Source organism: Heterodontus francisci, chromosome 12 (genome assembly GCF_036365525.1).
Source record: "Heterodontus francisci isolate sHetFra1 chromosome 12, sHetFra1.hap1, whole genome shotgun sequence".
Lineage (NCBI taxonomy): Eukaryota > Metazoa > Chordata > Chondrichthyes > Heterodontiformes > Heterodontidae > Heterodontus > Heterodontus francisci.
Window position 1 is genome coordinate 18,119,843 of NC_090382.1, and position 72,089 is coordinate 18,191,931.

The following is a 72,089-nucleotide window of genomic DNA, read 5'->3' on the forward strand; positions in this document are numbered from 1 at the left end:
AACATATACCAGTTGCACCATGGAAACATACTCCAGTTGCACCATGGAAACAAATCCCATTTGCACCATGGAAACAAATCCCAGTTGCACCATGGAAACATACTCCAGTTGCACCATGGAAACAAACCCCAGTTGCACAAAGGATACATATACCAGTTGCAATATGGATACAAATCCCAGTTCCACCATGGAAACAAATCCCAGTTGCACCATGGAAACATATACCAGTTGCACCATGGAAACATTACTCCAGTTGCACCATGGAAACAAATCCCAGTTGCACCATGGAAACATATACCAGTTGCTCCATGGAAACATATACCAGTTGCACCATGGAAACATACTCCAGTTGCACCATGGGAACAAATTCCAGTTGCAGCATGGAAACAAATCCCAGTTGCACCATGGAAACATATACCAGTTGCACCATGGAGACATACTCCAGTTGCACCATGGAAACAAATCCCAGTTGCAACATGGAAACAAATCCCAGTTGCACCATGGAAACATATAACAGTTGCACCATGGAAACATACTCCAGTTGCACCATGGAAACAAATCCCAGTTGCACCATGGAAACAAATCCCAGTTGCTCCATGGAAACATATACCAGTTGCACCATGGAAACATACTCCAGTTGCAGCATGGAAACAAATCCCAGTTGCACCATGGAAACAAATCCCAGTTGCACCATGTAAACAAATACCAGTTGCACCATGGAAACATATACCAGTTGCACCATGGAAACATACACCAGTTGCACCATGGAAACAAATCCCGGTTGCACCATGGAAACAGATCCCAGTTGCACCATGGAAACAAATCCCAGTTGCACCATGGAAACATATACCAGTTGCACCATGGAAACATACTCCAGTTGCACCATGGAAACATATCCCAGTTGCACCATGGGAACATATACCAGTTGCACCTTGGAAACATATACCAGTTGCACCATGGAAACATACTCCAGTTGCACCATGGAAACAAATCCCAGTTGCACCATGGAAACAAATCCCAGTTGCACCATGGAAACATACCCCAGTTGCGCCATGGATACATACTCCACTTGCACAATGGAAACTAACCCCAGCTGCACCATGGAAACAAATCCCAGTTGCACCATGGAAACATATACCAGTTGCACCATGGAAACAAATCCCAGTTTCACCATGGAAACAAATCCCAGTTGCACCATGGAAACAAATCCCAGTTGCACCATGGAAACATATACCAGTTGCACCATGGAAACATACTCCAGTTGCACCATGGAAACAAATCCCATTTGCACCATGGAAACAAATCCCAGTTGCACCATGGAAACATACTCCAGTTGCACCATGGAAACAAATCCCAGTTGCACCATGGAAACAAATCCCAGTTGCACCATGGAAACAAATCCCAGTTGCACCATGGAAACAAATCCCAGTTGCACCATGGAAACAAACCCCAGTTGCACAAAGGATACATATACCAGTTGCAATATGGATACAAATCCCAGTTCCACCATGGAAACAAATCCCAGTTGCACCATGGAAACATATACCAGTTGCACCATGGAAACATTACTCCAGTTGCACCATGGAAACAAATCCCAGTTGCACCATGGAAACATATACCAGTTGCTCCATGGAAACATATACCAGTTGCACCATGGAAACATACTCCAGTTGCACCATGGGAACAAATCCCAGTTGCAGCATGGAAACAAATCCCAGTTGCACCATGGAAACATATACCAGTTGCACCATGGAGACATACTCCAGTTGCACCATGGAAACAAATCCCAGTTGCACCATGGAAACAAATCCCAGTTGCACCATGGAAACATATACCAGTTGCACCATGGAAACAAATCCCAGTTGCACCATGGAAACAAATCCCAGTTGCACCATGGAAACAAATCCCAGTTGCTCAATGGAAACATATACCAGTTGCACCATGGAAACATACTCCAGTTGCAGCATGGAAACAAATCCCAGTTGCACCATGGAAACAAATCCCAGTTGCACCATGTAAACAAATACCAGTTGCACCATGGAAACATATACCAGTTGCACCATGGAAACATACTCCAGTTGCACCATGGAAACAAATCCCGGTTGCACCATGGAAACAGATCCCAGTTGCACCATGGAAACAAATCCCAGTTGCACCGTGGAAACATATACCAGTTGCACCATGGAAACATACTCCAGTTGCACCATGGAAACAAATCCCAGTTGCACCATGGGAACATATACCAGTTGCACCTTGGAAACATATACCAGTTGCACCATGGAAACATACTCCAGTTGCACCATGGAAACAAATCCCAGTTGCACCATGGAAACAAATCCCAGTTGCACCATGGAAACATACCCCAGTTGCGCCATGGATACATACTCCACTTGCACAATGGAAACTAACCCCAGCTGCACCATGGAAACAAATCCCAGTTGCACCATGGAAACATATACCAGTTGCACCATGGAAACAAATCCCAGTTTCACCATGGAAACAAATCCCAGTTGCACCATGGAAACAAATCCCAGTTGCACCATGGAAACATATACCAGTTGCACCATGGAAACATACTCCAGTTGCACCATGGAAACAAATCCCATTTGCACCATGGAAACAAATCCCAGTTGCACCATGGAAACATACTCCAGTTGCACCATGGAAACAAACCCCAGTTGCACAAAGGATACATATACCAGTTGCAATATGGATACAAATCCCAGTTCCACCATGGAAACAAATCCCAGTTGCACCATGGAAACATATACCAGTTGCACCATGGAAACATTACTCCAGTTGCACCATGGAAACAAATCCCAGTTGCACCATGGAAACATATACCAGTTGCTCCATGGAAACATATACCAGTTGCACCATGGAAACATACTCCAGTTGCACCATGGGAACAAATCCCAGTTGCAGCATGGAAACAAATCCCAGTTGCACCATGGAAACATATACCAGTTGCACCATGGAGACATACTCCAGTTGCACCATGGAAACAAATCCCAGTTGCACCATGGAAACAAATCCCAGTTGCACCATGGAAACATATACCATTTGCACCATGGAAACATACTCCAGTTGCACCATGGAAACAAATCCCAGTTGCACCATGGAAACATATACCAGTTGCACCATGGAAACATATACCAGTTGCACCATGGAAACATACTCCAGTTGCACCATGGAAACAAATCCCAGTTGCACCATGGAAACAAATCCCAGTTGCACCATGGAAACATATACCAGTTGCACCATGGAAACATACTCCAGTTGCACCATGGAAACAAATCCCATTTGCACCATGGAAACAAATCCCAGTTGCACCATGGAAACAAATCCCAGTTGCACCATGGAAACATACCCCAGTTGCGCCATGGATACATACTCCACTTGCACAATGGAAACTAACCCCAGCTGCACCATGGAAACAAATCCCAGTTGCACCATGGAAACATATACCAGTTGCACCATGGAAACAAATCCCAGTTGCACAATAGAAACAAATCCCAGTTGCACCATGGAAACAAATCCCAGTTGCACCATGGAAACATATACCAGTTGCACCATGGAAACATACTCCAGTTGCACCATGGAAACAAATCCCAGTTGCACCATGGAAACATATACCAGTTGCACCATGGAAACATATACCAGTTGCAACATGGAAACATACTCCAGTTGCACCATGGAAACAAATCCCAGTTGCACCATGGAAACAAATCCCAGTTGCACCATGGAAACATATACCAGTTGCACCATGGAAACATACTCCAGTTGCACCATGGAAACAAATCCCATTTGCACCATGGAAACAAATCCCAGTTGCACCATGGAAACATACTCCAGTTGCACCATGGAAACAAATCCCAGTTGCACCATGGAAACAAATCCCAGTTGCACCATGGAAACAAATCCCAGTTGCACCATGGAAACAAATCCCAGTTGCACCATGGAAACAAACCCCAGTTGCACAAAGGATACATATACCAGTTGCAACATGGATACAAATCCCAGTTCCACCATGGAAACAATTCCCAGTTGCACCATGGAAACATACTCCAGTTGCACCATGGAAACATATACCAGTTGCACCATGGAAACATATACAAGATGCACCATGGAAACATACTCCAGTTGCACCATGGAAACAAATCCCAGTTGCACCATGGAAACAAATCCCAGTTGCACCATGGAAACATACTCCACTTGCACAATGGAAACTAACCCCAGCTGCACCATGGAAACAAATCCCAGTTGCACCATGGAAACATATACCAGTTGCACCATGGAAACAAATCCCAGTTTCACCATGGAAACAAATCCCAGTTGCACCATGGAAACAAATCCCAGTTGCACCATGGAAACATATACCAGTTGCACCATGGAAGCATACTCCAGTTGCACCATGGAAACAAATCCCATTTGCACCATGGAAACAAATCCCAGTTGCACCATGGAAACATACTCCAGTTGCACCATGGAAACAAACCCCAGTTGCACAAAGGATACATATACCAGTTGCAATATGGATACAAATCCCAGTTCCACCATGGAAACAAATCCCAGTTGCACCATGGAAACATATACCAGTTGCACCATGGAAACATTACTCCAGTTGCACCATGGAAACAAATCCCAGTTGCACCATGGAAACATATACCAGTTGCTCCATGGAAACATATACCAGTTGCACCATGGAAACATACTCCAGTTGCACCATGGGAACAAATCCCAGTTGCAGCATGGAAACAAATCCCAGTTGCACCATGGAAACATATACCAGTTGCACCATGGAGACATACTCCAGTTGCACCATGGAAACAAATCCCAGTTGCACCATGGAAACAAATCCCAGTTGCACCATGGAAACATATAACAGTTGCACCATGGAAACATACTCCAGTTGCACCATGGAAACAAATCCCAGTTGCACCATGGAAACAAATCCCAGTTGCTCCATGGAAACATATACCAGTTGCACCATGGAAACATACTCCAGTTGCAGCATGGAAACAAATCCCAGTTGCACCATGGAAACAAATCCCAGTTGCACCATGTAAACAAATACCAGTTGCACCATGGAAACATATACCAGTTGCACCATGGAAACATACTCCAGTTGCACCATGGAAACAAATCCCGGTTGCACCATGGAAACAGATCCCAGTTGCACCATGGAAACAAATCCCAGTTGCACCATGGAAACATATACCAGTTGCACCATGGAAACATACTCCAGTTGCACCATGGAAACAAATCCCAGTTGCACCATGGGAACATATACCAGTTGCACCTTGGAAACATATACCAGTTGCACCATGGAAACATACTCCAGTTGCACCATGGAAACAAATCCCAGTTGCACCATGGAAACAAATCCCAGTTGCACCATGGAAACATACCCCAGTTGCGCCATGGATACATACTCCACTTGCACAATGGAAACTAACCCCAGCTGCACCATGGAAACAAATCCCAGTTGCACCATGGAAACATATACCAGTTGCACCATGGAAACAAATACCAGTTTCACCATGGAAACAAATCCCAGTTGCACCATGGAAACAAATCCCAGTTGCACCATGGAAACATATACCAGTTGCACCATGGAAACATACTCCAGTTGCACCATGGAAACAAATCCCATTTGCACCATGGAAACAAATCCCAGTTGCACCATGGAAACATACTCCAGTTGCACCATGGAAACAAATCCCAGTTGCACCATGGAAACAAATCCCAGTTGCACCATGGAAACAAATCCCAGTTGCACCATGGAAACAAATCCCAGTTGCACCATGGAAACAAACCCCAGTTGCACAAAGGATACATATACCAGTTGCAATATGGATACAAATCCCAGTTCCACCATGGAAACAAATCCCAGTTGCACCATGGAAACATATACCAGTTGCACCATGGAAACATTACTCCAGTTGCACCATGGAAACAAATCCCAGTTGCACCATGGAAACATATACCAGTTGCTCCATGGAAACATATACCAGTTGCACCATGGAAACATACTCCAGTTGCACCATGGGAACAAATCCCAGTTGCAGCATGGAAACAAATCCCAGTTGCACCATGGAAACATATACCAGTTGCACCATGGAGACATACTCCAGTTGCACCATGGAAACAAATCCCAGTTGCACCATGGAAACAAATCCCAGTTGCACCATGGAAACATATACCAGTTGCACCATGGAAACAAATCCCAGTTGCACCATGGAAACAAATCCCAGTTGCACCATGGAAACAAATCCCAGTTGCTCCATGGAAACATATACCAGTTGCACCATGGAAACATACTCGAGTTGCAGCATGGAAACAAATCCCAGTTGCACCATGGAAACAAATCCCAGTTGCACCATGTAAACAAATACCAGTTGCACCATGGAAACATATACCAGTTGCACCATGGAAACATACTCCAGTTGCACCATGGAAACAAATCCCGGTTGCACCATGGAAACAGATCCCAGTTGCACCATGGAAACAAATCCCAGTTGCACCGTGGAAACATATACCAGTTGCACCATGGAAACATACTCCAGTTGCACCATGGAAACAAATCCCAGTTGCACCATGGGAACATATACCAGTTGCACCTTGGAAACATATACCAGTTGCACCATGGAAACATACTCCAGTTGCACCATGGAAACAAATCCCAGTTGCACCATGGAAACAAATCCCAGTTGCACCATGGAAACATACCCCAGTTGCGCCATGGATACATACTCCACTTGCACAATGGAAACTAACCCCAGCTGCACCATGGAAACAAATCCCAGTTGCACCATGGAAACATATACCAGTTGCAGCATGGAAACAAATCCCAGTTTCACCATGGAAACAAATCCCAGTTGCACCATGGAAACAAATCCCAGTTGCACCATGGAAACATATACCAGTTGCACCATGGAAACATACTCCAGTTGCACCATGGAAACAAATCCCATTTGCACCATGGAAACAAATCCCAGTTGCACCATGGAAACATACTCCAGTTGCACCATGGAAACAAACCCCAGTTGCACAAAGGATACATATACCAGTTGCAATATGGATACAAATCCCAGTTCCACCATGGAAACAAATCCCAGTTGCACCATGGAAACATATACCAGTTGCACCATGGAAACATTACTCCAGTTGCACCATGGAAACAAATCCCAGTTGCACCATGGAAACATATACCAGTTGCTCCATGGAAACATATACCAGTTGCACCATGGAAACATACTCCAGTTGCACCATGGGAACAAATCCCAGTTGCAGCATGGAAACAAATCCCAGTTGCACCATGGAAACATATACCAGTTGCACCATGGAGACATACTCCAGTTGCACCATGGAAACAAATCCCAGTTGCACCATGGAAACAAATCCCAGTTGCACCATGGAAACATATACCAGTTGCACCATGGAAACATACTCCAGTTGCACCATGGAAACAAATCCCAGTTGCACCATGGAAACATATACCAGTTGCACCATGGAAACATATACCAGTTGCACCATGGAAACATACTCCAGTTGCACCATGGAAACAAATCCCAGTTGCACCATGGAAACAAATCCCAGTTGCACCATGGAAACATATACCAGTTGCACCATGGAAACATACTCCAGTTGCACCATGGAAACAAATCCCATTTGCACCATGGAAACAAATCCCAGTTGCACCATGGAAACAAATCCCAGTTGCACCATGGAAACATACCCCAGTTGCGCCATGGATACATACTCCACTTGCACAATGGAAACTAACCCCAGCTGCACCATGGAAACAAATCCCAGTTGCACCATGGAAACATATACCAGTTGCACCATGGAAACAAATCCCAGTTGCACAATAGAAACAAATCCCAGTTGCACCATGGAAACAAATCCCAGTTGCACCATGGAAACATATACCATTTGCACCATGGAAACATACTCCAGTTGCACCATGGAAACAAATCCCAGTTGCACCATGGAAACATATACCAGTTGCACCATGGAAACATATACCAGTTGCAACATGGAAACATACTCCAGTTGCACCATGGAAACAAATCCCAGTTGCACCATGGAAACAAATCCCAGTTGCACCATGGAAACATATACCAGTTGCACCATGGAAACATACTCCAGTTGCACCATGGAAACAAATCCCATTTGCACCATGGAAACAAATCCCAGTTGCACCATGGAAACATACTCCAGTTGCACCATGGAAACAAATCCCAGTTGCACCATGGAAACAAATCCCAGTTGCACCATGGAAACAAATCCCAGTTGCACCATGGAAACAAATCCCAGTTGCACCATGGAAACAAACCCCAGTTGCACAAAGGATACATATACCAGTTGCAACATGGATACAAATCCCAGTTCCACCATGGAAACAATTCCCAGTTGCACCATGGAAACATACTCCAGTTGCACCATGGAAACATATACCAGTTGCACCATGGAAACATATACCAGATGCACCATGGAAACATACTCCAGTTGCACCATGGAAACAAATCCCAGTTGCACCATGGAAACAAATCCCAGTTGCACCATGGAAACATATACCAGTTGCACCATGGAAACATACTACAGTTGCACCATGGAAACAAATCCCAGTTGCACCATGGAAACATATCCCAGTTGCACCATGGAAACAAATCCCAGTTGCACCATGGAAACATACTCCAGTTGCACCATGGAAACAAATCCCAGTGGCACCATGGAAACAAATCCCAGTTGCACCATGGAAACAAATCCCAGTTGCACCATGGAAACATACTCCAGTTGCACCATGGAAACAAATCCCAGTGGCACCATGGAAACAAATCCCAGTTGCACCATGGAAACAAATCCCAGTTGCACCATGGAAACAGATACCAGTTGCACCATGGAAACATACTCCAGTTGCACCATGGAAACAAATCCCGGTTGCACCATGGAAACAAATCCCAGTTGCACCATGGAAACATATACCAGTTGCACCATGGAAACATATACCAGTTGCACCATGGAAACATACTCCAGTTGCACCATGGAAACAAATCCCAGTTGCACCATGGAAACAAATCCCAGTTGCACCATGGAAACATATACCAGTTGCACCATGGAAACATACTCCAGTTGCACCATGGAAACAAATCCCATTTGCACCATGGAAACAAATCCCAGTTGCACCATGGAAACATACTCCAGTTGCACCATGGAAACAAATCCCAGTTGCACCATGGAAACAAGTCCCAGTTGCACCATGGAAACAAATTCCAGTTGCACCATGGAAACAAACCCCAGTTGCACAAAGGATACATATACCAGTTGCAACATGGATACAAATCCCAGTTCCACCATGGAAACAATTCCCAGTTGCACCATGGAAACATACTCCAGTTGCACCATGGAAACATATACCAGTTGCACCATGGAAACATATACCAGTTGCACCATGGAAACATACCCCAGTTGCACCATGGAAACAAATCCCAGTTGCACCATGGAAACAAATCCCAGTTGCACCATGGAAACATATACCAGTTGCACCATGGAAACATACTACAGTTGCACCATGGAAACAAATCCCAGTTGCACCATGGAAACATATGACAGTTGCACCATGGAAACAAATCCCAGTTGCACCATGGAAACATACTGCAGTTGCACCATGGAACCAAATCCCAGTGGCACCATGGAAACTAATCCCAGTTGCACCATGGAAACAAATCCCAGTTGCACCATGGAAACATACTCCAGTTGCACCATGGAAACAAATCCCAGTGGCACCATGGAAACAAATCCCAGTTGCACCATGGAAACAAATCCCAGTTGCACCATGGAAACATAGACCAGTTGCACCATGGAAACATACTCCAGTTGCACCATGGAAACAAATCCCGGTTGCACCATGGAAACAAATCCCAGTTGCACCATGGAAACAAATCCCAGTTGCACCATGGAAACATATACCAGTTGCACCATGGAAACATACTCCAGTTGCAACATGGAAACAAATCCCAGTTGCACCATGGAAACATATACCAGTTGCACCATGGAAACATATACCATTTGCACCATGGAAACATACTCCAGTTGCACCATGGAAACAAATCCCAGTTGCACCATGGAAACAAATCCCAGTTGCACCATGGAAACATGTACCAGTTGCACCATGGAAACATATACCAGTTGCACCATGGAAACAAATCCCAGTTGCACCATGGAAACAAATCCCAGTTGCACCATGGAAACATACCCCAGTTGAGCCATGGATACATACTCCACTTGCACAATGGAAACTAACCACAGCTGCACCATGGAAACAAATCCCAGTTGCACCATGGAAACATACTCCAGTTGCACCATGGAAACAAATCCCAGTGGCACCATGGAAACAAATCCCAGTTGCACCATGGAAACAAATCCCAGTTGCACCATGGAAACATACTCCAGTTGCACCATGGAAACAAATCCCAGTGGCACCTTGGAAACAAATCCCAGTTGCACAATGGAAACAAATCCCAGTTGCGCCATGGAAACATACTCCAGTTGCACCATGGAAACATATACCAGTTGCACCATGGAAACATATACCAGTTGCACCATGGAAACATACTCCAGTTGCACCATGGAAACAAATCCCAGTTGCACCATGGAAACAAATCCCAGTTGCACCATGGAAACATATACCAGTTGCACCATGGAAACATACTCCAGTTGCACCATGGAAACAAATCCCATTTGCACCATGGAAACAAATCCCAGTTGCACCATGGAAACATACTCCAGTTGCACCATGGAAACAAATCCCAGTTGCACCATGGAAACAAATCCCAGTTGCACCATGGAAACAAATCCCAGTTGCACCATGGAAACAAACCCCAGTTGCACAAAGGATACATATACCAGTTGCAACATGGATACAAATCCCAGTTCCACCATGGAAACAATTCCCAGTTGCACCATGGAAACATACTCCAGTTGCACCATGGAAACATATACCAGTTACACCATGGAAACATATACCAGTTGCACCATGGAAACATACTCCAGTTGCACCATGGAAACAAATCCCAGTTGCACCATGGAAACAAATCCCAGTTGCACCATGGAAACATATACCAGTTGCACCATGGAAACATACTACAGTTGCACCATGGAAACAAATCCCAGTTGCACCATGGAAACATATCCCAGTCCCACGATGGGACATGACGGATGTTGAGGTTAGGAACAGATCTTTGATTACTCTAGGTCAAGTCGGCATGAGGAGGGAGGAAGTGTTGGGTATTCTAAAGGGCATTAAGGTGGACAAGTCCCCAGGTCCGGATGGGATCTATCCCAGGTTACTGAGGGAAGCGAGAGAGGAAATAGGTGGGGCCTTAACAGATATCTTTGCAGCATCCTTAAACACGGGTGAGGTCCCGGAGGACTGGAGAATTGCTAATGTTGTCCCCTTGTTTAAGAAGGGTAGCAGGGATAATCCAGGTAATTATAGACCGGTGAGCCTGACGTAAGTGGTAGGGAAGCTGCTGGAGAAGATACTGAGGGATAGGATCTATTCCCATTTGGAAGAAAATGGGCTCATCAGTGATAGGCAACATGGTTTTGTGCAGGGAAGGTCATGTCTTACCAACTTAATAGAATTCTTTGAGGAAGTGACAAAGTTGATTGATGAGGGAAGGGCTGTCGATGTCATATACATGGACTTCAGTAAGGCGTTTGATAAAGTTCCCCATGGCAGGCTGATGGAGAAAGTGAAGGCGCTTGGGGTCCAAGGTGTACTAGCTAGATGGATAAAGAACTGGCTGGGCAACAGGAGACAGAGAGTAGCAGTGGAAGGGAGTTTCTCAAAATGGAGACGTGTGACCAGTGGTGTTCCACAGGGATCCGTGCTGGGACCACTGTTGTTTGTGATATACATTAATGATTTGGAGGAAAGTATAGGTGGACTGATTAGCAAATTTGCAGACGACACTAAGATTGGTGGAGTAGCAGATAGTGAAGGGGACTGTCAGAGAATACAGCAGAATATAGATAGATTGGAGAGTTGGGCAGAGAAATGGCAGATGGAGTTCAATCAGGGCAAATGCGAGGTGATGCATTTTGGAAGATCCAATTCAAGAGTGAACTATACAGTAAATGGAAAAGTCCTGGGGAAAATTGATGTCCAGACAGATTTGGGTGTTCAGGTCCACTGTTCCCTGAAGGTGGCAACGCAGGTAAATAGAGTGGTCAAAAAGGCATACGGCATGCTTTCCTTCATTGGACGGGGCATTGAGTACAAGAGTTGGCAGGTCATGTTACAGTTGTATAGGACTTTGGTTCGGCCACATTTGGAATACTGCGTACAGTTCTGGTCGCCACATTATCAAAAGGATGTGGATGCTTTGGAGAGGGTGCAGAGGAGGTTCACCAGGATGTTGCCTGGTATGGAGGGCGCTAGCTATGAAGAGAGGTTGAGTAGATTAGGATTATTTTCATTAGAAAGACGGAGGTTGAGGGGGGACCTGATTGAGGTGTACAAAATCATGAGAGGTATAGACAGGGTGGATAGCAAGAGGCTTTTTCCCAGAGTGGGGGTTTCAATTACTAGAGGACACGAGTTCAAAGTGAAAGGGGAAAAGTTTAGGGGGGATATGCGTGGAAAGTTCTTTACGCAGAGGGTGGTGGGCACCTGGAACGCATTGCCAGCGGAGGTGGTAGATGCGGGCACGATGGAGTCTTTTAAGATGTATCTAGACAGATACATGAATGGGCAGGAAGAAAAGAGATACAGAACCTTAGAAAATAGGCGACATGTTTAGAGAGAGGATCTGGATCGGCGCAGGCTAGGAGGGCCGAAGCGCCTGTTCCTGTGCTGTAATTTTCTTTGTTCTTTGTCTTTGTTTTTTGTTTATACTCCAGTTGCACCATGGAAACATATCCCAGTGGCAACATGGAAACAAATCCCAGTTGCACCATGGAAACAAATCCCAGTTGCACCATGGAAACAAATCCCAGTTGCACCGTGGAAACATACTCCAGTTGCACCATGGAAACAAATCCCAGTTGCACCATGGAAACATATACCAGTTGCACCATGGAAACATACTCCAGTTGCACCATGGAAACAAATCCCAGTTGCACCATGGGAACATATAACAGTTGCACCATGGAAACATACTCCAGTTGCACCATGGAAACAAATCCCGGTTGCACCATGGAAACAAATCCCAGTTGCACCATGGAAACAAATCCCAGTTGCACCATGGAAACATATACCAGTTGCACCATGGAAACATACTCCAGTTGCACCATGGAAACAAATCCCAGTTGCACCATGGAAACATATACCAGTTGCACCATGGAAAAATATACCATTTGCACCATGGAAACATACTCCAGTTGCACCATGGAAACAAATCCCAGTTGCACCATGGAAACAAATCCCAGTTGCACCATGGAAACATGTACCAGTTGCACCATGGAAACATACTCCAGTTGCACCTTGGAAACAAATCCCAGTTGCACCATGGAAACAAATCCCAGTTGCACCATGGAAACATACCCCAGTTGAGCCATGGATACATACTCCACTTGCACAATGGAAACTAACCACAGCTGCACCATGGAAACAAATCCCAGTTGCACCATGGAAACAAATCCCAGTTGCACCATGGAAACATACTCCAGATGCACCATGGAAACAAATCCCAGTTGCACCATGGAAACATATACCAGTTGCACCATGGAAACATTGTCCAGTTGCACCATGGAAACATACACCAGTTGCACCATGGAAACATACTCCAGTTGCACCATGGAAACAAATCCCAGTTGCACCATGGAAACAAATACCAGTTGCACCATGGAAACATATACCAGTTGCACCATGGAAACATACTCCAGTTGCACCATGGAAACAAATCCCAGTTGCACCATGGAAACAAATCCCAGTTGCACCACGGAAACAAATCCCAGTTGCACCATGGAAACAAATCCCAGTTGCACCATGGAAACAAATCCCAGTTGCACCATGGGAACATATACCAGTTGCACCATGGAAACATACTCCAGTTGCACCATGGAAACAAATCCCAGTTGCACCATGGAAACAAATCCCAGTTGCACCGTGGAAACAAATCCCAGTTGCACCATGAAAACATATACCAGTTGCATCATGGAAAAATACTCCAGTTGCACCATGGAAACAAATCCCAGTTGCACCATGGAAACTAATCCCAGTTGCACCATGGAAACATACTCCAGTTGCACCATGGAAACATACTCCAGTTGCACCATGGAAACAAATCCCAGATGCACCATGGAAACAAATCCCAGTTGCACCATGGAAACATATCCCAGTTGCATAATGGACACATACCCCAGTTGCCCCATGGAAACATACTCCACTTGCACAATGGAAACATATACCAGTTGCACAATGGAAACATACTCCAGTTGCACCATGGAAACAAATCCCAGTTGCACCATGGAAACAAATCCCAGTTGCACCACGGAAACAAATCCCAGTTGCACCATGGAAACATACTCCAGTTGCACCATGGAAACAAATCCCAGTGGCACCATGGGAACAAATCCCAGTTGCACCATGGAAACAAATCCCAGTTGCACGATGGAAACATACTCCAGTTGCACCATGGAAACATATCCCAGTGGCAACATGGAAACAAATCCCAGTTGCACCATGGAAACAAATCCCAGTTGCACCATGGAAACAAATCCAAGTTGCACCATGGAAACATACTCCAGTTGCACCATGGAAACAAATCCCAGTTGCACCATGGAAACATATACCAGTTGCACCATGGAAACATACTCCAGTTGCACCATGGAAACAAATCCCAGTTGCACCATGGAAACAAATCCCAGTTGCACCATGGAAACATATACCAGTTGCACCATGGAAACATTGTCCAGTTGCACCATGGAAACATACACCAGTTGCACCATGGAAACATACTCCAGTTGCACCATGGAAACAAATCCCAGTTGCACCATGGAAACAAATACCAGTTGCACCATGGAAACATATACCAGTTGCACCATGGAAACATACTCCAGTTGCACCATGGAAACAAATCCCAGTTGCACCATGGAAACAAATCCCAGTTGCACCACGGAAACAAATCCCAGTTGCACCATGGAAACAAATCCCAGTTGCACCATGGAAACAAATCCCAGTTGCACCATGGGAACATATACCAGTTGCACCATGGAAACATACTCCAGTTGCACCATGGAAACAAATCCCAGTTGCACCATGGAAACAAATCCCAGTTGCACCATGGAAACAAATCCCAGTTGCACCATGAAAACATATACCAGTTGCATCATGGAAAAATACTCCAGTTGCACCTTGGAAACAAATCCCAGTTGCACCATGGAAACAAATCCCAGTTGCACCATGGAAACATACTCCAGTTGCACCATGGAAACATCCTCCAGTTGCACCATGGAAACAAATCCCAGATGCACCATGGAAACAAATCCCAGTTGCACCATGGAAACATATCCCAGTTGCATAATGGACACATACCCCAGTTGCCCCATGGAAACATACTCCACTTGCACAATGGAAACATATACCAGTTGCACCATGGAAACATTGTCCAGTTGCACCATGGAAACATACACCAGTTGCACCATGGAAACATACTCCAGTTGCACCATGGAAACAAATCCCAGTTGCACCATGGAAACAAATACCAGTTGCACCATGGAAACATATACCAGTTGCACCATGGAAACAAATCCCAGTTGCACCATGGAAACATATACCAGTTGCACCATGGAAACATTGTCCAGTTGCACCATGGAAACATACACCAGTTGCACCATGGAAACATACTCCAGTTGCACCATGGAAACAAATCCCAGTTGCACCATGGAAACAAATACCAGTTGCACCATGGAAACATATACCAGTTGCACCATGGAAACAAATCCCAGTTGCACCATGGAAACAAATCCCAGTTGCACCACGGAAACAAATCCCAGTTGCACCATGGAAACAAATCCCAGTTGCACCATGGAAACAAATCCCAGTTGCACCATGGGAACATATACCAGTTGCACCATGGAAACATACTCCAGTTGCACCATGGAAACAAATCCCAGTTGCACCATGGAAACAAATCCCAGTTGCACCATGGAAACAAATCCCAGTTGCACCATGAAAACATATACCAGTTGCATCATGGAAAAATACTCCAGTTGCACCATGGAAACAAATCCCAGTTGCACCATGGAAACAAATCCCAGTTGCACCATGGAAACATACTCCAGTTGCACCATGGAAACATACTCCAGTTGCACCATGGAAACAAATCCCAGATGCACCATGGAAACAAATCCCAGTTGCACCATGGAAACATATCCCAGTTGCATAATGGACACATACCCCAGTTGCCCCATGGAAACATACTCCACTTGCACAATGGAAACATATACCAGTTGCACCATGGAAACATACTCCAGTTGCACCATGGAAACAAATCCCAGTTGCACCATGGAAACAAATCCCAGTGGCACCATGGGAACAAATCCCAGTTGCACCATGGAAACAAATCCCAGTTGCACGATGGAAACATACTCCAGTTGCACCATGGAAACATATCCCAGTGGCAACATGGAAACAAATCCCAGTTGCCCCATGGAAACAAATCCCAGTTGCACCATGGAAACATATACCAGTTGCACCATGGAAACATACTCCAGTTGCACGATGGAAACATACTCCAGTTGCACCATGGAAAAATACTCCAGTTGCACCATGGAAACAAATCCCAGTTGCACCATGGAAACTAATCCCAGTTGCACCATGGAAACATACTCCAGTTGCACCATGGAAACATACTCCAGTTGCACCATGGAAACAAATCCCAGATGCACCATGGAAACAAATCCCAGTTGCACCATGGAAACATATCCCAGTTGCATAATGGACACATACCCCAGTTGCCCCATGGAAACATACTCCACTTGCACAATGGAAACATATACCAGTTGCACCATGGAAACATACTCCAGTTGCACCATGGAAACAAATCCCAGTTGCACCATGGAAACAAATCCCAGTTGCACCACGGAAACAAATCCCAGTTGCACCATGGAAACATACTCCAGTTGCACCATGGAAACAAATCCCAGTGGCACCATGGGAACAAATCCCAGTTGCACCATGGAAACAAATCCCAGTTGCACGATGGAAACATACTCCAGTTGCACCATGGAAACATATCCCAGTGGCAACATGGAAACAAATCCCAGTTGCACCATGGAAACAAATCCCAGTTGCACCATGGAAACAAATCCAAGTTGCACCATGGAAACATACTCCAGTTGCACCATGGAAACAAATCCCAGTTGCACCATGGAAACATATACCAGTTGCACCATGGAAACATACTCCAGTTGCACCATGGAAACAAATCCCAGTTGCACCATGGAAACAAATCCCAGTTGCACCATGGAAACATATACCAGTTGCACCATGGAAACATTGTCCAGTTGCACCATGGAAACATACACCAGTTGCACCATGGAAACATACTCCAGTTGCACCATGGAAACAAATCCCAGTTGCACCATGGAAACAAATACCAGTTGCACCATGGAAACATATACCAGTTGCACCATGGAAACATACTCCAGTTGCACCATGGAAACAAATCCCAGTTGCACCATGGAAACAAATCCCAGTTGCACCACGGAAACAAATCCCAGTTGCACCATGGAAACAAATCCCAGTTGCACCATGGAAACAAATCCCAGTTGCACCATGGGAACATATACCAGTTGCACCATGGAAACATACTCCAGTTGCACCATGGAAACAAATCCCAGTTGCACCATGGAAACAAATCCCAGTTGCACCATGGAAACAAATCCCAGTTGCACCATGAAAACATATACCAGTTGCATCATGGAAAAATACTCCAGTTGCACCTTGGAAACAAATCCCAGTTGCACCATGGAAACAAATCCCAGTTGCACCATGGAAACATACTCCAGTTGCACCATGGAAACATACTCCAGTTGCACCATGGAAACAAATCCCAGATGCACCATGGAAACAAATCCCAGTTGCACCATGGAAACATATCCCAGTTGCATAATGGACACATACCCCAGTTGCCCCATGGAAACATACTCCACTTGCACAATGGAAACATATACCAGTTGCACCATGGAAACATTGTCCAGTTGCACCATGGAAACATACACCAGTTGCACCATGGAAACATACTCCAGTTGCACCATGGAAACAAATCCCAGTTGCACCATGGAAACAAATACCAGTTGCACCATGGAAACATATACCAGTTGCACCATGGAAACAAATCCCAGTTGCACCATGGAAACATATACCAGTTGCACCATGGAAACATTGTCCAGTTGCACCATGGAAACATACACCAGTTGCATCATGGAAACATACTCCAGTTGCACCATGGAAACAAATCCCAGTTGCACCATGGAAACAAATACCAGTTGCACCATGGAAACATATACCAGTTGCACCATGGAAACAAATCCCAGTTGCACCATGGAAACAAATGCCAGTTGCACCACGGAAACAAATCCCAGTTGCACCATGGAAACAAATCCCAGTTGCACCATGGAAACAAATCCCAGTTGCACCATGGGAACATATACCAGTTGCACCATGGAAACATACTCCAGTTGCACCATGGAAACAAATCCCAGTTGCACCATGGAAACAAATCCCAGTTGCACCATGGAAACAAATCCCAGTTGCACCATGAAAACATATACCAGTTGCATCATGGAAAAATACTCCAGTTGCACCATGGAAACAAATCCCAGTTGCACCATGGAAACAAATCCCAGTTGCACCATGGAAACATACTCCAGTTGCACCATGGAAACATACTCCAGTTGCACCATGGAAACAAATCCCAGATGCACCATGGAAACAAATCCCAGTTGCACCATGGAAACATATCCCAGTTGCATAATGGACACATACCCCAGTTGCCCCATGGAAACATACTCCACTTGCACAATGGAAACATATACCAGTTGCACCATGGAAACATACTCCAGTTGCGCCATGGAAACAAATCCCAGTTGCACCATGGAAACAAATCCCAGTGGCACCATGGGAACAAATCCCAGTTGCACCATGGAAACAAATCCCAGTTGCACGATGGAAACATACTCCAGTTGCACCATGGAAACATATCCCAGTGGCAACATGGAAACAAATCCCAGTTGCACCATGGAAACAAATCCAGTTGCACCATGGAAACAAATCCAAGTTGCACCATGGAAACATACTCCAGTTGCACCATGGAAACAAATCCCAGTTGCACCATGGAAACATATACCAGTTGCACCATGGAAACATACTCCAGTTGCACCATGGAAACAAATCCCAGTTGCACCATGGAAACAAATCCCAGTTGCACCATGGAAACATATACCAGTTGCACCATGGAAACATACTCCAGTTGCACCATGGAAACAAATCCCAGTTGCACCATGGAAACAAATCCCAGTTGCACCATGGAAACAAATCCCAGTTGCACCATGAAAACATATACCAGTTGCACCATGGAAAAATACTCCAGTTGCACCATGGAAACAAATCCCAGTTGCACCATGGAAACAAATCCCAGTTGCACCATGGAAACAAACTCCAGTTGCACCATGGAAACATACTCCATTTGCACCATGGAAACAAATACCAGATGCACCATGGAAACAAATCCCAGTTGCACCATGGAAACATATACCAGTTGCACCATGGAAACAAATCCCAGTTGCACCATGGAAACAAATCCCAGTTGCACCATGGAAACATATACCAGTTGCACCATGGAAACAAATCCCAGTTGCACCATGGAAACAAATCCCAGTTGCACCATGGAAACATACTCCAGTTGCACCATGGAAACAAATCCCAGTTGCACCATGGAAACATATACCAGTTGCACCATGGAAACATACTCCAGTTGCACCATGGAAACATACTTCAGTTGCACCATGGAAACATATCCCAGTGGCAACATGGAAACATATCCTAGTTGCACCATGGAAACAAATCCCAGTTGCACCATGGAAACAAATCCAAGTTGCACCATGGAAACATACTCCAGTTGCACCATGGAAACAAATCCCAGTTGCACCATGGAAACATATACCAGTTGCAACATGGATACAAATCCCAGTTCCACCATGGAAACAATTCCCAGTTGCACCATGGAAACATACTCCAGTTGCACCATGGAAACATATACCAGTTTCCCCATGGAAACATATACCAGTTGCACCATGGAAACAAATCCCAGTTGCACCATGGAAACAAATCCAAGTTGCACCATGGAAACATACTCCAGTTGCACCATGGAAACAAATCCCAGTTGCACAAAGGATACATATACCAGTTGCAACATGGATACAAATCCCAGTTCCACCATGGAAACAATTCCCAGTTGCACCATGGAAACATACTCCAGTTGCACCATGGAAACATATACCAGTTTCCCCATGGAAACATATACCAGTTGCACCATGGAAACATACTTCAGTTGCACCATGGAAACATATCCCAGTGGCAACATGGAAACAAATCCCAGTTGCACCATGGAAACAAATCCCAGTTGCACCATGGAAACAAATCCAAGTTGCACCATGGAAACATACTCCAGTTGCACCATGGAAACAAATCCCAGTTGCACCATGGAAACATATACCAGTTGCACCATGGAAACATACTCCAGTTGCACCATGGAAACAAATCCCAGTTGCACCATGGAAACAAATCCCAGTTGCACCATGGAAACATATACCAGTTGCACCATGGAAACATACTCCAGTTGCACCATGGAAACAAATCCCAGTTGCACCATGGAAACAAATCCCAGTTGCACCATGGAAACAAATCCCAGTTGCACCATGAAAACATATACCAGTTGCACCATGGAAAAATACTCCAGTTGCACCATGGAAACAAATCCCAGTTGCACCATGGAAACAAATCCCAGTTGCACCATGGAAACATACTCCAGTTGCACCATGGAAACATACTCCATTTGCACCATGGAAACAAATCCCAGATGCACCATGGAAACAAATCCCAGTTGCACCATGGAAACATATACCAGTTGCACCATGGAAACAAATCCCAGTTGCACCATGGAAACAAATCGGAGTTGCACCATGGAAACATATACCAGTTGCACCATGGAAACAAATCCCAGTTGCACCATGGAAACAAATCCCAGTTGCACCATGGAAACAAACCCCAGTTGCACAAAGGATACATATACCAGTTGCAACATGGATACAAATCCCAGTTCCAACATGGAAACAAATCCCAGTTGCACCATGGAAACATACTCCAGTTGCACCATGGAAACATATACCAGTTGCAGGATGGAAACATATACCAGATGCACCATGGAAACATACTCCAGTTACACCATGGAAACAAATCCCAGTTGCACCATGGAAACAAATCCCAGTTGCACCATGGAAACATATACCAGTTGCACCATGGAAACATACTACAGTTGCACCAAGGAAACAAATCCCAGTTGCAGCATGGAAACATATCCCAGTTGCACCATGGAAACAAATCCCAGTTGCACCATGGAAACATACTCCAGTTGCACCATGGAAACAAATCCTAGTGGCACCATGGAAACAAATCCCAGTTGCACCATGGAAACAAATCCCATTTGCACCATGGAAACATACTCCAGTTGCACCATGGAAACAAATCCCAGTGGCACCATGGAAACAAATCCCAGTTGCACCATGGAAACAAATCCCAGTGGCGCCATGGAAACATATACCAGTTGCACCATGGAAACATACTCCAGTTGCAGCATGGAAACAAATCCCAGTTGCACCATGGAAACAAATCGCAGTTGCACCATGGAAACAAATCCCAGTTGCACCACGGAAACAAATCCCAGTTGCACCATGGAAACAAATCCCAGTTGCACCATGGAAACAAATCCCAGTTGCACCATGGGAACATATACCAGTTGCACCATGGAAACATACTCCAGTTGCACCATGGAAACAAATCCCAGTTGCACCATGGAAACAAATCCCAGTTGCACCATGGAAACAAATCCCAGTTGCACCATGAAAACATATACCAGTTGCATCATGGAAAAATACTCCAGTTGCACCATGGAAACAAATCCCAGTTGCACCATGGAAACAAATCCCAGTTGCACCATGGAAACATACTCCAGTTGCACCATGGAAACATACTCCAGTTGCACCATGGAAACAAATCCCAGATGCACCATTGAAACAAATCCCAGTTGCACCATGGAAACATATCCCAGTTGCATAATGGACACATACCCCAGTTGCCCCATGGAAACATACTCCACTTGCACAATGGAAACATATACCAGTTGCACCATGGAAACATACTCCAGTTGCACCATGGAAACAAATCCCAGTTGCACCATGGAAACAAATCCCAGTTGCACCACGGAAACAAATCCCAGTTGCACCATGGAAACATACTCCAGTTGCACCATGGAAACAAATCCCAGTGGCACCATGGGAACAAATCCCAGTTGCACCATGGAAACAAATCCCAGTTGCACGATGGAAACATACTCCAGTTGCACCATGGAAACATATCCCAGTGGCAACATGGAAGCAAATCCCAGTTGCACCATGGAAACAAATCCCAGTTGCACCATGGAAACAAATCCAAGTTGCACCAAGGAAACATACTCCAGTTGCACCATGGAAGCAAATCCCAGTTGCACCATGGAAACATATACCAGTTGCACCATGGAAACATACTCCAGTTGCACCATGGAAACAAATCCCAGTTGCACCATGGAAACAAATCCCAGTTGCACCATGGAAACATATACCAGTTGCACCATGGAAACAAATCCCAGTTGCACCATGGAAACAAATCCCAGTTGCACCATGGAAACATATACCAGTTGCACCATTGAAACAAATCCCAGTTGCACCATGGAAACAAATCCCAGTTGCACCATGGAAACAAACCCCAGTTGCACAAAGGATACATATACCAGTTGCAACATGGATACAAATCCCAGTTCCACCATGGAAACAATTCCCAGTTGCACCATGGAAACATACTCCAGTTGCACCATGGAAACATATACCAGTTTCCCCATGGAAACATATACCAGTTGCACCATGGAAACATACTCCAGTTGCACCATGGAAACATATCCCAGTGGCAAGATGGAAACAAATCCCAGTTGCACCATGGAAACAAATCCCAGTTGCACCATGGAAACAAATCCAAGTTGCACCATGGAAACATACTCCAGTTGCACCATGGAAACAAATCCCAGTTGCACCATGGAAACATATACCAGTTGCACCATGGAAACATACTCCAGTTGCACCATGGAAACAAATCCCAGTTGCACCATGGAAACAAATCCCAGTTGCACCATGGAAACATATACCAGTTGCACCATGGAAACATACTCCAGTTGCACCATGGAAACAAATCCCAGTTGCACCATGGAAACAAATCCCAGTTGCACCATGGAAACAAATCCCAGTTGCACCATGAAAACATATACCAGTTGCACCATGGAAAAATACTCCAGTTGCACCATGGAAACAAATCCCAGTTGCACCATGGAAACAAATCCCAGTTGCACCATGGAAACATACTCCAGTTGCACCATGGAAACATACTCCATTTGCACCATGGAAACAAATCCCAGATGCACCATGGAAACAAATCCCAGTTGCACCATGGAAACATATACCAGTTGCACCATGGAAACAAATCCCAGTTGCACCATGGAAACAAATCGGAGTTGCACCATGGAAACATATACCAGTTGCACCATGGAAACAAATCCCAGTTGCACCATGGAAACAAATCCCAGTTGCACCATGGAAACAAACCCCAGTTGCACAAAGGATACATATACCAGTTGCAACATGGATACAAATCCCAGTTCCACCATGGAAACAAATCCCAGTTGCACCATGGAAACATACTCCAGTTGCACCATGGAAACATATACCAGTTGCAGCATGGAAACATATACCAGATACACCATGGAAACATACTCCAGTTACACCATGGAAACAAATCCCAGTTGCACCATGGAAACAAATCCCAGTTGCACCATGGAAACATATACCAGTTGCACCATGGAAACATACTACAGTTGCACCAAGGAAACAAATCCCAGTTGCACCATGGAAACATATCCCAGTTGCACCATGGAAACAAATCCCAGTTGCACCATGGAAACATACTCCAGTTGCACCATGGAAACAAATCCTAGTGGCACCATGGAAACAAATCCCAGTTGCACCATGGAAACAAATCCCATTTGCACCATGGAAACATACTCCAGTTGCACCATGGAAACAAATCCCAGTGGCACCATGGAAACAAATCCCAGTTGCACCATGGAAACAAATCCCAGTGGCGCCATGGAAACATATACCAGTTGCACCATGGAAACATACTCCAGTTGCAGCATGGAAACAAATCCCAGTTGCACCATGGAAACAAATCCCAGTTGCACCATGGAAACAAATCCCAGTTGCACCATGGAAACATATAACAGTTGCACCATGGAAACTTACTCCAGTTGCACCATGGAAACAAATCCCGGTTGCACCATGGAAACAAATCCCAGTTGCACCATGGAAACAAATCCCAGTTGCACCATGGAAACATACTCCAGTTGCACCATGGAAACAAATCCCAGTTGCACCATGGAAACAAATCCCAGTTGCACCATGGAAACATGTACCAGTTGCACCATGGAAACATACTCCAGTTGCACCTTGGAAACAAATCCCAGTTGCACCATGGAAACAAACCCCAGTTGCACAAAGGATACATATACCAGTTGCAACATGGATACAAATCCCAGTTCCACCATGGAAACAAATCCCAGTTGCACCATGGAAACATACTCCAGTTGCACCATGGAAACATATACCAGTTGCAGCATGGAAACATATACCAGATACACCATGGAAACATACTCCAGTTACACCATGGAAACAAATCCCAGTTGCACCATGGAAACAAATCCCAGTTGCACCATGGAAACATATACCAGTTGCACCATGGAAACATACTACAGTTGCACCAAGGAAACAAATCCCAGTTGCACCATGGAAACATATCCCAGTTGCACCATGGAAACAAATCCCAGTTGCACCATGGAAACATACTCCAGTTGCACCATGGAAACAAATCCTAGTGGCACCATGGAAACAAATCCCAGTTGCACCATGGAAACAAATCCCATTTGCACCATGGAAACATACTCCAGTTGCACCATGGAAACAAATCCCAGTGGCACCATGGAAACAAATCCCAGTTGCACCATGGAAACAAATCCCAGTGGCGCCATGGAAACATATACCAGTTGCACCATGGAAACATACTCCAGTTGCAGCATGGAAACAAATCCCAGTTGCACCATGGAAACAAATCCCAGTTGCACCATGGAAACAAATCCCAGTTGCACCATGGAAACATATAACAGTTGCACCATGGAAACTTACTCCAGTTGCACCATGGAAACAAATCCCGGTTGCACCATGGAAACAAATCCCAGTTGCACCATGGAAACAAATCCCAGTTGCACCATGGAAACATACTCCAGTTGCACCATGGAAACAAATCCCAGTTGCACCATGGAAACAAATCCCAGTTGCACCATGGAAACATGTACCAGTTGCACCATGGAAACATACTCCAGTTGCACCTTGGAAACAAATCCCAGTTGCACCATGGAAACAAATCCCAGTTGCACCATGGAAACATACCCCAGTTGAGCCATGGATACATACTCCACTTGCACAATGGAAACTAACCACAGCTGCACCATGGAAACAAATCCCAGTTGCACCATGGAAACAAATCCCAGTTGCACCATGGAAACATACTCCAGTTGCACCATGGAAACAAATCCCAGTTGCACCATGGAAACATATACCAGTTGCACCATGGAAACATTGTCCAGTTGCACCATGGAAACATACACCAGTTGCACCATGGAAACATACTCCAGTTGCACCATGGAAACAAATCCCAGTTGCACCATGGAAACATATACCAGTTGCACCATGGAAACATACTCCAGTTGCACCATGGAAACAAATCCCAGTTGCACCATGGAAACAAATCCCAGTTGCACCACGGAAACAAATCCCAGTTGCACCATGGAAACATACTCCAGTTGCACCATGGAAACAAATCCCAGTAGCACCATGGGAACAAATCCCAGTTGCACCATGGAAACAAATCCCAGTTGCACGATGGAAACAAATCCCAGTTGCACCATGGAAACATACTCCGGTTGCACCATGGAAACAAATCCCAGTTGCACCATGGAAACATATACCAGTTGCACCATGGAAACATACTCCAGTTGCACCATGGAAACAAATCCCAGTTGCACCATGGAAACAAATCCCAGTTGCACCATGAAAACATATACCAGTTGCACCATGGAAACATACTCCAGTTGCACCATGGAAACAAATCCCAGTTGCACCATGGAAACAAATCCCAGTTGCACCATGGAAACAAATCCCAGTTGCACCATGAAAACATATACCAGTTGCACCATGGAAACATACTCCAGTTGCACCATGGAAACAAATCCCAGTTGCACCATGGAAACAAATACCAGTTGCACCATGGAAACATACTCCAGTTGCACCATGGAAACATACTCCAGTTGCACCATGGAAACAAATCCCAGATGCACCATGGAAACAAATCCCAGTTGCACCATGGAAACATATCCCAGTTGCGTAATGGACACATACCCCAGTTGCCCCATGGAAACGTACTCCACTTGCACAATGGAAACTAACCCCAGCTGCACCATGGAAACATATCCCAGTTGCACCATGGAAACAAATCCCAGTTGCACCATGGAAACATATACCAGTTGCACCATGGAAACATATGCCAGTTGCACCATGGAAACATACTCCAGTTGCACCTTGGAAACAAATCCCAGTTGCACCATGGAAACAAATCCCAGTTGCACCATGGAAACATACCCCAGTTGAGCCATGGATACATACTCCACTTGCACAATGGAAACTAACCACAGCTGCACCATGGAAACAAATCCCAGTTGCACCATGGAAACAAATCCCAGTTGCACCATGGAAACATACTCCAGTTGCTCCATGGAAACAAATCCCAGTTGCACCATGGAAACATATACCAGTTGCACCATGGAAACATTGTCCAGTTGCACCATGGAAACATACACCAGTTGCACCATGGAAACATACTCCAGTTGCACCATGGAAACAAATCCCAGTTGCACCATGGAAACAAATCCCAGTTGCACCATGGAAACATACTCCAGTTGCACCATGGAAACAAATCCCAGTTGCACCATGGAAACATATACCAGTTGCACCATGGAAACATTGTCCAGTTGCACCATGGAAACATACACCAGTTGCACCATGGAAACATACTCCAGTTGCACCATGGAAACAAATCCCAGTTGCACCATGGAAACAAATCCCAGTTGCACCATGGAAACATATACCTGTTGCACCATGGAAACATACTCCAGTTGCACCATGGAAACAAATCCCAGTTGCACCATGGAAACAAATCCCAGTTGCACCACGGAAACAAATCCCAGTTGCACCATGGAAACATACTCCAGTTGCACCATGGAAACAAATCCCAGTGGCACCATGGGAACAAATCCCAGTTGCACCATGGAAACAAATCCCAGTTGCACCATGGAAACAAATCCCAGTTGCACCATGGAAACATACTCCGGTTGCACCATGGAAACAAATCCCAGTTGCACCATGGAAACAAAAACCAGTTGCACCATGGAAACATACTCCAGTTGCACCATGGAAACAAATCCCAGTTGCACCATGGAAACAAATCCCAGTTGCACCATGGAAACATATACCAGTTGCACCATGGAAACATACTCCAGTTGCACCATGGAAACAAATCCCAGTTGCACCATGGAAACAAATCCCAGTTGCACCATGGAAACAAATCCCAGTTGCACCATGAAAACATATACCAGTTGCACCATGGAAACATACTCCAGTTGCACCATGGAAACAAATCCCAGTTGCACCATGGAAACAAATACCAGTTGCACCATGGAAACATACTCCAGTTGCACCATGGAAACATACTCCAGTTGCACCATGGAAACAAATCCCAGATGCACCATGGAAACAAATCCCAGTTGCACCATGGAAACATATCCCAGTTGCGTAATGGACACATACCCCAGTTGCCCCATGGAAACGTACTCCACTTGCACAATGGAAACATATACCAGTTGCAGCATGGAAACATATACCAGATACACCATGGAAACATACTCCAGTTACACCATGGAAACAAATCCCAGTTGCACCTTGGAAACAAATCCCAGTTGCACCATGGAAACATATACCAGTTGCACCATGGAAACATACTACAGTTGCACCAAGGAAACAAATCCCAGTTGCACCATGGAAACATATCCCAGTTGCACCATGGAAACAAATCCCAGTTGCACCATGGAAACATACTCCAGTTGCACCATGGAAACAAATCCTAGTGGCACCATGGAAACAAATCCCAGTTGCACCATGGAAACAAATCCCATTTGCACCATGGAAACATACTCCAGTTGCACCATGGAAACAAATACCAGTGGCACCATGGAAACAAATCCCAGTTGCACCATGGAAACAAATCCCAGTGGCGCCATGGAAACATATACCAGTTGCACCATGGAAACATACTCCAGTTGCAGCATGGAAACAAATCCCAGTTGCACCATGGAAACAAATCCCAGTTGCACCATGGAAACAAATCCCAGTTGCACCATGGAAACATATAACAGTTGCACCATGGAAACTTACTCCAGTTGCACCATGGAAACAAATCCCGGTTGCACCATGGAAACAAATCCCAGTTGCACCATGGAAACAAATCCCAGTTGCACCATGGAAACATACTCCAGTTGCACCATGGAAACAAATCCCAGTTGCACCATGGAAACAAATCCCAGTTGCACCATGGAAACATGTACCAGTTGCACCATGGAAACATACTCCAGTTGCACCTTGGAAACAAATCCCAGTTGCACCATGGAAACAAATCCCAGTTGCACCATGGAAACATACCCCAGTTGAGCCATGGATACATACTCCACTTGCACAATGGAAACTAACCACAGCTGCACCATGGAAACAAATCCCAGTTGCACCATGGAAACAAATCCCAGTTGCACCATGGAAACATACTCCAGTTGCACCATGGAAACAAATCCCAGTTGCACCATGGAAACATATACCAGTTGCACCATGGAAACATTGTCCAGTTGCACCATGGAAACATACACCAGTTGCACCATGGAAACATACTCCAGTTGCACCATGGAAACAAATCCCAGTTGCACCATGGAAACATATACCAGTTGCACCATGGAAACATACTCCAGTTGCACCATGGAAACAAATCCCAGTTGCACCATGGAAACAAATCCCAGTTGCACCACGGAAACAAATCCCAGTTGCACCATGGAAACATACTCCAGTTGCACCATGGAAACAAATCCCAGTAGCACCATGGGAACAAATCCCAGTTGCACCATGGAAACAAATCCCAGTTGCACGATGGAAACAAATCCCAGTTGCACCATGGAAACATACTCCGGTTGCACCATGGAAACAAATCCCAGTTGCACCATGGAAACATATACCAGTTGCACCATGGAAACATACTCCAGTTGCACCATGGAAACAAATCCCAGTTGCACCATGGAAACAAATCCCAGTTGCACCATGGAAACATATACCAGTTGCACCATGGAAACATACTCCAGTTGCACCATGGAAACAAATCCCAGTTGCACCATGGAAACAAATCCCAGTTGCACCATGGAATCAAATCCCAGTTGCACCATGAAAACATATACCAGTTGCACCATGGAAACATACTCCAGTTGCACCATGGAAACAAATCCCAGTTGCACCATGGAAACAAATACCAGTTGCACCATGGAAACATACTCCAGTTGCACCATGGAAACATACTCCAGTTGCACCATGGAAACAAATCCCAGATGCACCATGGAAACAAATCCCAGTTGCACCATGGAAACATATCCCAGTTGCGTAATGGACACATACCCCAGTTGCCCCATGGAAACGTACTCCACTTGCACAATGGAAACTAACCCCAGCTGCACCATGGAAACATATCCCAGTTGCACCATGGAAACAAATCCCAGTTGCACCATGGAAACATATACCAGTTGCACCATGGAAACATATGCCAGTTGCACCATGGAAACATACTCCAGTTGCACCTTGGAAACAAATCCCAGTTGCACCATGGAAACAAATCCCAGTTGCACCATGGAAACATACACCCGTTGAGCCATGGATACATACTCCACTTGCACAATGGAAACTAACCACAGCTGCACCATGGAAACAAATCCCAGTTGCACCATGGAAACAAATCCCAGTTGCACCATGGAAACATACTCCAGTTGCTCCATGGAAACAAATCCCAGTTGCACCATGGAAACATATACCAGTTGCACCATGGAAACATTGTCCAGTTGCACCATGGAAACATACACCAGTTGCACCATGGAAACATACTCCAGTTGCACCATGGAAACAAATCCCAGTTGCACCATGGAAACAAATCCCAGTTGCACCATGGAAACATACTCCAGTTGCACCATGGAAACAAATCCCAGTTGCACCATGGAAACATATACCAGTTGCACCATGGAAACATTGTCCAGTTGCACCATGGAAACATACACCAGTTGCACCATGGAAACATACTCCAGTTGCACCATGGAAACAAATCCCAGTTGCACCATGGAAACAAATCCCAGTTGCACCATGGAAACATATACCTGTTGCACCATGGAAACATACTCCAGTTGCACCATGGAAACAAATCCCAGTTGCACCATGGAAACAAATCCCAGTTGCACCACGGAAACAAATCCCAGTTGCACCATGGAAACATACTCCAGTTGCACCATGGAAACAAATCCCAGTGGCACCATGGGAACAAATCCCAGTTGCACCATTAAAACAAATCCCAGTTGCACCATGGAAACAAATCCCAGTTGCACCATGGAAACATACTCCGGTTGCACCATGGAAACAAATCCCAGTTGCACCATGGAAACATATACCAGTTGCACCATGGAAACATACTCCAGTTGCACCATGGAAACAAATCCCAGTTGCACCATGGAAACAAATCCCAGTTGCACCATGGAAACATATACCAGTTGCACCATGGAAACATACTCCAGTTGCACCATGGAAACAAATCCCAGTTGCACCATGGAAACAAATCCCAGTTGCACCATGGAAACAAATCCCAGTTGCACCATGAAAACATATACCAGTTGCACCATGGAAACATACTCCAGTTGCACCATGGAAACAAATCCCAGTTGCACCATGGAAACAAATACCAGTTGCACCATGGAAACATACTCCAGTTGCACCATGGAAACATACTCCAGTTGCACCATGGAAACAAATCCCAGATGCACCATGGAAACAAATCCCAGTTGCACCATGGAAACATATCCCAGTTGCGTAATGGACACATACCCCAGTTGCCCCATGGAAACGTACTCCACTTGCACAATGGAAACTAACCCCAGCTGCACCATGGAAACATATCCCAGTTGCACCATGGAAACAAATCCCAGTTGCACCATGGAAACATATACCAGTTGCACCATGGAAACATACTCCAGTTGCACCATGGAAACATACTCCAGTTGCACCTTGGAAACAAATCCCAGTTGCACCATGGAAACAAATCCCAGTTGCACCATGGAAACATACCCCAGTTGAGCCATGGATACATACTCCACTTGCACAATGGAAACTAACCACAGCTGCACCATGGAAACAAATCCCAGTTGCACCATGGAAACAAATCCCAGTTGCACCATGGAAACATACTCCAGTTGCACCATGGAAACAAATCCCAGTTGCACCATGGAAACATATACCAGTTGCACCATGGAAACATTGTCCAGTTGCACCATGGAAACATACACCAGTTGCACCATGGAAACATACTCCAGTTGCACCATGGAAACAAATCCCAGTTGCACCATGGAAACAAATCCCAGTTGCACCATGGAAACATATACCAGTTGCACCATGGAAACATACTCCAGTTGCACCATGGAAACAAATCCCAGTTGCACCATGGAAACAAATCCCAGTTGCACCACGGAAACAAATCCCAGTTGCACCATGGAAACATATCCCAGTTGCACCATGGAAACAAATCCCAGTTGCACCATGGAAACATACTCCAGTTGCACCATGGAAACAAATCCTAGTGGCACCATGGAAACAAATCCCAGTTGCACCATGGAAACAAATCCCATTTGCACCATGGAAACATACTCCAGTTGCACCATGGAAACAAATACCAGTGGCACCATGGAAACAAATCCCAGTTGCACCATGGAAACAAATCCCAGTGGCGCCATGGAAACATATACCAGTTGCACCATGGAAACATACTCCAGTTGCAGCATGGAAACAAATCCCAGTTGCACCATGGAAACAAATCCCAGTTGCACCATGGAAACAAATCCCAGTTGCACCATGGAAACATATAACAGTTGCACCATGGAAACTTACTCCAGTTGCACCATGGAAACAAATCCCGGTTGCACCATGGAAACAAATCCCAGTTGCACCATGGAAACAAATCCCAGTTGCACCATGGAAACATACTCCAGTTGCACCATGGAAACAAATCCCAGTTGCACCATGGAAACAAATCCCAGTTGCACCATGGAAACATGTACCAGTTGCACCATGGAAACATACTCCAGTTGCACCTTGGAAACAAATCCCAGTTGCACCATGGAAACAAATCCCAGTTGCACCATGGAAACATACCCCAGTTGAGCCATGGATACATACTCCACTTGCACAATGGAAACTAACCACAGCTGCACCATGGAAACAAATCCCAGTTGCACCATGGAAACAAATCCCAGTTGCACCATGGAAACATACTCCAGTTGCACCATGGAAACAAATCCCAGTTGCACCATGGAAACATATACCAGTTGCACCATGGAAACATTGTCCAGTTGCACCATGGAAACATACACCAGTTGCACCATGGAAACATACTCCAGTTGCACCATGGAAACAAATCCCAGTTGCACCATGGAAACATATACCAGTTGCACCATGGAAACATACTCCAGTTGCACCATGGAAACAAATCCCAGTTGCACCATGGAAACAAATCCCAGTTGCACCACGGAAACAAATCCCAGTTGCACCATGGAAACATACTCCAGTTGCACCATGGAAACAAATCCCAGTAGCACCATGGGAACAAATCCCAGTTGCACCATGGAAACAAATCCCAGTTGCACGATGGAAACAAATCCCAGTTGCACCATGGAAACATACTCCGGTTGCACCATGGAAACAAATCCCAGTTGCACCATGGAAACATATACCAGTTGCACCATGGAAACATACTCCAGTTGCACCATGGAAACAAATCCCAGTTGCACCATGGAAACAAATCCCAGTTGCACCATGGAAACATATACCAGTTGCACCATGGAAACATACTCCAGTTGCACCATGGAAACAAATCCCAGTTGCACCATGGAAACAAATCCCAGTTGCACCATGGAAACAAATCCCAGTTGCACCATGAAAACATATACCAGTTGCACCATGGAAACATACTCCAGTTGCACCATGGAAACAAATCCCAGTTGCACCATGGAAACAAATACCAGTTGCACCATGGAAACATACTCCAGTTGCACCATGGAAACATACTCCAGTTGCACCATGGAAACAAATCCCAGATGCACCATGGAAACAAATCCCAGTTGCACCATGGAAACATATCCCAGTTGCGTAATGGACACATACCCCAGTTGCCCCATGGAAACGTACTCCACTTGCACAATGGAAACTAACCCCAGCTGCACCATGGAAACATATCCCAGTTGCACCATGGAAACAAATCCCAGTTGCACCATGGAAACATATACCAGTTGCACCATGGAAACATATGCCAGTTGCACCATGGAAACATACTCCAGTTGCACCATGGAAACAAATCCCAGTTGCACCATGGAAACAAATCCCAGTTGCACCATGGAAACATACCCCAGTTGAGCCATGGATACATACTCCACTTGCACAATGGAAACTAACCACAGCTGCACCATGGAAACAAATCCCAGTTGCACCATGGAAACAAATCCCAGTTGCACCATGGAAACATACTCCAGTTGCTCCATGGAAACAAATCCCAGTTGCACCATGGAAACATATACCAGTTGCTCCATGGAAACATTGTCCAGTTGCACCATGGAAACATACACCAGTTGCACCATGGAAACATACTCCAGTTGCACCATGGAAACAAATCCCAGTTGCACCATGGAAACAAATCCCAGTTGCACCATGGAAACATACTCCAGTTGCACCATGGAAACAAATCCCAGTTGCACCATGGAAACATATACCAGTTGCACCATGGAAACATTGTCCAGTTGCACCATGGAAACATACACCAGTTGCACCATGGAAACATACTCCAGTTGCACCATGGAAACAAATCCCAGTTGCACCATGGAAACAAATCCCAGTTGCACCATGGAAACATATACCTGTTGCACCATGGAAACATACTCCAGTTGCACCATGGAAACAAATCCCAGTTGCACCATGGAAACAAATCCCAGTTGCACCACGGAAACAAATCCCAGTTGCACCATGGAAACATACTCCAGTTGCACCATGGAAACAAATCCCAGTGGCACCATGGGAACAAATCCCAGTTGCACCATGGAAACAAATCCCAGTTGCACCATGGAAACAAATCCCAGTTGCACCATGGAAACATACTCCGGTTGCACCATGGAAACAAATCCCAGTTGCACCATGGAAACATATACCAGTTGCACCATGGAAACATACTCCAGTTGCACCATGGAAACAAATCCCAGTTGCACCATGGAAACAAATCCCAGTTGCACCATGGAAACATATACCAGTTGCACCATGGAAACATACTCCAGTTGCACCATGGAAACAAATCCCAGTTGCACCATGGAAACAAATCCCAGTTGCACCATGGAAACAAATCCCAGTTGCACCATGAAAACATATACCAGTTGCACCATGGAAACATACTCCAGTTGCACCATGGAAACAAATCCCAGTTGCACCATGGAAACAAATACCAGTTGCACCATGGAAACATACTCCAGTTGCACCATGGAAACATACTCCAGTTGCACCATGGAAACAAATCCCAGATGCACCATGGAAACAAATCCCAGTTGCACCATGGAAACATATCCCAGTTGCGTAATGGACACATACCCCAGTTGCCCCATGGAAACGTACTCCACTTGCACAATGGAAACTAACCCCAGCTGCACCATGGAAACATATCCCAGTTGCACCATGGAAACAAATCCCAGTTGCACCATGGAAACATATACCAGTTGCACCATGGAAACATACTCCAGTTGCACCATGGAAACATACTCCAGTTGCACCTTGGAAACAAATCCCAGTTGCACCATGGAAACAAATCCCAGTTGCACCATGGAAACATACCCCAGTTGAGCCATGGATACATACTCCACTTGCACAATGGAAACTAACCACAGCTGCACCATGGAAACAAATCCCAGTTGCACCATGGAAACAAATCCCAGTTGCACCATGGAAACATACTCCAGTTGCACCATGGAAACAAATCCCAGTTGCACCATGGAAACATATACCAGTTGCACCATGGAAACATTGTCCAGTTGCACCATGGAAACATACACCAGTTGCACCATGGAAACATACTCCAGTTGCACCATGGAAACAAATCCCAGTTGCACCATGGAAACAAATCCCAGTTGCACCATGGAAACATATACCAGTTGCACCATGGAAACATACTCCAGTTGCACCATGGAAACAAATCCCAGTTGCACCATGGAAACAAATCCCAGTTGCACCACGGAAACAAATCCCAGTTGCACCATGGAAACATACTCCAGTTGCACCATGGAAACAAATCCCAGTGGCACCATGGGAACAAATCCCAGTTGCACCATGGAAACAAATCCCAGTTGCACGATGGAAACAAATCCCAGTTGCACCATGGAAACATACTCCGGTTGCACCATGGAAACAAATCCCAGTTGCACCATGGAAACATATACCAGTTGCACCATGGAAACATACTACAGTTGCACCATGGAAACAAATCCCAGTTGCACCATGGAAACAAATCCCAGTTGCACCATGGAAACATATACCAGTTGCACCATGGAAACATACTCCAGTTGCACCATGGAAACAAATCCCAGTTGCACCATGGAAACAAATCCCAGTTGCACCATGGAAACAAATCCCAGTTGCACCATGAAAACATATACCAGTTGCACCATGGAAACATACTCCAGTTGCACCATGGAAACAAATCCCAGTTGCACCATGGAAACAAATACCAGTTGCACCATGGAAACATACTCCAGTTGCACCATGGAAACATACTCCAGTTGCACCATGGAAACAAATCCCAGATGCACCATGGAAACAAATCCCAGTTGCACCATGGAAACATATCCCAGTTGCATAATGGACACATACCCCAGTTGCCCCATGGAAACGTACTCCACTTGCACAATGGAAACTAACCCCAGCTGCACCATGGAAACATATCCCAGTTGTACCATGCAAACAGATACCAGTTGCACCATGGAAACAAATCCGTGTTGCACCATGGAAACAAATCCCAGTTGCACCATGGAAACATATACCAGTTGCACGATGGAAACATACTCCAGTTGCACCATGGAAACAAATCCTAGTTGCACCATGGAAACAAATCCCAGTTGCACCATGGAAACAAATCCCAGTTGCACCATGGAAACATATACCAGTTGCACCATGGAAACAAATCCCAGTTGCACCATGGAAACAAATCCCAGTTGCACCATGGAAACAAATCCCAGTTGCACCATGGAAACATATACCAGTTGCACCATGGAAACATACCTCAGTTGCGCCATGGAAACATACTCCACTTGCACAATGGAAACTAACCCCAGCTGCACCATGGAAACAAATCCCAGTTGCACCATGGAAACAAATCCCTGTTGCACCATGGAAACATACTCCAGTTGCACCATGGAAACATACTCCAGTTGCACTTTGGAAACAAATCCCAGTTGCACCATGGAAACATATACCAGTTGCACCAAGGAAACATTGTCCAGTTGCACCATGGAAACAAATCCCAGTTGCACCATGGAAACAAATCCCAGTTGCACCATGGAAACTTATACCAGTTGAACCATGGAAACATACTCCAGTTGCACCATGGGACCAAATCCCAGTTGCACCATGGAAACAAACCCCAGTTGCAAAAAGGATACATATACCAGTTGCAACATGGAAACAAATCCCAGTTCCACCATGGAAACAAATCCCAGTTGCACCATGGAAACATACTCCAGTTGCACCATGGAAACATATATCAGTTGAACCATGGAAACATATACCAGTTGCACCATGGAAACATACTCCAGTTGCACCATGGAAACAAATCCCAGTTGCAACATGGAAACAAATCCCAGTTGCACCATGGAAACATTTACCAGTTGCCCATGGAATCATACTCCAGTTGCACCATGGAAACATTTCCCAGTTGCACCATGGAAACACATCCCAGTTGCACCATGGAAACAAATCCCAGTTGCACCATGGAAACATACTCCAGTTGAACCATGGAAACAAATCCCAGTTGCACCATGGAAACAAATCCCAGTTGCACCATGGAAAAAAATCCCAGTTGCGCCGTGGAAACATATACCAATTGCACCATGGAAACATACTCCAGTTGCACCATGGAAACAAATCTCAGTTGCACCATGGAAACAAATCCCAGTTGCACCATGGAAACATATACCAGTTGCACCATGGAAACAAATCCCAGTTGAACCATGGAAACAAATCCCATTTGCACCATGGAAACAAACCCCAGTTGCACAAAGGATACATATACCAGTTGCAGCATGGATACAAATCCCAGTTCCACCATCGAAACAAATCCCAGTTGCACCATGGAAACATATACCAGTTGCACCATGGAAACAAATCCCAGTTGCACCATGGAAACAAATCCCAGTTGCACCATGGAAACATATACCAGTTGCACCATGGAAACAAATCCCAGTTGCACCATGGAAACAAATCCCAGTTGCACCATGGAAACAAACCCCAGTTGCACAAAGGATACATATACCAGTTGCAACATGGATACAAATCCCAGTTCCACCATAGAAACAAATCCCAGTTGCACCATGGAAACATTCTCCAGTTGCACCATGGAAACATATACCAGTTGCAGCATGGAAACATATACCAGTTGCACCATGGAAACATACTCCAGTTACACCATGGAAACAAATCCCAGTTGCACCATAGAAACAAATCCCAGTTGCACCATGGAAACATATACCAGTTGCACCATGGAAACATACTACAGTTGCACCAAGGAAACAAATCCCAGTTGCACCATGGAAACATATCCCAGTTGCACCATGGAAACAAATCCCAGTTGCACCATGGAAACATACTCCAGTTGCACCATGGAAACAAATCCCAGTGGCACCATGGAAACAAATCCCAGTTGCACCATGGAAACAAATCCCAGTTGCACCTGGAAACATACTCCAGTTGCACCATGGAAACAAATCCCAGTGGCACCATGGAAACAAATCCCAGTTGCACCATGGAAACAAATCCCAGTGGCGCCATGGAAACATATACCAGTTGCACCATGGAAACATACTCCAGTTGCGGCATGGAAACATACTCCAGTTGCACCATGGAAACAAATCCCAGTTGCACCATGGAAACAAATCCCAGTTGCACCATGGCAACAAGTCCCAGTTGCACCATGGAAACATATACCAGTTGCACCATGGAAACTTACTCCAGTTGCACCATGGAAACAAATCCCGGTTGCACCATGGAAACAAATCCCAGTTGCACCATGGAAACAAATCCCAGTTGCACCATGGAAACATATACCAGTTGCACCATGGAAACATACTCCAGTTGCACCATGGAAACAAATCCCAGTTGCACCATGGAAACATATACCAGTTGCACCATGGAAACATACTCCAGTTGCACCATGGAAACATACTCCAGTTGCACCATGGAAACAAATCCCAGTTGCACCATGGAAACAAATCCCAGTTGCACCATGGAAACATATACCAGTTGCACCATGGAAACATACCCCAGTTGCGCCATGGATACATACTCCACTTGCACAATGGAAACTAACCACAGCTGCACCATGGAAACAAATCCCAGTCGCACCATGGAAACAAATCCCAGTTGCACCATGGAAACATACTCCAGTTGCACCATGGAAACAAATCCCAGTGGCACCATGGGAACAAATCCCAGTTGCACCATGGAAACAAATCCCAGTTGCACGATGGAAACATACTCCAGTTGCACCATGGAAACATATCCCAGTGGCAAAATGGAAACAAATCTCAGTTGCACCATGGAAACATATCCCAGTTGCACCATGGAAACAAATCCCAGTTGCACCATGGAAACAAATCCCAGTTGCACCATGGAAACATATACCAGTTGCACCATGGAAACATACTCCAGTTGCACCATGGAAACAAATCCCAGTTGCACCATGGAAACATATCCCAGTTGCACCATGGAAACAAATCCCAGTTGCACCATGGAAACATACTCCAGTTGCACCATGGAAACAAATCCCAGTGGCACCATGGAAACAAATCCCAGTTGCACCATGGAAACAAATCCCAGTTGCACCATGGAAACATACTCCAGTTGCACCATGGAAACAAATCCCAGTGGCACCATGGGAACAAATCCCAGTTGCACCATGGAAACATACTCCAGTTGCACCATGGAAACAAATCCCAGTTGCACCATGGAAACATATACCAGTTGCACCATGGAAACATACTCCAGTTGCACCATGGAAACAAATCCCAGTTGCACCATGGAAACAAATCCCAGTTGCACCATGGAAACAAATCCCAGTTGCACCATGGAAACATATACCAGTTGCACCATGGAAACATACTCCAGTTGCACCATGGAAACAAATCCCAGTGGCACCATGGGAACAAATCCCAGTTGCACCATGGAAACATACTCCAGTTGCACCATGGAAACAAATCCCAGTTGCACCATGGAAACATATACCAGTTGCACCATGGAAACAAATCCAAGATGCACCATGGAAACAAATCCCAGTTGCACCATGGAAACATATCCCAGTTGCATTATGGAAACATACCCCAGTTGCCCCATGGAAACATATCCCAGTTGTACCATGCAAACAGTTACCAGTTGCACCATGGAAACAAATCCGAGTTGCACCATGGAAACAAATCCCAGTTGCACCATGGAAACATATACCAGTTGCACGATGGAAACATACTCCAGTTGCACCATGGAAACAAATCCTAGTTGCACCATGGAAACAAATCCCAGTTGCACCATGGAAACAAATCCCAGTTGCACCATGGAAACAAGTCCCAGTTGCACCATGGAAACATATACCAGTTGCACCATGGAAACTTACTCCAGTTGCACCATGGAAACAAATCCCGTTTGCACCATGGAAACAAATCCCAGTTGCACCATGGAAACAAATCCCAGTTGCACCATGGAAACATATACCAGTTGCACCATGGAAACATACTCCAGTTGCACCATGGAAACCAATCCCAGTTGCACCATGGAAACATATACCAGTTGCACCATGGAAATATACTCCAGTTGCACCATGGAAATATACTCCAGTTGCACCATGGAAACAAATCCCAGTTGCACCATGGAAACAAATCCCAGTTGCACCATGGAAACATATACCAGTTGCACCATGGAAACATACTCCAGTTGCACCATGGAAACAAATCCCAGTTGCACCATGGAAACAAATCCCAGTTGCACCATGGAAACATACTCCAGTTGCACCATGGAAACAAATCCCAGTTGCACCATGGAAACATATACCAGTTGCACCATGGAAACATTGTCCAGTTGCACCATGGAAACATACACCAGTTGCACCATGGAAACATACTCCAGTTGCACCATGGAAACAAATCCCAGTTGCACCATGGAAACAAATCCCAGTTGCACCATGGAAACATATACCAGTTGCACCATGGAAACATACTCCAGTTGCACCATGGAAACAAATCCCAGTTGCACCATGGAAACAAATCCCAGTTGCACCACGGAAACAAATCCCAGTTGCACCATGGAAACATACTCCAGTTGCACCATGGAAACAAATCCCAGTTGCACCATGGAAACAAATCCCAGTTGCACGATGGAAACAAATCCCAGTTGCACCATGGAAACATACTCCGGTTGCACCATGGAAACAAATCCCAGTTGCACCATGGAAAAATATACCAGTTGCACCATGGAAACATACTCCAGTTGCACCATGGAAACAAATCCCAGTTGCACCATGGAAACAAATCCCAGTTGCACCATGGAAACATATACCAGTTGCACCATGGAAACATACTCCAGTTGCACCATGGAAACAAATCCCAGTTGCACCATGGAAACAAATCCCAGTTGCACCATGGACACAAATCCCAGTTGCACCATGTAAACATATACCAGTTGCACCATGGAAACATACTCCAGTTGCACCATGGAAACAAATCCCAGTTGCACCATGGAAACAAATACCAGTTTCACCATGGAAACATACTCCAGTTGCACCATGGAAACATACTCCAGTTGCACCATGGAAACAAATCCCAGATGCACCATGGAAACAAATCCCAGTTGCACCATGGAAACATATCCCAGTTGCATAATGAACACATACCCCAGTTGCCCCATGGAAACGTACTCCACTTGCACAATGGAAACTAACCCCAGCTGCACCATGGAAACACATCCCAGTTGTACCATGCAAAAAGATACCAGTTGCACCATGGAAACAAATCCGTGTTGCACCATGGAAACAAATCCCAGTTGCACCATGGAAACATATACCAGTTGCACGATGGAAACATACTCCAGTTGCACCATGGAAACAAATCCTAGTTGCACCATGGAAACAAATCCCAGTTGCACCATGGAAACAAATCCCAGTTGCACCATGGAAACATATACCAGTTGCACCATGGAAACAAATCCCAGTTGCACCATGGAAACAAATCCCAGTTGCACCATGGAAACAAATCCCAGTTGCACCATGGAAACATGTACCAGTTGCACCATGGAAACATACCTCAGTTGCGCCATGGAAACATACTCCACTTGACAATGGAAACTAACCCCAGCTGCACCATGGAAACAAATCCCAGTTGCACCATGGAAACAAATCCCAGTTGCACCATGGAAACATACTCCAGTTGCACCATGGAAACATACTCCAGTTGCACTTTGGAAACAAATCCCAGTTGCACCATGGAAACATATACCAGTTGCACCAAGGAAACATTGTCCAGTTGCACCATGGAAACAAATCCCAGTTGCACCATGGAAACAAATCCCAGTTGCACCATGGATACATATGCCAGTTGCACCATAGAAACATACCCCAGTTGCCCCATGAAAACATACCCCACTTGCACACTGGAAACTAACCCCAGCTGCACCATGGAAACATATCCCAGTTGCACCATGGAAACATATACCAGTTGCAACATGGAAACATATACCCGTTGCACCATGGAAACATACCGCAGTTGCACCATGGAAACAAATCCCAGTTGCACCATGGAAACAAATCCCAGTTGCACCATGGAAACTTATACCAGTTGAACCATGGAAACATACTCCAGTTGCACCATGGAACCAAATCCCAGTTGCACAATGGAAACAAACCCCAGTTGCAAAAAGGATACATATACCAGTTGCAACATGGAAACAAATCCCAGTTCCACCATGGAAACAAATCCCAGTTGCACCATGGAAACATACTCCAGTTGCACCATGGAAACATATATCAGTTGAACCATGTAACATATACCAGTTGCACCATGGAAACATACTCCAGTTGCACCATGGAAACAAATCCCAGTTGCAACATGGAAACAAATCCCAGTTGCACCATGGAAACATATACCAGTTGCCCATGGAATCATACTCCAGTTGCACCATGGAAACAAATCCCAGTTGCACCATGGAAACACATCCCAGTTGCACCATGGAAACAAATCCCAGTTGCACCATGGAAACATACTCCAGTTGAACCATGGAAACAAATCCCAGTTGCACCATGGAAACAAATCCCAGTTGCACCATGGAAAAAAATCCCAGTTGCGCCGTGGAAACATATACCAATTGCACCATGGAAACATACTCCAGTTGCACCATGGAAACAAATCCCAGTTGCAACATGGAAACAAATCCCAGTTGCACCATGGAAACATATACCAGTTGCCCATGGAATCATACTCCAGTTGCACCATGGAAACAAATCCCAGATGCACCATGGAAACACATCCCAGTTGCACCATGGAAACAAATCCCAGTTGCACCATGGAAACATACTCCAGTTGAACCATGGAAACAAATCCCAGTTGCACCATGGAAACAAATCCCAGTTGCACCATGGAAACATATACCAGTTGCACCATGGAAACAAATCCCAGTTGAACCATGGAAACAAATCCCATTTGCACCATGGAAACAAACCCCAGTTGCACAAAGGATACATATACCAGTTGCAGCATGGATACAAATCCCAGTTCCACCATGGAAACAAACCCCAGTTGCACCATGGAAACATATACCAGTTGCACCATGGATACAAATCCCAGTCCCACCATGGAAACAAATCCCAGTTGCACCATGGAAACATTCTCCAGTTGCACCATGGAAACATATACCAGTTGCAGCATGGAAACATATACCAGTTGCACCATGGAAACATACTCCAGTTACACCATGGAAACAAATCCCAGTTGCACCATGGAAACAAATCCCAGTTGCACCATGGAAACAAATACCAGTTGCACCATGGAAACATACTACAGTTGCACCAAGGAAACAAATCCCAGTTGCACCATGGAAACATATCCCAGTTGCACCATGGAAACAAATCCCAGTTGCACCATGGAAACATACTCCAGTTGCACCATGGAAACAAATCCCAGTGGCACCATGGAAACAGATCCCAGTTGCACCATGGAAACAAATCCCAGTTGCACCATGGAAACATACTCCAGTTGCACCATGGAAACAAATCCCAGTGGCACCATGGAAACAAATCCCAGTTGCACCATGGAAACAAATCCCAGTGGCGCCATGGAAACATATACCAGTTGCACCATGGAAACATACTCCAGTTGCAGCATGGAAACAAATCCCAGTTGCACCATGGAAACAAATCCCAGTTGCACCATGGAAACAAGTCCCAGTTGCACCATGGAAACATATACCAGTTGCACCATGGAAACTTACTCCAGTTGCACCATGGAAACAAATCCCGGTTGCACCATGGAAACAAATCCCAGTTGCACCATGGAAACATATACCAGTTGCACCATGGAAACATACTCCAGTTGCACCATGGAAACAAATCCCAGTTGCACCATGGAAACATATACCAGTTGCACCATGGAAACATACTCCAGTTGCACCATGGAAACATACTCCAGTTGCACCATGGAAACAAATCCCAGTTGCACCATGGAAACAAATCCCAGTTGCACCATGGAAACATATACCAGTTGCACCATGGAAACATACTCCAGTTGCACCATGGAAACAAATCCCAGTTGCACCAAGGAAACAAATCCCAGTTGCACCATGGAAACATACCCCAGTTGCGCCATGGATACATACTCCACTTGCACAATGGAAACTAACCACAGCTGCACCATGGAAACAAATCCCAGTTGCACCATGGAAACAAATCCCAGTTGCACCATGGAAACATACTCCAGTTGCACCATGGATACAAATCCCAGTTGCACCATGGAAACATATACCAGTTGCACCATGGAAACATTGTCCAGTTGCACCATGGAAACATATACCAGTTGCACCATGGAAACATACTCCAGTTGCACCATGGAAACAAATCCCAGTTTCACCATGGAAACAAATCCCAGTTGCACCATGGAAACATATACCAGTTGCACAATGGAAACATACTCCAGTTGCACCATGGAAACAAATCCCAGTTGCACCATGGAAACAAATCCCAGTTGCACCATGGAAACAAGTCCCAGTTGCACCATGGAAACATATACCAGTTGCACCATGGAAACTTACTCCAGTTGCACCATGGAAACAAATCCCGGTTGCACCATGGAAACAAATCCCAGTTGCACCATGGAAACAAATCCCAGTTGCACCATGGAAACATATACCAGTTGCACCATGGAAACATACTCCAGTTGCACCATGGAATCAAATCCCAGTTGCACCATGGAAACATATACCAGTTGCACCATGGAAACATACTCCAGTTGCACCATGGAAACATACTCCAGTTGCACCATGGAAACAAATCCCAGTTGCACCATGGAAACAAATCCCAGTTGCACCATGGAAACATATACCAGTTGCACCATGGAAACATACTCCAGTTGCACCATGGAAACAAATCCCAGTTGCACCAAGGAAACAAATCCCAGTTGCACCATGGAAACATACCCCAGTTGCGCCATGGATACATACTCCACTTGCACAATGGAAACTAACCACAGCTGCACCATGGAAACAAATCCCAGTTGCACCATGGAAACAAATCCCAGTTGCACCATGGAAACATACTCCAGTTGCACCACGGATACAAATCCCAGTTGCACCATGGAAACATATACCAGTTGCACCATGGAAACATTGTCCAGTTGCACCATGGAAACATATACCAGTTGCACCATGGAAACATACTCCAGTTGCACCATGGAAACAAATCCCAGTTTCACCATGGAAACAAATCCCAGTTGCACCATGGAAACATATACCAGTTGCACAATGGAAACATACTCCAGTTGCACCATGGAAACAAATCCCAGTTGCACCATGGAAACATATCCCAGTTGCACCATGGAAACAAATCCCTATTGCAACATGGAAACATACTCCAGTTGCACCATGGAAACAAATCCCAGTGGCACCATGGAAACAAATCCCAGTTGCACCATGGAAACAAATCCCAGTTGCACCATGGAAACATACTCCAGTTGCACCATGGAAACAAATCCCAGTGGCACCATGGGAACAAATCCCAGTTGCACCATGGAAACAAATCCCAGTTGCACCATGGAAACAAATCCCAGTTGCACCATGGAAACATATACCAGTTGCACCATGGAAACATACTCCAGTTGCACCATGGAAACAAATCCCAGTTGCACCAAGGAAACAAATCCCAGTTGCACCATGGAAACATACCCCAGTTGCGCCATGGATACATACTCCACTTGCACAATGGAAACTAACCACAGCTGCACCATGGAAACAAATCCCAGTTGCACCATGGAAACAAATCCCAGTTGCACCATGGAAACATACCCCAGTTGCACCATGGATACAAATCCCAGTTGCACCATGGAAACATATACCAGTTGCACCATGGAAACATTGTCCAGTTGCACCATGGAAACATATACCAGTTGCACCATGGAAACATACTCCAGTTGCACCATGGAAACAAATCCCAGTTTCACCATGGAAACAAATCCCAGTTGCACCATGGAAACATATACCAGTTGCACAATGGAAACATACTCCAGTTGCACCATGGAAACAAATCCCAGTTGCACCATGGAAACATATCCCAGTTGCACCATGGAAACAAATCCCTATTGCACCATGGAAACATACTCCAGTTGCACCATGGAAACAAATCCCAGTGGCACCATGGAAACAAATCCCAGTTGCACCATGGAAACAGATCCCAGTTGCACCATGGAAACATACTCCAGTTGCACCATGGAAACAAATCCCAGTGGCACCATGGGAACAAATCCCAGTTGCACCATGGAAACAAATCCCAGTTGCACGATGGAAACATACTCCAGTTGCACCATGGAAACATATCCCAGTGGCAAAATGGAAACAAATCCCAGTTGCAACATTGAAACATATCCCAGTTGCACCATGGAAACAAATCCCAGTTGCACCATGGAAACAAATCCCAGTTGCACCATGGAAACATATACCAGTTGCACCATGGAAACATACTCCAGTTGCACCATGGAAACAAATCCCAGTTGCACCATGGAAACATATCCGAGTTGCACCATGGAAACAAATCCCAGTTGCACCATGTAAACATACTCCAGTTGCACCATGAAAACAAATCCCAGTGGCACCATGGATACAAATCCCAGTTGCACCATGGAAACAAATCCCAGTTGCACCATGGAAACATACTCCAGTTGCACCATGGAAACAAATCCCAGTGGCACCATGGGAACAAATCCCAGTTGCACCATGGAAACAAATCCCAGTTGCACGATGGAAACATACTCCAGTTGCACCATGGAAACATATCCCAGTGGCAACATGGAAACAAATCCCAGTTGCACCATGGAAACAAATCCCAGTTGCACGATGGAAACAAATCCCAGTTGCACCATGGAAACAAATCCCAGTTGCACCATGGAAACAAATCCCAGTTGCACCATGGAAACATATACCAGTTGCACCATGGAAACATACTCCAGTTGCACCATGGAAACAAATCCCAGTTGCACCTTGGAAACAAATCCCAGTTGCACCATGGAAACAAATCCCAGTTGCACCATGGAAACATATACCAGTTGCACCATGGAAACAAATCCCAGTTGCACCATGGAAACATATACCAGTTGCACCATGGAAACAAATCCAAGATGCACCATGGAAACAAATCCCAGTTGCACCATGGAAACATATCCCAGTTGCATTATGGAAACATACCCCAGTTGCCCCATGGAAACATATCCCAGTTGTACCATGCAAACAGATACCAGTTGCACCATGGAAACAAATCCGAGTTGCACCATGGAAACAAATCCCAGTTGCACCATGGAAACATATACCAGTTGCACGATGGAAACATACTCCAGTTGCACCAAGGAAACAAATCCTAGTTGCACCATGGAAACAAATCCCAGTTGCACCATGGAAACAAATCCCAGTTGCACCATGGAAACAAGTCCCAGTTGCACCATGGAAACAAATCCCAGTTGCACCATGGAAACATACTCCAGTTGCACCATGGATACAAATCCCAGTTGCACCATGGAAACATATACCAGTTGCACCATGGAAACATTGTCCAGTTGCACCATGGAAACATATACCAGTTGCACCATGGAAACATACTCCAGTTGCACCATGGAAACAAATCCCAGTTTCACCATGGAAACAAATCCCAGTTGCACCATGGAAACATATACCAGTTGCACAATGGAAACATACTCCAGTTGCACCATGGAAACAAATCCCAGTTGCACCATGGAAACATATCCCAGTTGCACCATGGAAACAAATCCCTATTGCACCATGGAAACATACTCCAGTTGCACCATGGAAACAAATCCCAGTGGCACCATGGAAACAAATCCCAGTTGCACCATGGAAACAAATCCCAGTTGCACCATGGAAACATACTCCAGTTGCACCATGGAAACAAATCCCAGTGGCACCATGGGAACAAATCCCAGTTGCACCATGGAAACAAATCCCAGTTGCACCATGGAAACAAATCCCAGTTGCACCATGGAAACATATACCAGTTGCACCATGGAAACATACTCCAGTTGCACCATGGAAACAAATCCCAGTTGCACCAAGGAAACAAATCCCAGTTGCACCATGGAAACATACCCCAGTTGCGCCATGGATACATACTCCACTTGCACAATGGAAACTAACCACAGCTGCACCATGGAAACAAATCCCAGTTGCACCATGGAAACAAATCCCAGTTGCACCATGGAAACATACCCCAGTTGCACCATGGATACAAATCCCAGTTGCACCATGGAAACATATACCAGTTGCACCATGGAAACATTGTCCAGTTGCACCATGGAAACATATACCAGTTGCACCATGGAAACATACTCCAGTTGCACCATGGAAACAAATCCCAGTTTCACCATGGAAACAAATCCCAGTTGCACCATGGAAACATATACCAGTTGCACAATGGAAACATACTCCAGTTGCACCATGGAAACAAATCCCAGTTGCACCATGGAAACATATCCCAGTTGCACCATGGAAACAAATCCCTATTGCACCATGGAAACATACTCCAGTTGCACCATGGAAACAAATCCCAGTGGCACCATGGAAACAAATCCCAGTTGCACCATGGAAACAGATCCCAGTTGCACCATGGAAACATACTCCAGTTGCACCATGGAAACAAATCCCAGTGGCACCATGGGAACAAATCCCAGTTGCACCATGGAAACAAATCCCAGTTGCACGATGGAAACATACTCCAGTTGCACCATGGAAACATATCCCAGTGGCAAAATGGAAACAAATCCCAGTTGCACCATGGAAACATATCCCAGTTGCACCATGGAAACAAATCCCAGTTGCACCATGGAAACAAATCCCAGTTGCACCATGGAAACATATACCAGTTGCACCATGGAAACATACTCCAGTTGCACCATGGAAACAAATCCCAGTTGCACCATGGAAACATATCCCAGTTGCACCATGGAAACAAATCCCAGTTGCACCATGTAAACATACTCCAGTTGCACCATGAAAACAAATCCCAGTGGCACCATGGATACAAATCCCAGTTGCACCATGGAAACAAATCCCAGTTGCACCATGGAAACATACTCCAGTTGCACCATGGAAACAAATCCCAGTGGCACCATGGGAACAAATCCCAGTTGCACCATGGAAACAAATCCCAGTTGCACGATGGAAACATACTCCAGTTGCACCATGGAAACATATCCCAGTGGCAACATGGAAACAAATCCCAGTTGCACCATGGAAACAAATCCCAGTTGCACGATGGAAACAAATCCCAGTTGCACCATGGAAACAAATCCCAGTTGCACCATGGAAACAAATCCCAGTTGCACCATGGAAACATATACCAGTTGCACCATGGAAACATACACCAGTTGCACCATGGAAACAAATCCCAGTTGCACCTTGGAAACAAATCCCAGTTGCACCATGGAAACAAATCCCAGTTGCACCATGGAAACATATACCAGTTGCACCATGGAAACAAATCCCAGTTGCACCATGGAAACATATACCAGTTGCACCATGGAAACAAATCCAAGATGCACCATGGAAACAAATCCCAGTTGCACCATGGAAACATATCCCAGTTGCATTATGGAAACATACCCCAGTTGCCCCATGGAAACATATCCCAGTTGTACCATGCAAACAGATACCAGTTGCACCATGGAAACAAATCCGAGTTGCACCATGGAAACAAATCCCAGTTGCACCATGGAAACATATACCAGTTGCACGATGGAAACATACTCCAGTTGCACCAAGGAAACAAATCCTAGTTGCACCATGGAAACAAATCCCAGTTGCACCATGGAAACAAATCCCAGTTGCACCATGGAAACAAGTCCCAGTTGCACCATGGAAACATATACCAGTTGCACCATGGAAACTTACTCCAGTTGCACCATGGAAACAAATCCCGGTTGCACCATGGAAACAAATCCCAGTTGCACCATGGAAACAAATCCCAGTTGCACCATGGAAACATATACCAGTTGCACCATGGAAACATACTCCAGTTGCACCATGGAAACAAATCCCAGTTGCACCATGGAAACATATACCAGTTGCACCATGGAAACATACTCCAGTTGCACCATGGAAACATACTCCAGTTGCACCATGGAAACAAATCCCAGTTGCACCATGGAAACAAATCCCAGTTGCACCATGGAAACAAATCCCAGTTGCACCATGGAAACATACTCCAGTTGCACCATGGATACAAATCCCAGTTGCACCATGGAAACATATACCAGTTGCACCATGGAAACATTGTCCAGTTGCACCATGGAAACATATACCAGTTGCACCATGGAAACATACTCCAGTTGCACCATGGAAACAAATCCCAGTTTCACCATGGAAACAAATCCCAGTTGCACCATGGAAACATATACCAGTTGCACAATGGAAACATACTCCAGTTGCACCATGGAAACAAATCCCAGTTGCACCATGGAAACATATCCCAGTTGCACCATGGAAACAAATCCCTATTGCACCATGGAAACATACTCCAGTTGCACCATGGAAACAAATCCCAGTGGCACCATGGAAACAAATCCCAGTTGCACCATGGAAACAAATCCCAGTTGCACCATGGAAACATACTCCAGTTGCACCATGGAAACAAATCCCAGTGGCACCATGGGAACAAATCCCAGTTGCACCATGGAAACAAATCCCAGTTGCACCATGGAAACAAATCCCAGTTGCACCATGGAAACATATACCAGTTGCACCATGGAAACATACTCCAGTTGCACCATGGAAACAAATCCCAGTTGCACCAAGGAAACAAATCCCAGTTGCACCATGGAAACATACCCCAGTTGCGCCATGGATACATACTCCACTTGCACAATGGAAACTAACCACAGCTGCACCATGGAAACAAATCCCAGTTGCACCATGGAAACAAATCCCAGTTGCACCATGGAAACATACCCCAGTTGCACCATGGATACAAATCCCAGTTGCACCATGGAAACATATACCAGTTGCACCATGGAAACATTGTCCAGTTGCACCATGGAAACATATACCAGTTGCACCATGGAAACATACTCCAGTTGCACCATGGAAACAAATCCCAGTTTCACCATGGAAACAAATCCCAGTTGCACCATGGAAACATATACCAGTTGCACAATGGAAACATACTCCAGTTGCACCATGGAAACAAATCCCAGTTGCACCATGGAAACATATCCCAGTTGCACCATGGAAACAAATCCCTATTGCACCATGGAAACATACTCCAGTTGCACCATGGAAACAAATCCCAGTGGCACCATGGAAACAAATCCCAGTTGCACCATGGAAACAGATCCCAGTTGCACCATGGAAACATACTCCAGTTGCACCATGGAAACAAATCCCAGTGGCACCATGGGAACAAATCCCAGTTGCACCATGGAAACAAATCCCAGTTGCACGATGGAAACATACTCCAGTTGCACCATGGAAACATATCCCAGTGGCAAAATGGAAACAAATCCCAGTTGCACCATGGAAACATATCCCAGTTGCACCATGGAAACAAATCCCAGTTGCACCATGGAAACAAATCCCAGTTGCACCATGGAAACATATACCAGTTGCACCATGGAAACATACTCCAGTTGCACCATGGAAACAAATCCCAGTTGCACCATGGAAACATATCCCAGTTGCACCATGGAAACAAATCCCAGTTGCACCATGTAAACATACTCCAGTTGCACCATGAAAACAAATCCCAGTGGCACCATGGATACAAATCCCAGTTGCACCATGGAAACAAATCCCAGTTGCACCATGGAAACATACTCCAGTTGCACCATGGAAACAAATCCCAGTGGCACCATGGGAACAAATCCCAGTTGCACCATGGAAACAAATCCCAGTTGCACGATGGAAACATACTCCAGTTGCACCATGGAAACATATCCCAGTGGCAACATGGAAACAAATCCCAGTTGCACCATGGAAACAAATCCCAGTTGCACGATGGAAACAAATCCCAGTTGCACCATGGAAACAAATCCCAGTTGCACCATGGAAACAAATCCCAGTTGCACCATGGAAACATATACCAGTTGCACCATGGAAACATACTCCAGTTGCACCATGGAAACAAATCCCAGTTGCACCTTGGAAACAAATCCCAGTTGCACCATGGAAACAAATCCCAGTTGCACCATGGAAACATATACCAGTTGCACCATGGAAACAAATCCCAGTTGCACCATGGAAACATATACCAGTTGCACCATGGAAACAAATCCAAGATGCACCATGGAAACAAATCCCAGTTGCACCATGGAAACATATCCCAGTTGCATTATGGAAACATACCCCAGTTGCCCCATGGAAACATATCCCAGTTGTACCATGCAAACAGATACCAGTTGCACCATGGAAACAAATCCGAGTTGCACCATGGAAACAAATCCCAGTTGCACCATGGAAACATATACCAGTTGCACGATGGAAACATACTCCAGTTGCACCAAGGAAACAAATCCTAGTTGCACCATGGAAACAAATCCCAGTTGCACCATGGAAACAAATCCCAGTTGCACCATGGAAACAAGTCCCAGTTGCACCATGGAAACATATACCAGTTGCACCATGGAAACTTACTCCAGTTGCACCATGGAAACAAATCCCGGTTGCACCATGGAAACAAATCCCAGTTGCACCATGGAAACAAATCCCAGTTGCACCATGGAAACATATACCAGTTGCACCATGGAAACATACTCCAGTTGCACCATGGAAACAAATCCCAGTTGCACCATGGAAACATATACCAGTTGCACCATGGAAACATACTCCAGTTGCACCATGGAAACATACTCCAGTTGCACCATGGAAACAAATCCCAGTTGCACCATGGAAACAAATCCCAGTTGCACCATGGAAACAAATCCCAGTTGCACCATGGAAACATATACCAGTTGCACCATGGAAACAAATCCAAGATGCACCATGGAAACAAATCCCAGTTGCACCATGGAAACATATCCCAGTTGCATTATGGAAACATACCCCAGTTGCCCCATTGGAACATATCCCAGTTGTACCATGCAAACAGATACCAGTTGCACCATGGAAACAAATCCGAGTTGCACCATGGAAACAAATCCCAGTTGCACCATGGAAACATATACCAGTTGCACGATGGAAACATACTCCAGTTGCACCATGGAAACAAATCCTAGTTGCACCATGGAAACAAATCCCAGTTGCACCATGGAAACAAATCCCAGTTGCACCATGGAAACAAGTCCCAGTTGCACCATGGAAACATATACCAGTTGCACCATGGAAACTTACTCCAGTTGCACCATGGAAACAAATCCCGGTTGCACCATGGAAACAAATCCCAGTTGCACCATGGAAACAAATCCCAGTTGCACCATGGAAACATATACCAGTTGCACCATGGAAACATACTCCAGTTGCACCTTGGAAACATACTCCAGTTGCACCATGGAAACAAATCCCAGTTGCACCATGGAAACATACCCCAGTTGCACCATGGAAACAAATCCCGGTTGCACCATGGAAACATATACCAGTTGCACCATGGAAACATACTCCAGTTGCACCATGGAAACAAATCCCAGTTGCACCATGGAAACATATACCAGTTGCACCATGGAAACATACTCCAGTTGCACCATGGAAACATACTCCAGTTGCACCATGGAAACAAATCCCAGTTGCACCATGGAAACAAATCCCAGTTGCACCATGGAAACATATACCAGTTGCACCATGGAAACATACTCCAGTTGCACCATGGAAACAAATCCCAGTTGCACCATGGAAACAAATCCCAGTTGCACCATGGAAACATACCCCAGTTGCGCCATGGATACATACTCCACTTGCACAATGGAAACTAACCACAGCTGCACCATGGAAACAAATCCCAGTTGCACCATGGAAACAAATCCCAGTTGCACCATGGAAACATACTCCAGTTGCACCATGGATACAAATCCCAGTTGCACCATGGAAACATATACCAGTTGCACCATGGAAACATACTCCAGTTGCACCATGGAAACAAATCCCAGTTGCACCATGGAAACAAATCCCAGTTGCACCATGGAAACAAATCCCAGTTGCACCATGGATACATACTCCAGTTGCACCATGGAAACAAATCCCAGATGCACCATGGAAACAAATCCCAGTTGCACCATGGAAACATATCCCAGTTGCATTATGGAAACATACCCCAGTTGCCCCATGGAAACATATCCCAGTTGCACCATGGAAACATACTCCAGTTGCACCATGGAAACATATCCCAATGGTAACATGGAAACAAATCTCAGTTGCACCATGGAAACAAATCCCAGTTGCACCATGGAAACATATACCAGTTGCACCATGGAAACATACTCCAGTTGCACCATGGAAACAAATCCCAGTTGCACCATGGAAACAAATCCCAGTTGCACCATGGAAACATATACCAGTTGCACCATGGAAACATACTCCAGTTGCACCATGGAAACAAATCCCAGTTGCACCATGGAAACAAATCCCAGTTGCACCATGGAAACAAATCCCAGTTGCACCATGAAAACATATACCAGTTGCACCATGGAAACATACTCCAGTTGCACCATGGAAACAAATCCCAGTTGCACCATGGAAACAAATCCCAGTTGCACGATGGAAACATACTCCAGTTGCACCATGGAAACATATCCCAGTGGCAACATGGAAACAAATCCCAGTTGCACCATGGAAACAAATCCCAGTTGCACGATGGAAACAAATCCCAGTTGCACCATGGAAACATACTCCAGTTGCACCATGGAAACAAATCCCAGATGCACCATGGAAACATATACCAGTTGCACCATGGAAACATACTCCAGTTGCACCATGGAAACAAATCCCAGTTGCACCTTGGAAACAAATCCCAGTTGCACCATGGAAACAAATCCCAGTTGCACCATGGAAACATATACCAGTTGCACCATGGAAACATACTCCAGTTGCACCATGGAAACAAATCCCAGTTGCACCATGGAAACAAATCCCAGTTGCACCATGGAAACATATCCCAGTTGCATGATGGAAACATACCCCACTTGCCCCATGGAAACATATCCCAGTTGTACCATGCAAACAGATACCAGTTGCACCATGGAAACAAATCCGAGTTGCACCATGGAAACAAATCCCAGTTGCACCATGGAAACATATACCAGTTGCACGATGGAAACATACTCCAGTTGCACCATGGAAACAAATCCTAGTTGCACCATGGAAACAAATCCCAGTTGCACCATGGAAACAAATCACAGTTGCACCATGGAAACATATACCAGTTGCACCATGGAAACATACACCAGTTGCACCATGGAAACAAATCCCAGTTGCACCATGGAAACAAATCCCAGTTGCACCATGGAATCAAATCCCAGTTGCACCATGGAAACATACTCCAGTTGCACCATGGAAACAAATCCCAGATGCACCATGGAAACAAATCCCAGTTGCACCATGGAAACATATCCCAGTTGCATTATGGAAACATACCCCAGTTGCCCCATGGAAACATATACCAGTTGCACCATGGAAACATACTCCAGTTGCACCATGGAAACAAATCCCAGTTGCACCATGGAAACAAATCCCAGTTGCACCATGGAAACATATACCAGTTGCACCATGGAAACATACTCCAATTGCACCATGGAAACAAATCCCAGTTGCACCATGGAAACAAATCCCAGTTGCACCATGGAAACTAATCCCAGTTGCACCATGGAAACATATACCAGTTGCACCATGGAAACATACTCCAGTTGCACCATGGAAACAAATCCCAGTTGCACCATGGAAACAAATCCCAGTTGCACCATGGAAACATATACCAGTTGCACCATGGAAACATACTCCAGTTGCACCATGGAAACAAATCCCAGATGCACCATGGAAACAAATCCCAGTTGCACCATGGAAACATATCCCAGTTGCATTATGGAAACATACCCCAGTTGCCCCATGGAAACATATCCCATTTGTACCATGCAAACAGATACCAGTTGCACCATGGAAACAAATCCGAGTTGCACCATGGAAACAAATCCCAGTTGCACCATGGAAACATATACCAGTTGCACGATGGAAACATACTCCAGTTGCACCATGGAAACAAATCCTAGTTGCACCATGGAAACAAATCCCAGTTGCACCATGGAAACAATTCCTAGTTGCACCATGGAAACAAATCCCAGTTGCACCATGGAAACATATACCAGTTGCACCATGGAAACATACCTCAGTTGCGCCATGGAAACATACTCCACTTGCACAATGGAAACTAACCCCAGCTGCATCATGGAAACAAATCCCAGTTGCGGCATGGAAACAAATCCCAGTTGCACCATGGAAACATACTCCAGTTGCACCATGGAAACAAACTCCAGTTGCACTTTGGAAACAAATCCCAGTTGCACCATGGATACATATCCCAGTTGCACCATGGAAACATACCCCAGTTGCCCCATGAAAACATACTCCACTTGCACAATGGAAACTAACCCCAGCTGCACCATGGAAACATATCCCAGTTGCACCATGGAAACATACTGCAGTTGCACCATGGAAACAAATCCCAGTTGCACCATGGAAACAAATCCCAGTTGCACCATGGAAACAAATCCCAGTTGCACCATGGAAACATATACCAGTTGCACCATGGAAACATATACCCGTTGCACCATGGAAACATACCGCAGTTGCAGCATGGAAACAAATCCCAGTTGCACCATGGAAACAAATCCCAGTTGCACCATGGAAACAAATCCCAGTGGCACCATGGAAACTAATACCAGTTGCACCATGGAAACATACTCCAGTTGCACCATGGAAACAAATCCCAGTTGCACCATGGAAACAAACCCCAGTTACAAAAAGGATACATATACCAGTTGCAACATGGAAACAAATCCCAGTTCCACCATGGAAACAAATCCCAGTTGCACCATGGAAACATACTCCAGTTGCACCATGGAAACATATATCAGTTAAACCATGGAAACATATACCAGTTGCACCATGGAAACATACTCCAGTTGCACCATGGAAACAAATCCCAGTTGCACCATGGAAACAAATCCCAGTTGCACCATGGAAACATATACCAGTTGCACCATGGAATCATACTCCAGTTGCACCATGGAAACAAATCCCAGTTGCACCATGGAAACATATCCCAGTTGCACCATGGAAACAAATCCCAGTTGCACCATGGAAACATACTCCAGTTGCACCATGGAAACAAATCCCAGTTGCACCATGGAAACAAATCCCAGTTGCACCATGGAAACAAATCCCAGTTGCACCATGGAAACATATACCAGTTAAACCATGGAAACATACTCCAGTTGCACAATGGAAACAAATCCCAGTTGCACCATGGAAACAAATCCCAGTTGCACCATGGAAACATATACCAGTTGCACCATGGAAACAAATCCCAGTTGCACAAAGGATACATATACCAGTTGCAACATGGATACAAATCCCAGTTCCACCATGGAAACAAATCCCAGTTGCACCATGGAAACATATACCAGTTGCCCCATGGAAACAAATCCCAGTTGCACCATGGAAACAAATCCCAGTTGCACCATGGAAACATATACCAGTTGCACCATGGAAGCAAATCCCATTTGCACCATGGAAACAAATCCCAGTTGCACCATGGAAACAAACCCCAGTTGCACAAAGGATACATATACCAGTTGCAACATGGATACAAATCCCAGTTCCACCATGGAAACAAATCCCAGTTGCACCATGGAAACATACTCCAGTTGCACCATGGAAACATACACCAGTTGCACCATGGAAACATACTCCAGTTGCACCATGGAAACATACTACAGTTGCACCATGGAAACAAATCCCAGTTGCACCATGGAAACATATCCCAGTTGCACCATGGAAGCAAATCCCAGTTGCACCATGGAAACATACTCCAGTTGCACCATGGAAACAAATCCCAGTTGCACCATGGAAACAAATCCCAGTTGCACCATGGAAACATACTCCAGTTGCACCATGTAAACAAATCCCAGTGGCACGATGGAAACAAATCCCAGTTGCACCATGGAAACAAATCCCAGTTGCGCCATGGAAACATACTCCAGTTGCACCATAGAAGCATACTCCAGTTGCAGCATGGAAACAAATCCCAGTTGCACCATGGAAACAAATCCCAGTTGCACCATGGAAACAAATCCCAGTTGCACCATGGAAACATATACCAGTTGCACCATGGAAACAAATCCCGGTTGCACCATGGAAACAAATCCCAATTGCACCATGGAAACAAATCCCAGTTGCACCATGGAAAAATATACCAGTTGCACCATGGAAACATACTCCAGTTGCACCATGGAAAGAAATCCCAGTTGCACCATGGAAACATATACCAGTTGCACCATGGAAACATACTCCAGTTGCACCATGGAAACATACTCAAGTTGCACCATGGAAACAAATCGCAGTTGCACCATGGAAACAAATCCCAGTTGCACCATGGAAACAAATCCCAGTTGCACCATGGAAACAAATCCCAGTTGCGCCATGGAAACATACTCCAGTTGCAGCATGGAAACAAATCCCAGTTGCACCATGGAAACAAATCCCAGTTGCACCATGGAACCATATACCAGTTGCACCATGGAAACATACTCCATTTGCACCATGGAAACAAATCCCGGTTGCACCATGGAAACAAATCCCAGTTGCACCATGGAAACATATACCAGTTGCACCATGGAAACATATACCCGTTGCACCATGGAAACATACCGCAGTTGCACCATGGAAACAAATCCCAGTTGCACCATGGAAACAAATCCCAGTTGCACCATGGAAACAAATCCCAGTGGCACCATGGAAACTAATACCAGTTGCACCATGGAAACATACTCCAGTTGCACCATGGAAACAAATCCCAGTTGCACCATGGAAACAAACCCCAGTTGCAAAAAGGATACATATACCAGTTGCAACATGGAAACAAATCCCAGTTCCACCATGGAAACAAATCCCAGTTGCACCATGGAAACATACTCCAGTTGCACCATGGAAACATATATCAGTTAAACCATGGAAACATATACCAGTTGCACCATGGAAACATACTCCAGTTGCACCATGGAAACAAATCCCAGTTGCACCATGGAAACAAATCCCAGTTGCACCATGGAAACATATACCAGTTGCACCATGGAATCATACTCCAGTTGCACCATGGAAACAAATCCCAGTTGCACCATGGAAACATATCCCAGTTGCACCATGGAAACAAATCCCAGTTGCACCATGGAAACATACTCCAGTTGCACCATGGAAACAAATCCCAGTTGCACCATGGAAACAAATCCTAGTTGCACCATGGAAACAAATCCCAGTTGCACCATGGAAACATATACCAGTTAAACCATGGAAACATACTCCAGTTGCACAATGGAAACAAATCCCAGTTGCACCATGGAAACAAATCCCAGTTGCACCATGGAAACATATACCAGTTGCACCATGGAAACAAATCCCAGTTGCACAAAGGATACATATACCAGTTGCAACATGGATACAAATCCCAGTTCCACCATGGAAACAAATCCCAGTTGCACCATGGAAACATATACCAGTTGCCCCATGGAAACAAATCCCAGTTGCACCATGGAAACAAATCCCAGTTGCACCATGGAAACATATACCAGTTGCACCATGGAAGCAAATCCCATTTGCACCATGGAAACAAATCCCAGTTGCACCATGGAAACAAACCCCAGTTGCACAAAGGATACATATACCAGTTGCAACATGGATACAAATCCCAGTTCCACCATGGAAACAAATCCCAGTGGCACCATGGAAACATACTCCAGTTGCACCATGGAAACATACACCAGTTGCACCATGGAAACATACTCCAGTTGCACCATGGAAACATACTACAGTTGCACCATGGAAACAAATCCCAGTTGCACCATGGAAACATATCCCAGTTGCACCATGGAAGCAAATCCCAGTTGCACCATGGAAACATACTCCAGTTGCACCATGGAAACAAATCCCAGTTGCACCATGGAAACAAATCCCAGTTGCACCATGGAAACATACTCCAGTTGCACCATGTAAACAAATCCCAGTGGCACGATGGAAACAAATCCCAGTTGCACCATGGAAACAAATCCCAGTTGCGCCATGGAAACATACTCCAGTTGCACCATAGAAGCATACTCCAGTTGCAGCATGGAAACAAATCCCAGTTGCACCATGGAAACAAATCCCAGTTGCACCATGGAAACAAATCCCAGTTGCACCATGGAAACATATACCAGTTGCACCATGGAAACATACTCCATTTGCACCATGGAAACAAATCCCGGTTGCACCATGGAAACAAATCCCAATTGCACCATGGAAACAAATCCCAGTTGCACCATGGAAAAATATACCAGTTGCACCATGGAAACATACTCCAGTTGCACCATGGAAAGAAATCCCAGTTGCACCATGGAAACATATACCAGTTGCACCATGGAAACATACTCCAGTTGCACCATGGAAACATACTCAAGTTGCACCATGGAAACAAATCGCAGTTGCACCATGGAAACAAATCCCAGTTGCACCATGGAAACAAATCCCAGTTGCACCATGGAAACAAATCCCAGTTGCGCCATGGAAACATACTCCAGTTGCAGCATGGAAACAAATCCCAGTTGCACCATGGAAACAAATCCCAGTTGCACCATGGAACCATATACCAGTTGCACCATGGAAACATACTCCATTTGCACCATGGAAACAAATCCCGGTTGCACCATGGAAATAAATCCCAGTTGCACGATGGAAACATACTCCAGTTGCACCATGGAAACATATCCCAGTGGCAACATGGAAACAAATCCCAGTTGCACCATGGAAACAAATCCCAGTTGCACGATGGAAACAAATCCCAGTTGCACCATGGAAACATACTCCAGTTGCACCATGGAAACAAATCCCAGTTGCACCATGGAAACATATACCAGTTGCACCATGGAAACATACTCCAGTTGCACCATGGAAACAAATCCCAGTTGCACCTTGGAAACAAATCCCAGTTGCACCATGGAAACAAATCCCAGTTGCACCATGGAAACATATACCAGTTGCACCATGGAAACATACTCCAGTTGCACCATGGAAACAAATCCCAGTTGCACCATGGAAACAAATCCCAGTTGCACCATGGAAACATATACCAGTTGCACCATGGAAACAAATCCAAGATGCACCATGGAAACAAATCCCAGTTGCACCATGGAAACATATCCCAGTTGCATTATGGAAACATACCCCAGTTGCCCCATGGAAACATATCCCAGTTGTACCATGCAAACAGATACCAGTTGCACCATGGAAACAAATCCGAGTTGCACCATGGAAACAAATCCCAGTTGCACCATGGAAACATATACCAGTTGCACGATGGAAACATACTCCAGTTGCACCATGGAAACAAATCCTAGTTGCACCATGGAAACAAATCCCAGTTGCACCATGGAAACAAATCCCAGTTGCACCATGGAAACATATACCAGTTGCACCATGGAAACAAATCCAAGATGCACCATGGAAACAAATCCCAGTTGCACCATGGAAACATATCCCAGTTGCATTATGGAAACATACCCCAGTTGCCCCATGGAAACATATCCCAGTTGTACCATGCAAACAGATACCAGTTGCACCATGGAAACAAATCCGAGTTGCAACATGGAAACAAATCCCAGTTGCACCATGGAAACATATACCAGTTGCACGATGGAAACATACTCCAGTTGCACCATGGAAACAAATCCTAGTTGTACCATGGAAACAAATCCCAGTTGCACCATGGAAACAAATCACAGTTGCACCATGGAAACATATAACAGTTGCACCATGGAAACATACTCCAGTTGCACCATGGAAACAAATCCCAGTTGCACCATGGAAACAAATCCCAGTTGCACCATGGAAACAAATCCCAGTTGCACCATGGAAACACACTCCAGTTGCACCATGGAAACAAATCCCAGATGCACCATGGAAACAAATCCCAGTTGCACCATGGAAACATATCCCAGTTGCATTATGGAAACATACCCCAGTTGCCCCATGGAAACATATACCAGTTGCACCATGGAAACATACTCCAGTTGCACCATGGAAACAAATCCCAGTTGCACCATGGAAACAAATCCCAGTTGCACCATGGAAACATATACCAGTTGCACCATGGAAACATACTCCAATTGCACCATGGAAACAAATCCCAGTTGCACCATGGAAACAAATCCCAGTTGCAGCATGGAAACAAATCCCAGTTGCACCATGGAAACATATACCAGTTGCACCATGGAAACATACTCCAGTTGCACCATGGAAACAAATCCCAGTTGCACCATGGAAACAAATCCCAGTTGCACCATGGAAACATATACCAGTTGCACCATGGAAACAAATCCGAGTTGCACCATGGAAACAAATCCCAGATGCACCATGGAAACAAATCCCAGTTGCACCATGGAAACATATCCCAGTTGCACCATGGAAACAAATCCTAGTTGCACCATGGAAACAAATCCCAGTTGCACCATGGAAACAATTCCTAGTTGCACCATGGAAACAAATCCCAGTTGCACCATGGAAACATATACCAGTTGCACCATGGAAACATACCTCAGTTGCGCCATGGAAACATACTCCACTTGCACAATGGAAACTAACCCCAGCTGCACCATGGAAACAAATCCCAGTTGCACCATGGAAACAAATCCCAGTTGCACCATGGAAACATAATCCAGTTGCACCATGGAAACAAATCCCAGTTGCACCATGGAAACATATACCAGTTGCACCATGGAAACATACTCCAGTTGCAACATGGAAACAAATCCCAGTTGCACCATGGAAACATATCCCAGTTGCACCATGGAAACAAATCCCTGTTGCACCATGGAAACATACTCCAGTTGCACCATGGAAACAAATCCCAGTGGCACCATGGAAACAAATCCCAGTTGCACCATGGAAACAAATCCCAGTTGCACCATGGAAACAAATCCCAGTTGCACCATGGAAACATATACCAGTTGCACCATGGAAACATACTCCAGTTGCACCATGGAAACAAATCCCAGTTGCACCATGGAAACAAATCCCAGTTGCACCATGGAAACATATACCAGTTGCACCATGGAAACATATTCCAGTTGCACCATGGAAACAAATCCCAGATGCACCATGGAAACAAATCCCAGTTGCACCATGGAAACATATCCCAGTTGCACAATGGAAACATACTCCACTTGCACAATGGAAACATACCCCAGTTGCACCATGGAAACAAATCCCAGTTGCACCATGGAAACATACCCCAGTTGCGCCATGGATACATACTCCACTTGCACAATGGAAACTAACCCCAGCTGCACCATGGAAACAAATCCCAGTTGCACCATGGAAACAAATCCCAGTTGCACCATGGAAACATACTCCAGTTGCACCATGGAAACAAATCCCAGTTGCACCATGGAAACATACACAAGTTGCACCATGGAAACATTGTCCAGTTGCACCATGGAAACATATACCAGTTGCACCATGGAAACATACTCCAGTTGCACCATGGAAACAAATCCCAGTTGCACCATGGGAACAAATCCCAGTTGCACCATGGAAACATATACCAGTTGCACCATGGAAACAAATCCCAGTTGCACCCTGGAAACATACTCCAGTTGCACCATGGAAACAAATCCCAGTGGCACCATGGAAACAAATCCCAGTTGCACCATGGAAACAAATCCCAGTTGCACCATGGATACATACTCCAGTTGCACCATGGAAGCATATCCCAGTAGCACCATGGAAACAAATCCCAGTTGCACCATGGAAACAAATCCCAGTTGCACCATGGAAACAAATCCCAGTTGCACCATGGAAACATACTCCAGTTGCACCATGGAAACAAATCCCAGTTGCACCATGGAAACATATACCAGTTGCACCATGGAAACATACTCCAGTTGCACCATGGAAACAAATCCCAGTTGCACCATGGAAACAAATCCCAGTTGCACCATGGAAACATATACCAGTTGCACCATGGAAACATACTCCAGTTGCACCATGGAAACAAATCCCAGTTGCACGATGGAAACAAATCCCAGTTGCACCGTGGAAACAAATCCCAGTTGCACCATGGAAACATATACCAGTTGCACCATGGAAACATAATCCAGTTGCACCATGGAAACAAATCCCAGTTGCACCATGGAAACATATCCCACTTGCACAATGGAAACATCCCCCAGTTGCCCCATGGAAACATACTCCACTTGCACAATGGAAACTAACCCCAGCTGCACCATGGAAACATATCCCAGTAGCACCATGCAAACAGATACCAATTGCACCTTGGAAACAAATCCGAGTTGCACCATGGAAACAAATCCCAGTTGCACCATGGAAACATATACCAGTTGCACCATGGAAACATACTCCAGTTGCACCATGGAAACAAATCCTAGTTGCACCATGGAAACAAATCCCAGGCGCACCATGGAAACAAATCCCAGTTGCACCATGGAAACATATACCAGTTGCACCATGGAAACAAATCCCAGTTGCACCAATGAAACAAATCCCAGTTGCACCATGGAAACAAATCCCAGTTGCACCATGGAAACATACTCCAATGCACCATGGAAACAAATCCCAGTTGCACCATGGAAACATATACCAGTTGCACCATGGAAACATACTCCAGTTGCACCATGGAAACAAATCCCAGTTGCACCATGGAAACAAATCCCAGTTGCACCATGGAAACATATACCAGTTGCACCATGGAAACATACCTCAGTTGCGCCATGGAAACATACTCCACTTGCACAATGGAAACTAACCCCAGCTGCACCATGGAAACAAATCCCAGTTGCACCATGGAAACAAATCCCAGTTGCACCATGGAAACATACTCCAGTGGCCCCATGAAAACATACCCCACTTTCACACTGGAAACTAACCCCAGCTGCACCATGGAAACATATACCAGTTGCACCATGGAAACATCACGCAGTTGCACCATGGAAACAAATCCCAGTTGCACCATGGAAACAAATCCCAGTTGTACCATGGAAATAAATCCCAGTTGCACCATGGAAACTTATACCAGTTGCCCCATGGAAACATACTCCAGTTGCACCATGGAAACAAATCCCAGTTGCAACATGGAAACAACCCCAGTTGCAAAAAGGATACATATAGCTGTTGCAACATGGAAACAAATCCCAGTTCCACCATGGAAACAAATCCCAGTTGCACCATGGAAACATACTCCAGTTGCACCATGGAAACATATACCAGTTAAACCATGGAAACATATACCAGTTGCACCATGGAAACATACTCCAGTCGCACCATGGAAACAAATCCCAGTTGCACCATGGAAACAAATCCCAGTTGCACCATGGAAACATATACCAGTTGCATCATGGAAACATACTCCAGTTGCACCATGGAAACAAATCCCAGTTGCACCATTGAAACATATCCCAGTTGCACCATGGAAACAAATCCCAGTTGCACCATGGAAACATACTCCAGTTGCACCATGGAAACAAATCCCAGTTGCACCATAGAAGAAAATCCCAGTTGCACCATGGAAACAAATCCCAGTTGCACCATGGAAACATATACCAGTTGCACCATGCAAACATACTCCAGTTGCACCATGGAAACAAATCCCAGTTGCACCATGGAAACATATACCAGTTGCACCATGGAACCATACTCCAGTTGCACCATGGAAACAAATCCCAGTTGCACCATGGAAACAAATCCCAGTTGCACCATGGAAACATATCCCAGTTGCATCATGGAAACATACCCCAGTTGCCCCATGGAAACATACTCCACTTGCACAATGGAAACTAACCCCAGCTGCACCATGGAAACAAATCCCAGTTGCACCATGGAAACATACTCCAGTTGCACCATGGAAATAAATCCCAGTTGCACCATGGAAACAAATCCCAGTTGCACCATGGAAACAAATCCCAGTTGCACCATGGAAACATATACCAGTTGCACCATGGAAACATACTCCAGTTGCACCATGGAAACAAATCCCAGTTGCACCATGGAAACATATACCAGTTGCACCATGGAAACATACCCCAGTTGCCCCATGAAAACATACCCCACTTGCACACTGGAAACTAACCCCAGCTGCACCATGGAAACATATCCCAGTTGCACCATGGAAACATACTCCAGTTGCACCATGGAAACAAATCCCAGTTGCACCATGGAAACAAATCCCAGTTGCACCATGCAAACATACCCCAGTTGCGCCATGGACACATACTCCACTTGCACAATGGAAACTAACCCCAGCTGCACCATGGAAACAAATCCCAGTTGCACCATGGAAACAAATCCCAGTTGCACCATGGAAACATAATCCAGTTGCACCATGGAAACAAATCCCAGTTGCACCATGGAAACATATACCAGTTGCACCATGGAAACATACTCCAGTTGCAACATGGAAACAAATCCCAGTTGCACCATGGAAACATATCCCAGTTGCACCATGGAAACAAAACCCTGTTGCACCATGGAAACATACTCCAGTTGCACCATGGAAACAAATCCCAGTGGCACCATTTAAACAAATCCCAGTTGCACCATGGAAACAAATCCCAGTTGCACCATGGAAACAAATCCCAGTTGCACCATGGATACATATACCAGTTGCACCATGGAAACATACTCCAGTTGCACCATGGAAACAAATCCCAGTTGCACCATGGAAACAAATCCCAGTTGCACCGTGGAAACAAATCGCAGTTGCACCATGGAAACATATACCAATTGCACCATGGAAACATACTCCAGTTGCACCATGGAAACAAATCCCAGTTGCACCATGGAAACAAATTCCAGTTGCAGAATGGAAACATATACCAGTTGCACCATGGAAACATACTCCAGTTGCACCATGGAAACAAATCCCAGACGCACCATGGAAACAAATCCCAGTTGCACCATGGAAACATCCCCCAGTTGCCCCATGGAAACATACTCCACTTGCACAATGGAAACTAACCCCAGCTGCACCATGGAAACAAATCCCAGTTGCACCATGGAAACAAATCCCAGTTGCACCATGGAAACATACTCCAGTTGCACCATGGAAACAAATCCCAGTTGCACCATGGAAACATACACCAGTTGCACAATGGAAACATTGTCCAGTTGCACCATGGAAACATATACCAGTTGCACCATGGAAACATACTCCAGTTGCACCATGGAAACAAATCCCAGTTGCACCATGGGAACAAATCCCAGTTGCACCTTGGAAACATATACCAGTTGCACCATGGAAACAAATCCCAGTTGCACCCTGGAAACATCCTCCAGTTGCACCATGGAAACAAATCCCAGTGGCACCATGGAAACAAATCCCAGTTGCACCATGGAAACAAATCCCAGTTGCACCATGGATACATACTCCAGTTGCACCATGGAAGCATATCCCAGTGGCACCATGGAAACAAATCCCAGTTGCACCATGGAAACAAATCCCAGTTGCACCATGGAAACAAATCCCAGTTGCACCATGGAAACATACTCCAGTTGCACCATGGAAACAAATCCCAGTTGCACCATGGAAACATATACCAGTTGCACCATGGAAACATACTCCAGTTGCACCATGGAAACAAATCCCAGTTGCACCATGGGAACAAATCCCAGTTGCACCTTGGAAACATATACCAGTTGCACCATGGAAACAAATCCCAGTTGCACCCTGGAAACATCCTCCAGTTGCACCATGGAAACAAATCCCAGTGGCACCATGGAAACAAATCCCAGTTGCACCATGGAAACAAATCCCAGTTGCACCATGGATACATACTCCAGTTGCACCATGGAAACAAATCCCAGTTGCACCATGGAAACAAATCCCAGTTGCAGAATGGAAACATATACCAGTTGCACCATGGAAACATACTCCAGTTGCACCATGGAAACAAATCCCAGATGCACCATGGAAACAAATCCCAGTTGCACCATGGAAACATCCCCCAGTTGCCCCATGGAAATATACTCCACTTGCACAATGGAAACTAACCCCAGCTGCACCATGGAAACATATCCCAGTTGCACCATGCAAACAGATAACAGTTGCACCTTGGAAACAAATCCGAGTTGCACCATGAAACAAATCCCAGTTGCACCATGGAAACATATACCAGTTGCACCATGGAAACATACTCCAGTTGCACCATGGAAACAAATCCTAGTTGCACCATGGAAACAAATTCCAGGTGCACCATGGAAACAAATCCCAGTTGCACCATGGAAACATATACCAGTTGCACCATGGAAACAAATCCCAGTTGCACCATGGAAACAAATCCCAATTGCACCATGGAAACAAATCCCAGTTGCACCATGGAAACATACTCCAATGCACCATGGAAACAAATCCCAGTTGCACCATGGAAACAAATCCCAGTTGCACCATGGATACATATCCCAGTTGCACCATGGAAACATACCCCAGTGGCCCCATGAAAACATACCCCACTTGCACACTGGAAACATATACCAGTTGCACCATGGAAACATACCTCAGTTGCACCATGGAAACATATCCCAGTTGCACCATGGAAACAAAACCCTGTTGCACCATGGAAACATACTCCAGTTGCACCATGGAAACAAATCCCAGTTGCACCATGGAAACAAATCCCAGTTGCACCATGGAAACATATACCAGTTGCACCATGGAAACAAATCCGAGTTGCACCATGGAAACAAATCCCAGATGCACCATGGAAACAAATCCCAGTTGCACCATGGAAACATATCCCAGTTGCACCATGGAAACAAATCCTAGTTGCACCATGGAAACAAATCCCAGTTGCACCATGGAAACAATTCCTAGTTGCACCATGGAAACAAATCCCAGTTGCACCATGGAAACATATACCAGTTGCACCATGGAAACATACCTCAGTTGCGCCATGGAAACATACTCCACTTGCACAATGGAAACTAACCCCAGCTGCACCATGGAAACAAATCCCAGTTGCACCATGGAAACAAATCCCAGTTGCACCATGGAAACATAATCCAGTTGCACCATGGAAACAAATCCCAGTTGCACCATGGAAACATATACCAGTTGCACCATGGAAACATACTCCAGTTGCAACATGGAAACAAATCCCAGTTGCACCATGGAAACATATCCCAGTTGCACCATGGAAACAAATCCCTGTTGCACCATGGAAACATACTCCAGTTGCACCATGGAAACAAATCCCAGTGGCACCATGGAAACAAATCCCAGTTGCACCATGGAAACAAATCCCAGTTGCACCATGGAAACAAATCCCAGTTGCACCATGGAAACATATACCAGTTGCACCATGGAAACATACTCCAGTTGCACCATGGAAACAAATCCCAGTTGCACCATGGAAACAAATCCCAGTTGCACCATGGAAACATATACCAGTTGCACCATGGAAACATATTCCAGTTGCACCATGGAAACAAATCCCAGATGCACCATGGAAACAAATCCCAGTTGCACCATGGAAACATATCCCAGTTGCACAATGGAAACATACTCCACTTGCACAATGGAAACATACCCCAGTTGCACCATGGAAACAAATCCCAGTTGCACCATGGAAACATACCCCAGTTGCGCCATGGATACATACTCCACTTGCACAATGGAAACTAACCCCAGCTGCACCATGGAAACAAATCCCAGTTGCACCATGGAAACAAATCCCAGTTGCACCATGGAAACATACTCCAGTTGCACCATGGAAACAAATCCCAGTTGCACCATGGAAACATACACAAGTTGCACCATGGAAACATTGTCCAGTTGCACCATGGAAACATATACCAGTTGCACCATGGAAACATACTCCAGTTGCACCATGGAAACAAATCCCAGTTGCACCATGGGAACAAATCCCAGTTGCACCATGGAAACATATACCAGTTGCACCATGGAAACAAATCCCAGTTGCACCCTGGAAACATACTCCAGTTGCACCATGGAAACAAATCCCAGTGGCACCATGGAAACAAATCCCAGTTGCACCATGGAAACAAATCCCAGTTGCACCATGGATACATACTCCAGTTGCACCATGGAAGCATATCCCAGTAGCACCATGGAAACAAATCCCAGTTGCACCATGGAAACAAATCCCAGTTGCACCATGGAAACAAATCCCAGTTGCACCATGGAAACATACTCCAGTTGCACCATGGAAACAAATCCCAGTTGCACCATGGAAACATATACCAGTTGCACCATGGAAACATACTCCAGTTGCACCATGGAAACAAATCCCAGTTGCACCATGGAAACAAATCCCAGTTGCACCATGGAAACATATACCAGTTGCACCATGGAAACATACTCCAGTTGCACCATGGAAACAAATCCCAGTTGCACGATGGAAACAAATCCCAGTTGCACCGTGGAAACAAATCCCAGTTGCACCATGGAAACATATACCAGTTGCACCATGGAAACATAATCCAGTTGCACCATGGAAACAAATCCCAGTTGCACCATGGAAACATATCCCACTTGCACAATGGAAACATCCCCCAGTTGCCCCATGGAAACATACTCCACTTGCACAATGGAAACTAACCCCAGCTGCACCATGGAAACATATCCCAGTAGCACCATGCAAACAGATACCAATTGCACCTTGGAAACAAATCCGAGTTGCACCATGGAAACAAATCCCAGTTGCACCATGGAAACATATACCAGTTGCACCATGGAAACATACTCCAGTTGCACCATGGAAACAAATCCTAGTTGCACCATGGAAACAAATCCCAGGCGCACCATGGAAACAAATCCCAGTTGCACCATGGAAACATATACCAGTTGCACCATGGAAACAAATCCCAGTTGCACCAATGAAACAAATCCCAGTTGCACCATGGAAACAAATCCCAGTTGCACCATGGAAACATACTCCAATGCACCATGGAAACAAATCCCAGTTGCACCATGGAAACATATACCAGTTGCACCATGGAAACATACTCCAGTTGCACCATGGAAACAAATCCCAGTTGCA